Source organism: Salvia splendens, chromosome 10 (genome assembly GCF_004379255.2).
Source record: "Salvia splendens isolate huo1 chromosome 10, SspV2, whole genome shotgun sequence".
Classification (NCBI taxonomy): Eukaryota; Viridiplantae; Streptophyta; class Magnoliopsida; order Lamiales; family Lamiaceae; genus Salvia; species Salvia splendens.
The window spans coordinates 7,666,308-7,727,255 of record NC_056041.1 but is presented as its reverse complement, the minus strand read 5'-3'; the positions used below and the strand labels follow the sequence as shown (position 1 = coordinate 7,727,255).

The following is a 60,948-nucleotide window of genomic DNA, read 5'->3' as shown; positions in this document are numbered from 1 at the left end:
GTGCCCAATTGATATAAGTATATAACTCTATGTCAGTCGGTATGTCTTGCTCCCAATTTATTTCATACTCATTTATCCAACGCCATAGTCACACTCTCAGCTTTCATTTCACATGTAATTATCTTGTATCTAAAGGCACACAAACTTATTTCTTGTGCATTTTCAGTGAAGCTCAACCACAAAACAAAATGGATCCACCACAAAATCACAAATTAAGAAAGCAAAAAATAGGAATCAAGATCCCAACTTACATACTCATTATATAAATAATTCCAATATACTGTTTAGCCTTGGCTATCATACAATTGAAAGAATCATATCTATACCTCTGCTAACACTATCCATAAAATCCAATTGAAAACTGAAGCTTACACTTACCACTTATTCAGAACTGGACTATCTATAAGCATCATTACACATTAAAAAAAAGGAAGAGAACAGAAGAGTTATTACATTCTAGGATTCAACTAACCTGCTCTCCAATCAAATCCAGACCAACAACCAAGAAAGACATCCCTTGAAACAACAAGTAATAGAAATGAATGCCATGAGCAGACAACAAACTCCTTGCTGCTGCAGTCAGCAGAAGGCAAGCCAGTGTAAGCTCCTTCCTATAAATCCTGTTCCTCTTCCTCACAACCGGCGCCCTGTGCTCGTTCAGTTTCTCCAGAATCTCTAGGCCGGATTCAGACAGCCTCCGCTGGATCTTCTCCTCCCCCTTATTCTTGGATTCCCTCTCGGCCAGGCTCAACAGGTCCGACTCTGATGCCCTCCCGGTTTTCTTTGTCACCACCCATTCGTAGGCGCTTCCAAGCTGGAATAGGCCAGAGATCATGGCATTGAACTTTGTTACTGACATTGTGTTCTCGAAGAGTAGGTATGGCACGAGGAAGGGGAAGGATTTGGGCGCGGGTAAGATGTTGAGGATAGACATGACAATGGGGACGTAGCATATCACCCAGGCCGGTAGCTCAGCTTCGGGTATGAACATGGTTAGTGGCAAAATGATGCAGAAGAGTGTGAATGAGTAGAAGGGAAGCACAAGCTTCCTTAGCAGAAAGAATAGGAAGATCAAATTCGCCTTCTTCCAACCCGATATCTGCACTCATTGCACCAATCTTGATCATTGATCGTTGAAGGTATTGAATTGTTTTATTACAAGATAGATAGATAGATAGATAGATAGATAGATAGATAGATAGATAGATAGATAGATAGATAGATAGATTACCTTGGCCGTTAAGATTGCAGGGAGGCATAGCCTGAAGAGCTGCATTGGGCCGGAATGCCAGCGATGCTGCTGCTTCTTGTAGGCTTCGTACGACTCTGGCAGCTCACAGAGCACCCTAACGTCGTTGAGGAATATGAATTTCCATCCGTGTAAGTGAGCACGGACAGCTATGTCCATGTCCTCGACTGTTGTCCGTTCAAGCCAGCCACCGGAGTCCTCCAAGGCCTTGATCCTCCACACTCCCGCAGTCCCATTGAACCCGAAGAAATTCAGGAAATGGCCATTCACTTGCTGCTCCACCTCAAAGTGGAAGCATAGGTTTATGTTCTGAAGCCTAGTCAGCAGATTCTCGTCCTTGTTCACGAATGACCAGCGCGCCTGAACAAGGCCTAAATCCGGCCTCCCCTGAAACAACGCGTTAACAGATAAACAACACAACTTTGTACAATAAAACATCAGACTCTTGATCATTACCTTAAAATGAGGTAGTGTTAGTTGAAGGAAGTCAGGATTGGGCTGGAAGTCTGCATCAAATATGACCACGAATTCGTAGTCTTTAACATAGTCGCAGGCCATAGCAGATTTGAGGTTGCCTGCTTTGTAACCTGTCCGAATAAACCGATGTCTATAAACTATATTCACCCCTTTCTCCTTCCACGCCACGACTTCATCCCTTATCAGATGCTGCAAGAGCTCATCGTCCGAATCATCCAAGACTTGGACAAGAAACCTATCCTTGGGCCAATCTAGTTGGCAAGCAGCACCAATTGATTGCTCATACACCTTCAAATTCCAACAAGAAAACATTAATCAGTAAGCAAAAGATAATCACATTTACCATTCTTGCTTATCAACTCACCTCTTTCTCATTGCACATTGGAATCTGAACAAGAACCATGGGATAAAAACCCATCCCATCATCCTCAACATCACCACAATCATCCCTTTCCAAAACAGGCCTCAGATTCATGAACTTAATCCAAAACCAGCCCAAGCACTGCAGGAGGCGATCCAGCGACTGGATCATGAAGAGGACAACGCAGAATCTCGAAAGAGCATCAATGAAAGGAGCAACATAGTGAGTTCTTGAGATCATCCAAGACATGTAGCACCACTGCACAAGGCTCTCAACCTCCCATGGATGATAAACATTCACCAAACTCAAATCCCAATTCTTGAAATAGGCAAAAGTCTCCACCACAAGGGCTATCAATGAGAGAGCAAGGAATGCTTTGATGAGCATGTACAATCTGCCTCTGTACCTTGGATCCTCCGGATCAGAGGAGGCTACACGCTTCTTGATCGACCCGAGAGCTGCCCACGTGCTCGTTGCTGCCCACGGAATGAAAGCCAGAAGCCTCTGCAGCTTGAGCAGAAGCACCCAAGTGAACTGCTTGGGGCTTGCAGCTTTCTGCTTCTCATGAAATCTTGCTGATGCTGGATTTTGTTCGTTCATCTTGATGAGAGAGATGTTATCGGGCCGATCAAGTGTGACAACCACACTACTTGGTGCCATTGCTGATGATCATGTAAATGTAGGACACACCAAATTTAAGAATATGCAGCCATTATATTGTTGGTGTAGAAGCCATACTAGTTATGGATTATGGTGTGTGTTCAAGAGAATCAGTTACACACACACACAAAGAGAGAAATGTTGTGAGAAGTAGTAAAAAAAAAAGGGGATTTGACATGAAGAGTGATGGAATGAAAAGAGTTGAGAGAAGATTGTACAATCAAAGTGAAACAAAAAAAGTGTGTTTCCTTTAACCATATTTAACAACCGGTTCCTTTCCATAGGTGCTAAGAAAGCACACCACTCATTATTGTGTCGGTGAGATGTGAACGAACTCACCTTTATCCTCTCACTGTCTCTTCAATCTTAATTCATTACAATGTATTCATTCTCAACTGTAAATTAATTAAACACTAATTAAGATGTTATTTATGATTTTAAAAAATTAACTAGTTAATTTTTTACTTAAGTAATACATCCAAATTCACAATATGTATATGTAATTCAATTGCTAATTATGGTGAGTATAATGTAATGATTTTCTTCTACAAAAGAGTAGTAAGTAAAATACAAAAGAACGAGATTGTATTAATCACGCCTCATAATAAAAACATTGGATGTTGTGAAGTCAACATCAACATGGTGTAATGAGTGAGATATCATAAGAAGTTGCAAAAGTGAAATAATTAAAAAAAAATGTGATGTAGTTAATCGCAATAACAAGTAGCAAGATCCGCTAAACTCACAAGTTTGCTCATGAGATTCGATTTTCAACCTTTTTGCTTTTTTACCAACAAACATAAAAAATACATCAAATAGACGTGAACTTTAGCTTATTTTATAAAGTATAGATTTTGATGATGATATGTACATGGTCTAGTACGGCCAAAATCTTGGGAACTAGTCTAATCAAATCCCAGAAAGCTTAGTATATTATCACAATGTTTTGGTGTTAGGACTAAAAAACATAGTACTAATATGTATTTACAAATGTATTTTTTACTATTTCTACTATTTTTTTACTACTTTACCAATTATGCATCTCCAAAATCTTTATTTTTTGGAAACGGATAAAATGGATTTTATGAAAGGGAAAGAAAATTTAGTTTTTATAAAATATTTTCCTTCCGTCCGCGAATAAGAGTCTCAATTCTTTTCGGCACTGGTTCTAAGATGTTAAGAAAAGTAAGTGGTATATGACTCTCACTTGTATATTAGTTTTAAATAAAATGTGAGTGGAATGCGAGTCCTATTACCGATCTATAGTGAAATGAATCAGGAATCTTATGCGGACTCCTATTTGAGGACGGAGGGGGTAATTATTACCTCTACATTATTTAACGTTGGTCAAATTTTAATTTTCATGCCAAAAAAATATATATTGCGTGTATAAATTTATAGTACTTTTAATCGATTCTAATTAACTAAGTTTGGTTTACTTCCAAAATTATGCTGAAATGACATGTTATCACGTTATCAAATTCATGTAGCCAGAGTCATTTAGTTTTGTCAGTGATAGCAAGTGAAAATATTTAAATGATTTTTTAGGCGGCCATGCATGTGAATCTTAATTTTGATATAACTGAATTTGATCGTAAAAACTTCAGAAATTTTGCATATATAATCCATTAGAAATGTAGAGCACCTTATTTATCCTATATCGTAAATTCGTAATCAATGAATTTAATGAATATAAAAAGTGAATAATCCAAATAGTTTCATCTTAGTAGAGTTTTTCGTTTCCGACTCACAATCATTAATGTGGTTCACCTTTATAAGGAAAAGAAAACATGAAGAAATTCATTTGAACGTTGAATTGATGGATTTTGTCGTCACAAGCGTAATTATTGAACCCAACCATGACTTCGTACCCGTTAGATTAGATGATTTTATGTTTTTTACCAAAGAAGAAAAAAACAATTTTTTTTAAAAAAAAGATGACGATTTTGTAAAAGGAAATCAGAAGATAGAAGACAACTAAGTGATGTGCGTTTTAAATTATAAGTACATTGATTCAGCTAATTACCATGGCATTTTTGTAAGTGGCCGAAAACATATAGTGAGTATATTTTTATTCATGCTCAAATTTGAGACCCCCACCCCAATAAATACATGTATTCATTGTTTTTATTTAAGTAAATATTAAGCGCCTATATTCTGGTTGAAATTAAGTGATAACTTTACGGGCAAAGAAGAACATATATATTTTTTTATAGGGGTGTGATCAATTACTAACTTTTTATAGTAATAACTAATAACTAAATATCAATTTTGTATGTTAAAAATATCAATACAAAGACATAAATTTATCAATCTCCTCGACACCAATTATTCACTTGTTTTTAAGTGGGAAAAATAATTCAAAAACTAGTATAATTAGGTCTTTGGTTAAATGCTTACATCTACTTCTCTAATACAATACACTAGCTATAATATATACTATCCCTAAATTAAGTAATATAGAAAGACATTTAAATTCTTATATGGAGTAAGAATTACTGACATTTTAATGTTAATTATAATATTTAGAAATTATTATTGGGCTATCTAATTTATAGTAGCTCTCAAGATCAAAGCTTAATTTATTTATTTTACCTTCTATTTTCAAAGAGTTTAAATTAACGATGTCCAGAATTAAATTTAGGTAACTATCAATTAGATTAATCCCTACAAAATTCTACGGTATCAAGATAGAAAAAAAAATACTTTAAAAGAGATAGAAATTATAACTTGAACAAATTATAACTTGAACAAAATTCTACCGTATTCTCTTTGTCCGTCATCACATTTCATTTTGGACATTAATTTGTTATTACTTGTTGAATTTCATTTTTATTGGTATTTTATAAGTTTTACAATAATTAAACTAGTATAAGAAAATTGGACTGTTTTGGATAATAGAGAATAGAGAGGGAATGGGGCAACCATAGTGCACCCTATCAACCAAGCAATATATATAGCCCACGACCTTACCAAATAACACACACATATGTATAGGGAACATGTCCCATGTGCACACCTGCCCCCCAACTCTTATTATCTCTACACAATAATTTCTCTAATTTCAACATTCTCTACTTATAACCAAGATAAAAAAAAATATGAAACAATGAAATAAAATCAAGATAAACTAGACATGTTCACATGTATATTATATTAATATTCTCTATTCCATTCGGAACAGAATAGCGTCGTTTTAAGATTAAGAGTCAGATCGATGAAACCTAAACTATACTGAAATCTGACATTTCCTAATTATAAATGACACCAATATTAAACTCCAAATGAAATAGAGAATTTCTACCACATAATATACACATGAAGATAGAGTTAAATAGTAGTATTAAAATCAGACATTATAATCTTTTCTACTTCATAGACGAGAGTTAACAAACATAAGTGATACACTATGTCTTGGGACCTCATGTTATGCTAATGGGCATGCATAGTAAAATCTGACCATTGACAGATTTAAATTTAGACCCTAGAGTTAAACAAACCATATCACTTGCCATATTGGTTGAAAATCTATCGTGCATTTATCAGTATAAGTGTGTGTGCAAATTAAAATTTTACAAAATAGAATTTCATGAAAACTTCGTAGGTTGAGTTCGTTGTGTAGAGTTACATCATAGTCCATAGACACATTTCACATGAATACTTAAAGCACATATCAAATCATGATGGCAAGTTTCTGGTTTCCAGAATAATTTTTTGAAAAATGGAAACATTATATCACACCGTTTATATATCGACATTAGGGGTGGGTCGATACGAGATATCGTAGCGAAAACGTTATATCGTATATCGTATCGAAAATATCGATCTGAAAGAATTTCATGTCGTTATCGTATCGAAAGTTTTGATATATCGAACTTTCGATATGTATAATATCAATATCGTTATCGTATCAATATTTCGATATATCGTACCGAAATTCGATATATCGAAATATCGATATCGTATCGAATACCTGTATATCGAAAATTATAATTTCAAAACTTAAAATTCACACAAAAATTAATAAAACTTCAACACAATAAAATTAATAGTGTTCTTATCTCTATAATCAAAATACAACACAACCAAGTACAATTAAATGGATTTATATATATTTATAATTTTAAATTTTAATATGTATTGAATTTTAATATGTTTCGATATATACGATATATATCGTATATTCGATATAAAACGATATATCGAAAATATCGATATATATCGTATATTCGAAATAAAACGATATATCGCGATATAAGGAAATTCATAGCGTTATCGTATCGAAAACTTACGATTCGGTATCGTATCGAAAATTATGATTTATCGAAAATTCGATATTTTTCAATACGATACGAGCGATATATCATTTTTTCGATATTTTTTCCCAGCCCTAATCGGCATGATAATTATACATGCCCTCGGTCCATGCAATAAGAATATGCTCACATGAGCTCAATTTTGATTTTAATGATAAAATACTAAATGACACAAACCTTCGCTACAAAATAAATCAATAACTCAAATAAATATAACGCATACATATATATAAACATTGTATTGTGTCAAACAAGAACCACTACCCATATGTGTCAGTACTTGGATTCATATATCATACTAACGTTGATGAGAACAAAACATTAAAAGTAAATAAAATAAATCCAAGGAGTAAGAAGCAAATAAATGATTGACAGTATATAGAATAAGGATAGGAGAGAAACAAAGAGAAGGTGAAAGTAACGACATGAAATTTGACATCAAACGACAACACACACGACACAGATATTGATCGCAAATTTAACCACAAATTACATCAAACATTCGACCTCACCCTACAATATCGCACTCAAGTTCATAAATATAAATGACAAATATGAAACTGCAGTGATGTAAGAGATCAAATGGTCTAGTCTTTTCCTTTTGGCCCTCATAGGCCATATAGCTCTAGTGGCGTCAACCTTCATATTGCCAAATAATTAATGAGCTGGGCTGAGCTGCAATTCAATCCAAACAAATACTACTGTCTTTTTGGATTTTTTATCATACAAAACTCCTAATTTAGGTCTTTTTAACTTTTTTGGTTACCAAATATGAGATAGTAAAACAGATCATTGCGAAGATGATGTGCAAAATGCAACAAACTAGGACATGTCGACGCTCGAAATTGTGGGAAATTGTATTGAAGCAAAAATATCAAGCCCAAGAATGACACTGCTATATTTCTTTCGTATTTATGTTTTACTTAGTTGTGTACATAGGTATTTTTATAAAATAGATTGATAGTAGATATTCATGAAAGATAATGACCTCTCTTCATTTCCTTTGTATCATTGTGAAAGATTATTTACTACGTAGAGCCTTATGAAATTATTAAAATTCGAGTTTAAGGTCATGTTAAGATCATTTTAATAACATAAAAATAAATTAACAATGTCTTGAAAATGTTTTGTATGTTTGATTTTGCATTTTTGTATTATGATTGAGTTTTGCAAAGATCAAAACCTTATAAAAGAAAACGTATTGCAAATAAATATTAAAATTTTGAAGAAATTCAACCGCCTTTAGTGTTTAACAAGTTTATAGAATAAAATTACATAACTAAAAATGCCTAAAACAATTGAAGTATATACTAAAAATAAAATAAATGGGCCGTCCAACTAGATTCCAGTTGTATTATAAAAACAATATACCCAACCGACTTCCTACACGCCACGTCAGCGCCGAACGCACCCTCCGCAAATTAGGGGTCACGTGCCTCACGTGAGCGTCGCACCGTCCTTCAACAGGCTGTTCTGCGCCGGGATCGCCGCATACCGCGACGGAAAGTCTCGGAAAACACCGTCGTCCTCAAATTGACCGTTTTGCCCCGGTCCTTGATCGAAATTCAAGGCGTAGCTACAAGGATCGTACTGGAATTTCCCCGACTTCGGCCGCGCCGGCGCCTTGTTAAAGCGCCGGATGAACGTCTTCCACTTCGGCCCCGCCACTAGCTCCGACCATTCTCTCACCTTCTTAAACGCCTCCACTCCATCGCTCCACCAGCTCCGGTCGCCGTCGTGGTGTTCGGTCTCCGATGTGGAAATTCGCTCCCAATTTTTGGTTTTGGTGGTGCCGTAGCAAGGGAAAGTCCAGACGCAGCAGCAACGGCGCAGGAAGAATGTAGATTCGTCGAAAGCGTCGGCTGAAACGTCGGATTTGCAGTCCGATTCCGGCGTGGTTGCCTGCAATTGCGACGCCATGAGAAAAGAGAGAAGTCGATTCTTCTCTCCCGCGACAATACTACCTCACAGGTTTAGCGTTCTTCTTTTATAACGGGATTATATCAAAGTGTTCGTTGAGAAGAGTTACCGGGTACCGGGAATGCCGGTCAACATGTGTTAATTCTCACATAACGGGAATATTGGTGGTCTTCGATTTTAAAGTCTAGATTATACCTACACTTCTGTAATTTGATTTCTAGTAGTACTGTAGTATAGTACTAAATTTCAATTAGATTTCACTTTTTCACCCCTAATATCGTTACCCTTTATATGTAGTATATTCGAGTGGAGGCGTTTAAGAAGCTTAGACATTATTGTATGAGGTGCCGAGTTCGAGTCCTCTTGACATTAATTGTAATTTCCTCATTTCTATAGTATAGGAGTTTATTTGTAATTTCCTCATTCGCATAAAAGTTAATTTTAAAAAAAATGAGTTCTGTAGTATGGTTTCTACTAAATCTCAACCTTTATGTCTATCCTATAACTTATGAGAAATAAATTACTATTATGCAAATAAAAACAAAACATCAGCTCTAGTAAAACAATTATCTGGTCTAATAAGAATACAATGCGAGACAACTTGGTATATTTATAAGCATAGCCAATAAAACTATAGTACATTGATTATATAGTAGTACTACATTTTAGCTTATTCATTAATCTTGAAAGTAAGGGTTAATTTCACTATTGTTAGATAAATTAATCTGATAGAGTAAAAATTCCCCATTCACCTTGAAGACTATGACCAAAACGTCCATTCAAAAGGAGAAGTGTACAGAAATAGATGAGTAATCTACACCAAGTTTTGGCCTATTTTTGAACTCTGAAAATCACTTGTAGAGTATATTAGTAAGACTTTAAGCAAAATTTGAGTACAAAAGTACAATATTGAGATAAGAGAGTCTTGGCAAACATTTGGGATATCAGACTGTTATTAAATAATAAATTAATGGTAATGGAGAGGGGAACCGGTTGGTGATTGTAAGTCGGCGGCCAACGGTGTCGTTAGGTATGCCGACGTGGCGGAGGGCTCGATATAGAGCTGTATCAGATAATATAAATTGTTGTATACTTGTATTGCATATCTTCCATCCATTTGGTTTATTTCAATACAACTATAATCACATATTATAATATGATAATTTAATTTTGCGATTGAGTAGGTTTCACAATAATGAAGATTCTCTCTTTATATACATGAATAGCATATTCGTTTTTCTTGTTAAGTTGACAACTCACAAACCTTAACTATGTAAAACGACTTATTATATACTCTTTATTTTACTTCCTTTTTTTTGCTTTAAGAACACTAATCTATTTTAAATGTTGGATCCACCGGGCAAGATTCTATTCCTACAATTATATCAATCTGGTGATTTATTTTTATTAGTATACATATGTAAGTATAATGAACTCTTTCTACACTATGATATACACTACTCATTAAATAAAATTGAAAAATATCAACATTCATTTCCCTTTATGAGTTCATTCAACTCATCTCCTATTTCTTGAGCAATATTTCATGGTAACAATATATAGATGGAGTTCATTAATTATTTATTTTGATTTCATTAAGTATTAATTAAATTAATTAGGCATTAATATGCTATTTGTAATTTTCCAAAAAATACATTTCAGTCCCATCAAAATTTTCTATTGTAGTTTATGTGATTTGCTTGGTAATAGTACAAAATAAAACACGAGAATCTGATGATTGTTTGTACAAAGTGCTGTTTTTTGTTGGTATTAGATGCAATTATGTTTGATTTAATTATTGGTAAGCCATTTCTTTAGGGCTAAGCAATTTACAAACCACACCTACCATGTTTTCCGACTAAGCCCTTGTGAGCAAAACTAATTATGTACCTTTAATTAAGATTATCTTAGTTAAACTATTTGAAACTTCTAACCGTATCATCCTGATGTATCATTTGTCTACTTTAGTTTAATTATTATAGAACTAGACAACTAGTTAAGAGAGCCAAATCTTTTTCCTACAAATTTTTTTCTAAATTGGACCACTTAATTTGCAATTTCTCGCTTATTTAATGGGATTTTGTTACGCTTATGTAATTAAACGGGTTGGGCTCGTTGTTGTACTAAGATAACTCATAGGTATGATTCAAATTCTCAATATTGGAATTTTGTTTGCATAGTGGATTTCTTCAATTCTGGATAGTTTATCCTGTTGCATAAGATTTCGTGAGAGATAATGATCCCACCATCCTATAATTGACCAATAAATTCTGCAATTATCATTTTTGCGATTTCCTTGCCTACAAAATATTTTGTAGAAGGTTATTTACTTAATAGTCTACAAAACAAGTCTATTTGCAATTTCGACTGATGAAATGTTTCAATAATGTGTTTATAGTAAGATGTATACTCTAAACAAGAGTCTCTTTTGGTTGAGATGAAACACTATTAAACGAGTGCTTAGCATTAAGTATACATGGTAAATCATACCTACCTCCAACGTTGATGCACAAGGAAAGCTCTTCATAAATGTAGGCTCCCTCGAGTTCCTTCTCAAGAAATCGTACCCCACATCAATGCCTATCCTCTTCATTAAACCCGAACCCGCCTTCGCCTTCACGTGGCAGTGCCCGAGTATAAACGCCATCCCCGCCTCCCTCAGCTCATCCACCTCCGCCACCCCTCGCTTGTCCATCTCCGGCAACCTCCACATCATGACTGTCGTCCCCAACGCTAAACGACGAGGGTCTCCCCACGACGGTCATCTTCTCCTTGCTCTCAAACCCGTCATCGGAGTGCTTATGATCATGGCTCCATTCCGACCGGATGAAATCGGCTATCGTGCAAACCAGATCCTCTTCGAACGCAGCGTCATCCTAGAGGACGTCGTGGTACCCGTAACTGGCTATGCACCGATACACTCTGTACTCCCTCGGGCCGACTCTCTCGACGAGGAACCTCTCCTCGGGTCGAACGTGGGGCACCGGGACGTACTTGATGCACAAGAAAACCAAAACCTGGTGGAAAGCCGGGAGGTTCGCCACGAAATGGGATAAGATGGCCGGGATCCCGGACACGAGTTCTGTGTGAATTAGCCCAATGCCTCGGACTCGGACGGCGCTGAGTTCGGGGCCGGAGCGGAGGAGCCAGTTGAGGGAGACTTTGTTCTGCACATCGAACTCGTACTTTTTCCGTGTGCAGTAATGCCACACGGACATGACGACGAGGAAGACGAAAGACAGGGCGACAGGGACCCAAGCGCCTTCGAGGAACTTGATCAGCGCGGCCGAGAAGTAGAGCGCTTTGATGGAGCCGAAGAATAGCATGAAAGCGATGGCAAGAAGGGCGCTTCTGTTCCAGCAGATTATAATCACAAGAGACATAAGGCATGTTGTCACCAACATAACGGTTATCACTGCCAGACCTGTAATACGAAACAGAACGTGACACGTTAACACATTCTACTGGTGATCGAGTATTCATCGGTTGTGAACATTACCCGATGCATTGCTGATGTGCTTCGTGTTCCTAAAGCCGATCGTAACAGACAAGCATATCTTGACCCTCGGGAAGCAACCAAGGGCCCGTTATCATGCCTTGGCTTCCAACCACAGCTGCGAGTATAGCAATCGCAAGCACCAGCCAATGCAGCTTTTCTGCACCATAAAATAGCTATATAAGAGCCCCGAAACCGCGCTTACATAGCTCGAGTTGAGATGGAGCGATGATGAATATCATCTGCCAGGGACTGAAACATAGAACCCGATGGGGTAGTCGTTCTCGATTTTGTGATGCGTGGAAAGATAAGCCGCTTGTCCCATATAAGCCAAGACCAAAGATGGGTAGACCACAAAGCTAAACGCCATCTGCAACGAGGCAGGAATAGCGACATTTTTCATCTTTGCTAACATGACACATATTTTGCAATCGACTCAAAGAAAGCCAGCCAGTTCGAATTTACCTTGATGGACAACTGGGAAAAGTGACCAAGATCAGCATACATGGCTTCCGAACCTGAACGTGTAACTGCATTTAGCTATTGATTTCGAGCAGGAATGAAACTGCGAGACCGTGAGGTCTTAATACCTGTTATACATAACAAGATCCCGCCCAACGACATCCAGCCTCGTCCCTGTGTCTTCTTCAAGAACTTATACATGTAATAAGGAGAGAGTGCCTGGCAAACATGGGGATTCCAGTGGAAAATATTGTAGATCCCAATGGAACTGATGCACAACAGCCAAGTTATTACAACTGGTCCGAATAGAAATCCGATCCGGTGGGTCCCAAAATGTTGCAAAGAAAATAGGAACACCAGAATCATGCAAACAACTGGAACTTCTATATCTGCAGGAACATGCAAATTTAACAGTATGCCTTCAGTTACATAGTATGAGATAAAAGTTCGATGTTCCTGAGCAATTTTATTCTGCCTTTTACCCTATAAGTTTATCTTTTTCATCCAAATTCTATTAAAAATTGTCTGTTCTTGGAGCAACTGGAGTAAACAAGCGCACTAGAATGATACTACAATATACCTAAAAGAGAACCACACAAGGGAGAACAGACGACGATCCAAGCAAAACAAATATCGTTCTTTTTCTTTTTCAACAAAGCCAGAGTTCAGTTCCACATTCTGTTTTTTTACATGTGGATCACAGCATGAATGAGTCAACAAGTATCAGCATGCTGCAACAAGGCTTAATACTTTATACTGTATTTTAACATTTTCAAATCCACGGATGTAGTAGACTAGAACTTTTGGGATGTCGCGATCATACTGCAAAGTTAATCTCGTTTCATAAGATCATCGAACACAAACAAACAACGTTGTCTTAATCAGAGTTGCATCTCTACTTTAGCGTACGAAAAATGGTCAATACTTAGATAATGGTGATATATTTAACTTTGATGAAGACCAAAAAACTTGTCCTGGTATAACAAAGGCCCCACAGCATTATCCTTATTTTTGTACTGGTTCTGTCTACAAAAAAAATTTCTATCCAACGACAGTCTCTAGAAAATCAAAAGAATTTAGGAATAGGACTTCTTTGTTTCCAATGAAAACCTCAAGGATAACATTCCTTTTACCCCTTGTTTTACCAATCTCTACCAATTCACGCCGTTCACAGAGTAAAACATGCTTTTAACCTCGGCATCTAACTGAAGAGCTGAAAACAAACTCTTAAGACAGAGCCAAAACATAGAAAGAAACTAATGGATTTAAACCGTAGTGTGCAAAAACGAAATCATAAAAAATTCTACAGTTTACCACCTAGCAGAAGAACTAGCTATTAAATTTGAGCAACACATTGGTTCCAACCGTGTATAGGCGATCGATGCCAGCATGAAACAAGATAAACTTGAGGAAGTTCAAAGACTCACATTGGTGACGATGCTTAGCAACAAGAAGCTCCAATCCTGATACTGCTGAAAACACTGTATACTCAAACAAATCAAAAGCAATTCTCATATCATATCCAATATCATTTCATTCCCTAATTTTTGGAGCATGACAAAATCAAAGTAACGGAGGCCTTATCATACCCGAAATCGCAGGGGTAAGAACTCCATACCCAATCACCATACAAGCCCCAAGTAAAGCCAAAGTGAGCAAAATCATCTGCAACACACTATGCTTCTCCAATGCTGACCTCAATCTCAAACCAACACCACTGTTACAAGATTCATTATTTTCCTTCCGGTATTAATACAAATCCTCATCAGCAAGCTGCCCATTAGGCAGAGTGCTCACTCGGGCGTGACGGCATAGCAATGAGTAGAGAGCAAAAGTCCCACCCTCACCATTGTCATCAGCTCTAAGCACTATGAACACATATTTAACAAGTGGTACCAGAGTTAGTGTCCAAAACACAAAAGATAGAACCCCAAATATCTCTTCATTGGTTTCTGAGTGTTGAATGTCCTCAGCAAAAGTGCTCTTGTACACATACAATGGAGATGTGCTTAAATCTCCATACACAACTCCCAGGCTCTGATAAGCCAATGCGAATACTGTCCGCCATGATTCTTTCTGCAACATATAAATACTTTTGAACAAATTATGAATAGGGAAAATAAATACCCCTAACAAATTATCAAAGGTGATGCTTTTTTTTCAAATATTTGGGTTCAAGATTTCACCTTAGTGTGTGTTTACCACTACATCCTTCGTTATCCATCACGGGCCTCCTTAAATCCACCTGAAATTCAATTCTCAGCTAACATCTGATCTGAATCAACACTTGAAATCTGGTTTCTGCAAAAACCAATTCAAGAAGGCTACAAGGAAAAGGGGCACTATTGAAATAGGGAAAATCTGAGGAGCAAACACTCAAATCTACACAGAAGCTGGTGGGAAATTGAGTTGAAGACAGTTTTCCAAAATATGGAGTACTACATATATACTATTTATATAATGTATTTACTTGTGTAAGTAATAAAATTTTACTACTATAGAGAGATTAGTGTAGGTCCTTAATGGACGAGTGTTTGAGTTGTGTAATCCACCTCAATTTTCTCTGCAATGTTTGTAGTTCAAAACCACAACACCAGAATTAATTATTACTTTCTGACCAACCTTCGTGGTCTTATTTGCTCAACACTAGTTTCAGATGTTTGTAAAACACACACACACATACACATACGTGCGGGTATCTGTGCATTTTTTAACACATACTGTGGTTATTTAGAAATTATTTGGGTTATATACTATATAGTAAGTTTTTTTTTCATAAATGGTTTGATTTGATATTGATATTGATATTGATATTGATAATGGCAGGGAAAACGAAAACGTGGCAATGGGCATTAACATCTCGTCATCTCCCTTATATCAAAATAAGATTTGTATCTTGCTTTTTCACATCTGTTTAGGTCCCGTTCAGTTAACCATATAAAATAATGGTGGATAACAATATAGGATACAATAGAGATGAGCGTTTTTGATAGAATGAGCTTTATCTAGGATTAATTTAGTAGGAGAGGATAAGGCTAGAATGAGCTTTATCTAGGATTGATTTAGTAGGAGAGTGTAAGGCGATATGAATAGTCTAATTAAAATAGTCAAATTGCATTAGTTATGTCGGCTTCAATTTAAAGAGTGACACACCAATTTTTTAACAGAACACCAATTTAAAGGGTGACACTTAATACTGATTAATAGTGCATACCGAACAGACACTTAATTTATTATTATAGTATTGGATAAGTACTCTTTTTTTATTATTATTTTTATCCTCTTTAATTGCATATTTATTATGAGAATTTCTTATTTTTGCATGACGACTAATCCAAATGTTAGTAACAGTAGTATTTTATATATGCACCAAGAAAAAAAAAATCTACCATGTATTTAAAAAAATGTCGGTTGTGGAATTCAACCTAAGCCTAAAGACTGCTCTTTGACTTTGACCACCATATTTGAGAAGTCTAGTCATCACATTTTGTTGAATTTTTTTTAGCTCATGTTTTGTATAGTGGTGTAGAAAATACTCCCTCCATCCTTTAAAATAGACAACTATATATGTATAAAAATGTATTTTCATCTATTTCATTCTTATAAATACTCATAGAATTTATTTTGTAAGGTTGTAATTTAGGGAGGAGACTGTTGATTAGTCTAGGAGCGATAAGTCATTGAAAATAAAGTATAAATCGATATTGAGCTAATTATAAAAGACTATGTAATGTAGAGCTAAACAACATAATATGCCCTTTACAAATAACCTATACTTAATAGTATCAAATAAAAGGAAAAGCCTTATTTGAAATTAAGAGTATCGAATGAAAATGAAATATTCGTCAAAATCAGTCATGAAAATGAAGTAGGCATCAAAATAATTGATAGAGAAGGACGTGTCCATTGCTAGAAAGTTCTACAAAACAATAAAGAAAAATATTATACTAGTACAGAAGTAGATAGGAATGATACAAGTTACATATACCTATTTTGCTCTTTTTTACAAGAATCTTTTATGATTGTATGAAGATATCATACTTTAAACTTAAAAGCATGACATTTATTTTTTTAAACATTAATTTTCTGTATATGAATGATATGTCTGTACTTTTAAGACAATAAAATTTATGTTACTACAAAACAGTAAACTTGAACGCACGTTTTTTTGGGCAAAATAGAATGTTTCCTAGTTTATAATTTTAGTATGTTTGCTATTAATTTTTTTTATTTTTTTACATTTTAGCTAAATGAGCTTCGCATTCTACTAATTACACACTTATAATTTCATTTCACTGAATCAAACAATTAGAATTTAAAATTTATGTTAAGTCAAACTAGGACGTTAAATGGTGAATAGGGAGAGTAAGAAATACCAGTTCAACAACATGAGTCTCATTTTTGCATAATTAATTTTGTTATTGTAAATAATAGGTATGTTTGTACTATTTTACTAACTCATTTTACTCATATTCCATTATAAAATTAATTTATAAAAATAGAATTTATATTCTTATATTTCTTAAAATGTAAAGCAAATCAAATTGAGACTCCTAATAATTTACAATGTATAGTTCTAAATCCAATGATACAATTAAAGCCAATAAATTGTGAAAATGGACAATTAATCATTAGTAGGAAAATCGGATAGAATACTTATCCTTGGCATTAAATATGAGGTCCATATTAATAAAGTGGGCAATGCGAATGTCCAAAAAAATAGCCAATTCAAGTTACGTAAATAGTGTTTTTCCTATTTAACACCTTTTCGATTGAATTAAAGATGATGATGAAGTTGTTCTAAAATGAAATCCCCGACCGCAAGGGCTCATTTTTGTGTTCGACATTCGACAACATCTTAGGTTTTGTTCTTATTCGTCTTTCATTTATACTAATACAACTCCATCTGAAAAGAATAGCACTTCATCAATCTACAAGTCTATAACCAATAGTCTATTTATAATATTTGATTCATCATAATTTAGTCATTTTTCATTTCTGATAATACAAATCACCACTATTTTTTCCACTTTCGAATCCATCGATATTTTCTTTTTATCAGCTAGCAGTTTATAATAAACTCCGAGTCTTTAATGTTTATATACTATAAAAATGGAGTATTGATAATGAAAATTCATGACACACAAATGAACTCTCTATATTCAGATCACAAAGAGAAGAACATCATCAAATTTAACGCGACAATCAACAAACAGTAACTTTTATCTAATGAAAACAAAACATCCTCTATATTCCAAATTTAATAGTACTATCATTCAAAGACGCAGTAAATAACATCATCAGCCCAAAAAAACGACCAAAAAAAGCCAAATGTAAACGCGTACTGAGTTTTTTTGCGCAAAGAGAAAACTCAACACCTCAAGATTAGAAAATTATGCTAACAAAATGCTAGATCCACTTAACAGCTCAAGGGCGGAACAATTTACAACCAAGCACAAATCAACAACACACAACGTCAAAACTAGTAAGGAAATGTTGCCAGTCTTAAATTTTGCCATATACGTAAAATCCTAGGATCTATAGCACCAATACGTGCTTCACCGGCTGCCTCTGCAAACACTTCAAACTTCCATGGTATATACAAGTATAGAACTTTTCAAATCTCACCACGACAATTGGGGAAAATATTACCAGCTAAAAAGCTTGTGTATCTTTATGCTATAAGCCTTCCTCACGAGCAGAGTTGGTCACACGAAGGACAGCTTGAGCACTTAAAGGCGAAAGCTTTGATTGGCAGAAATCCTCCCAAGATGCTACAACAGGCTGCTCAGGTACGTCAGTTGTTTCTGGGACCTTAGATTGCTCAGGTACTGCAGTTAGTTCTGGGACTTGAGATTTTTCGTATGCAGACTGCAGCTCTAGCAACAGAGCACGAGCTGCATCCCTGGACTCAGGAAGCCGATCACTTAGCTGGGATGCACCTATTACAATCAGTTTGTCTATACCGAATATTTCAATTCCATCACTTCCCTGCAAATAATACCGCATGAAGACAATTGAGATGCCACGAAAGGACTATTACAGATTTAGGGGGAATGGGAATTTTACAGGGTTGCACTAGTCGAATTTTGAAATACACAAAACAACAGGAAAAATAATAAATACACAGTAAAGAGCACACCATGTCCAAGAGTTCTTACCAGCCGTGGGACACTTCGAGAAATACATATAGAAGCCTTAGCTCGAATTCGAGGATTCCTATGTGTAATGTAAGGCTGCAACTTGGGTAGCAACAGAACGGGAGAAACCCAGCTTGTCAAGGCTACTAATGCACTTTCAGCTGCCTCACAAACAAATTTCTTGTCTTGTGAGGATTTGAGGAGAAGTTGAACAAGCTAACAATAGAAATGAAAATTCAATAATTGAAATCTGTAAAGAAATTATATTCAGAAAAGGACGGTTCAAAAGAAGCATAAGCTGAGAGTAATAGCATAGATAAAGTTCAAATTTTCTATAAAAATATATTACCAAAGGATCCAACAAATCAATGATGCTGTCTGTATATGCTTTGAACAGGTCTCCGGCAGTCATAATTGCAGTTTTGCAGACAGCACTTCTTGGATTCTTTAGGGATTTCACGACTAAGGAGATGACTTCATCCCTGGTGTGAAGCAAGGAATCATATAATATCACGATCAGCAAATAGAGTTAAAACAACGAGATAACATTTTTCTACTAAACCAAAGAGAATATAATACTTACAGAATATTAACAATAGCTTCCTTGTGAAATATAGAAAATCGACGAACATTGTTGAGTGCGTCACACACTGTAACCCAGTCTTTGGAGCCAAGTCCTGACAAGAGGGCCTGGAACCAGAGTGCAAGATAAGTATTAGCATCATATCCCATTATTCATTCAAGGATCGAATCATGATACTGAGACATCTCAGAAATCTTCTTCAGCTTTAAAACAAAGTATTAGTGAAGCCTGTAAAGATTTGTAGAGAACACCCTTACCTTCAGACAATCATCCATGTCTTCTACGTCTTTCAAGTCCCCGGACTCAATGTACTCTACTTCTATACTGGTTATCGCTGCTTCAGAATTGTCTGATTCATCAATCTTAATGGAAGTGCCAACCACTGCAGCCATCCCTTTCCTTTGCCTTTCTTCAGTGTTTTTGCTCACACCTTCAACCTGAGATTTCACCATGCTTCCATTACTGAAGCCTCCATTTATCCTCTGAGACTCAGGTACATTACTATCTCTGACAGCTATTTCAGACATTATGGAAGCCTGAAGCAACAACAATAGGAATTCAATGGAGTTTCAGAAAAGTATACATAAGAAATACGATAGGTTCTATGTCAATAAGTAGGCAAGCCAAAGTTATAACTGAAGAGTTTTGCATTTTATACAGGACAATGCAAATAAAATCTAGATGTCTATATTTATAACTTCTGTTCATGTTACCAGGTACTCCTATTTTATTGCAAACCAGTAATGACAGAAGGGGCAAAAGGTGGAAATATAATCATTAAGCAATGTGTAAAGCAAACCACTGCTTGCTCAGAGTTCATGAAGTGAATCACTTTCGCATCTACTAGTAATTCCGATAGTAAGTTTTTTTAGGAGCTCACTAAGAATCAAGACGTCCGAGCTGCATAGCGGTACCAAATGCAATGACAAAAACAGAGGCTAAAAACTTTGGCGAGTTCTAATCTAGATTATGTTCCACAGTGTCTAAATAATCTATCAATCCCAACCGCCCGTGCTCATCACCAGTAAAGCACAACAGTGTCTAATTTAAAATTATTGAAAGAAGTTGCATATCAAAGTTCAAATGGCAGAGCGAATTGAATATACATCAATTCATTATCTGGCAGTCGAATCACTATGATGCAAACACATGTCTTAAAACCAGCATTTCTCTCAACCAATTTTACTACACTTGATGCTTATCCAAAATTTCCAGAAGATTAAGGGAGCATATTACCAACTCTCAAGTCATACTATATCATCTTCAAATCAGTAACAACACCATCTAGCTACAGACAGCAAATTACTAGATCGAGAAAACTGAGGCTTCAGCCACAGGATAATAAGTATAAGGACAGAAGGCTACTCAGTAACAAAACAAACGAAACTATTCAGTGTCACCAGATATCAATTGAAATTAGCAGATCGCTCGAATTCGAACTACAAAAACCACACCAAGCCAAAAGCTAGAGCAACAAATCAAACAACGAAAATTGCTGGCATTTGGAAATTAACGATTCCTAATTAGAACAGCGATCCAGCACATAAAATTTAAAACACAAAAAGGCAAAACAGCAGCAAAATGACACAAAAAGAGAGTATGAAAGAACACAGTGCACAGAAGAATTAAGTACAATTGCGTAAAGATCTCACGCATTCACTAACATTCACCTCGAGAAGTTCGAATTTCGATCTATTCCGGAGCCGATTCGAAATGCTGTTCGATGAAATTGCAATGAATACCTAAAATGAGTAGTAGGCAGATGAGAGTAATTACCAGGAAAAGAAAAGGAAAGGAATGGAACTGTGGCCTGGCCGCCGCAACAACGGGAAAATGGTGAAAGTATTTATTGCAGACCTCCAGAATAGTTAAATCTTCAAGGAGAACAGGAATCTCTCTCTTTCCTTTAAGATATAGTATGAGTTGTGTATTACTCCATTTAAGTGTAAAACTGTAAAATGAGGGAAATATATTAATGAGTTTTGGTAACCGGCGAAGGAGGCGGGTAGAAAGAGACGAAACTTGGCCGGCCCCTCGGTTAAATATAATCACGTGACCGGCGGTCAGAGTTTGTAAATGACAGATCTGCCCCTGGGGTTTCTCCCAATAGTCAAATCTGCCTCCTCCTCCTGCTGTCGTCGATAGGTATTTAGGGCCGATTCCCGGACACCTCTGTTTTTAACTCAAATAAAAAATTCAAAACAATAAGTAAAATATAAAAATATTGGAATACTTTTTTGATTTAGGATACAGTTTCCATATTATGCACTAATATATAGAATTTCCTTTTGTTATGTGAAAAAAAATAAAAAGTAGATTACAGAAATGGTATCTTTTCAAATTATAAATGCTCATTAAACACTAAAATATGATGTTGAAGTTTGAATTCATCTTAACATATTGATAGAGTGACTTAATTATTGTCTTACTAGAATTACGGTAGTTTAACGTAAACCATAAAAGTAAGAATTAATTTTGATACTTGACTCGGTCAAGAAAATAATTTTGATTGAAGATCGTATATGCTCTGCTTAATTGTTTTAAGCTGGACGTTAGACCATCCACAACGCGTCTCGCGCCGGGCTCGCGTCTCGTCTCGGAGAGACGAGACCCCCGCGAGACGCATTGCAGCGCCCATCTCGTCTCTATCTCGCGCCCGTCTCGTCGCGTAGCTCGTCTCGGCGAGACACGAGACGAGATGGCTCGTCACGCGCCAGGGACACGTGGCACGTCCCCATGCGTGCGTGACGCCCACTCACTGGCCCGCGAGTGGGCGTTGTCACTGATGACGCAATAATTCGTTTTTTTTTTAAAATCGATTTTTAATTAAATTTATTTTTCAAACGGTAATATTACCGTAAAATTTTTGTTTTCATTTTTTAAATTTTTTAATTTTTTTACTCTATAAATAATTTTATTTCATACTCATTTCAAACACAAACACACATCTATTCCTCTCAAATCCTCTCTATCACTCCAATTTCCATCTTCAATCAACTCAAACAAATGGATCCTTTTGAGCAAATGCGTCAATTAATGGAACAATCACTCGAAGAAGATCGACGACGAGAGGCGGAGGAAGCCGCACCACCCCCACGACGCTCCCGGAAGTACATCAATCGGAACCGGGAGGAAGCCGCCGCACGGTTAGTACGCGACTACTTCTGCGATAACCCGATTTGGGGAGATACCTATTTCCGTCGCCGTTTCCGCATGCGGAAACCGCTATTTCTCCACATAGCGAATACTTTGGCGGCTAGGGAGGAGTTCTTCCGAGAAGGGTTCGACGCGGTCGGTCGTCCCAGCCACACGACGCTGCCCCGGCTCGTTCGTGGTTCATGGAGAGCATGGTCGACATCATGTATACGTGCATAATCTTGCACAACATGATTGTCCGAGACGAAGGACCCGATGCCGGAAATTGGTTCGACCCCGAATCCCCCGGAAGCTCAACCGCAAGTAGTCCGCCGCGAAGTGGAGCGCATCCATCTATACAAGAACGGTTGGCTATTCGGGCAAGGACACGCGACTCTAGCGCCCACACCCAACTCCAAGAGGATCTAATTGAGCACATTTGGGAAAATTTTGGCGGAGAATATTAAATTATGTCATTTTTATTTTTTTAGAATTTTAATTATGTCTTCGTTTTTTTAATGTTAAGTTGTAATGTTGTTTTAATTTTAATAAAGTGTGTTTGTTTAAATTGAATTGGGTTTTAAAAAAAATTTATAAATTAAATTGAATGAATAGTAATTAAGAGACGGTATAGAGACGGTTAAGAGACGGAGCGTTGCAGGTTCCGTCTCTTAGTTAAGAGATGGAGGAAAAAAGGACAGTGGGGCCCTCAAATAGTGCTCAAATAGTAGTTAAGAGACGGTTTAAGAGACGGTATAGAGACAGCGTTGTGGATGGCCTTAAACTTTTACATTTATTTTAGCTTGAACATTCTCTTTCAAAGTTTGACTTAAAATGACTAGTGATTTACCAGGTTGACTTAAGTTTATTTGTAACTATATTGTCAATTTAATTTCCTGAATAATCGGGTGGAAGTTGACCGAGAATGAATAGGGAGTACTACTAGCAATGAAACTGAATCTTTAAAGGCGAGGGGTTCAAACTTCAAAGTTCAAAATAATGTTGAAGTGACACTGCAACGCTTGAAAGGCAAATTTGAATTGATGTTATATCTGTTTTAAGCCACAAAATTTGTACTGCTTAGTTTATGAATCAATCATTATGTGACTTATATCCAGTGACGGAACCAGAAAATTGAGTAAGTCTGGGCTAAATTTTTTTTAAAAAAACTCCATAATAAAATATTTAATTTTACATGCATAATAAAATATTTAATTTTACATGTAATGTCTGTTCAACTTTTACGACACACTAGATGATAACAGTTTTCGACGAGTCGCCATGTTTTGTAATGTCTGTTTTCGTCTTGCCGGGTCACTATTTATGTTTTCTGCGATAGATTCGACACTTACAACATTAATTATTTCTTGATTTATAATCGTTCGGAATTGAAATACTACTATCATCTGGAGCACTTGTAGTTGAATCATTCTTTTGTATTTTAGAAAAATACCGATGCATAAAATTAGTGTAAGATAGTAGTATATATTAATTCAAATGCTAATAAATTCACTAACTACAACAAGATTAATTAGTGTTAAATAGTAGTTTATATTAATTCAGATGCTAATAAATTCACTAACTACTACGGTACTACTTGCACATTACATCAGTTCTAATTTAATTAAAAAACTATCAAGTGGTTCAAATCTAAAGACCAATTAAATTAATAAGAATTGAGGCAAACAAAGAACTATATCAAAAATCACGTACTGCACTACGCTATTGCTGCAAATAAGATAGTAAATTATTTTTACACTTCTTTCAAATAGTAAATTACTGAATTACAGAGTCCTGATACATACATATAGTTCTTACCTGAATCAGCGAATAGCTGCAAAATCTCCAGCAGGCGACAATAGTGCGTTGTCGTATTGCGTGAGAATTTCTGACTTGTGAGGATTTGGGCATGAATTTCTGACTTGTGAGGATTTGGGCATACTATGTGAAGGACTTAGGGCAACATTATTTTATTATAGCCCAAAAGGCAAAAGGCAAAAGGGCAAAAATAAAAACAGCCCAACAATAAATTATTTGACCCAAAACTAATAAGCCCAAAGTTGTCTTCTTCCCTAATCCTAATTCAATTTTCAATTCAGAAGAACGGCGCAGCGGCTGGAGTGCAGGGCTGCTCTGGGGCGGAGACCGGTCGAAGGGCGGCTGTATAGGCGGGGGCTTGGCCCTATGTACCGGCAGGGTTTGGTACCGGCCAAGCCCCCGCTGGCCCTATGTAGTTCCGTCACTGCTATATCACATATACTAGTAGTGCCTTGATAAATCTATTCAAAAGATGTTAATCATCGAACAACAAAAAGAGGGACTACATTTATTAGGACGCGTTTTATGGAGTTGAATAAGTAGGGTTACAAAAGTTATCCACCATATTTTGGCCGTTTTATAGAATGGAAAAATAATCCACTTAACCCGGAATTAACTCCTTTGACTAGAAGAAAATTGATGTTTGTTATGGAATTATATTGAAATTAGACCTCCCAAAAATAGTGGGTTTAAATTCACTCCTCGGGACTTATTCCTGGATAGCGGATTACCTTTCCCTCAATACCCCTCCATTTATCTATTTTGGAGAAGAAAATTTGAGAAAGAAGGGTTAAGAAAGTAGTAGGTTTAAAAAGAAGCTAGAAGGAAGGAAGGTGACACTGTCTAGATACTCTCCGACCAGTGGGTCAGGCGTCTTGACGATACTCATCTCCGGCCAGCGGCTCGCCAGCGTGCCTCATTTCAGGTTACATTCGCAACTTTTTGCTTCGAAAAAACATATAGGTTGAACAATTGCGTACTATATTTGACATGATTCCAGCAGTTGAAGGTCGATTTGCTGAATTTGGTTGTATGTGTTGCCAATTACTTGTTGTATTGTGTCCGAAAATATGTAGATTTGACTACTATGGAGCCGAATGCTCAAACGTCTTAGGTTCTTCCTAGAAATTCCTATATACCCGAAAGTTGAAACTCTAATCACTATTTTCATTTTATGACATCCACTTGCGATTTAAATGTATTTTCCAAAATTATGTGAAAATTTGCCTATATGGAATTGGTTTTATCTCTTAATTTTTGGCTCTTTAGAATGCTATTATTGTATCAATTGTTGTTCACATAAACTAATCAAAGTTTCTATATTAAAAACATATATTGTGTTGGGTCCATGGCTGAGTCAGCTTCGACGAATGCGAATGTGATTCAGTTGGTAGAGGATGTTGTGCGTAACTACCGATTTGATACTATTTGTGTGATACTGATTGCACTTCGTCCTGATAGTAGTAGGCACCAACATCCGGGTGAATCTGTGTGATGAATAATTATGTACGAAATTAGTGACGAAAACAACTTACATGCAATGATCATGATAAATGTTGTTCTAAAGATATAATACCTTCAAGATTTTCTTCCATATGGTGTCTGTGGCTTCAACAAATTTCCATTTGAAGTCCCATCGTACTCCAGGGAAGGCAACAAGAGCTTTGAAGGTATGGTAACGCTTCTCTAGGGCTTGTACCCTATCTTTCAGGTCAGACGGAGTAAGTTGGCATCCTAGCTCGCGTTCGATCCGCACACCAGCTTTGAAGAGGTCTTGATCAGGCATATGGGTGAGTAAAAAATCCGAAAACCGAACATCCGAACCGATTCAAACCAAAAATTTAAAATTCGGTTCGGTTTGTTCGGTTTTTCGGTTCGGTAGGAAAAAAACCGAAAAACCGAATTATATATAATTATATAATTATATAATATATATATATATATATATATATATGTTATTATTTAATTATAATTAAAATTAAACCCTAATTAAAAGTAGCAAGTTCACGTTTGTGAATCAGTAGTCCGCCGCTCTCCTATCCCTCTAACCCTAAATCCCTCTACCAATCCACCACCAACCCCAGGCCATCGTCCGTCGCCTGTCGCCCCTCCAGGCTCCATCGGCCAGCTTCGACCCGGACCCCCTCCAAGTCGTCGTCTGTAGCCTCTCCAGCTCCAGCCCAACTCAGGGGGTGGGACTCTCACGCACCACGCCATCGCACCACGCAGACGCCCCTCCACAGCTTCACGTCGTCGTCTCCATAGCTCCGGCTCCAGGTAAAACTCTACTTGCATATTGGTTGATATTTTTTATTGTGGAATGTGGATTGCATATTTGTATTTGTTGGTTGATGCCTTGATGGATTATGGATATTATAAATGTTATGGTTTGTAATGGTTGAAACTTAGTTTCTGTTCTGTTTTTTTTTCTTCAGATTTTTGGTTTTATTATTCGGTTTTTCGGGTTTAGGTTTTTCAATTTTTTGGTTTTTTATATAATTTCTATTTTTCGGTTTAATTCGGTTTTTTAAGTTCGGTCTTTCAGTTTTCGGTTTTGATTCGATTTTAGTTTTAACCTAAATTCGACTTTTCGGGTTCGGTTTGGGCGAAAAACCGAACCGAAACCCGAATGCATACCCCTAATCAGGCACGTCGGTCCCTAACCAATGTGGGTCAGTATTCTTCATGCTTAGGGCAATCGTTATCAGCAGGTCATCTGTGTTGGGCGACCATTTTCCTTTGTGAAAAAAACTATCTTGGGGAGGGATATCCATGCTGAATTGAAAGAGTTGAGTGTGGATAAATTTGATCTAATGCGATGACTTTATTTTATAGAGATAGTAGTGAAGCCACAACAACAACAAAAGTATTAAATGGAGATGGGGGTAGCACGATTGACATATTCCTACTCTCCAAGAAGGCAATTATGGAGCACTACATCAGGAAATTGAATGCGTCGAACCATCTGCACACATGTTAAGCGACGACGTCCAATAAATGATCAGATCTACTACAATATTAAAGACAATATGGATGAGACTCAACTATTAATGCTTACTTCAAAATGCATTTAAATCACAGGGGCAAGTGCAATTCCAATTGAGAACCCTACATTTCATCTCTGTCTTCAGCTTCCATTTCAATGGTGAGGGTTACCGGACATGGAGATTGTGATCACAACAAATTCCCGAGCTTCCTCAAGTGGTTCGACAACAACAGCAACGTCAACAGCTTAGTAAGTATTCGATTTTTTAAAATTAGTTTGTCATTTAAAACGGTAGCATTTAATAAACACTCCACTTTTGTCTAGCGTCTACCTCCACAATGGGTAAGAGATTATGGTGATAAGTTGCCAATTAACTGTACTCTTGCCATGCCGAACGGGTTGAGCTGGCATGTGAGAGTGATGAAAATCGTTGGCGGGTGCTATTTCGGAGTGGGTTGGTCTGATTTTGTCCACGACAATCAAATCCACAATAAGGACTTCTTAACATTCACGCACGTTGGTGGTGGCGAGTTTCACGTCCAACGTCATAACTTCATGACCGGTTGTCCGTTTAGAGCTGACTATGATGGTACACATTTCTTGAAAGAAAATCTTGCCAAATCCACAACTCATTTAATATTGTAAGCTTTTTTTTATCTAAGATATTTGTTATTTCATTAAGTTGGATTAATCTATGAACGTGATCATGAGGTTGAGCCAGATCTAGATACATCAGATGACTATAGCCATTCTGAATTTGAAGCGAACAAGGAGCACCCAACCTTTGTTGTAGTCCTCTCGAAGTCGGACATAAAGGGAAGCTTGGTAATAACTGCATAATACATTACTCTTCATTTTTTGGTCATCCATAGTTCATCAGATTAATATTTTGAAAAAAAAATTGCACTCAGAATTTGCCGTTGGGATTCTGGGCCGAACACATTGGCCTTGACTCCTTACAAGACAGCATTTTTTCATCAATGTCCACTTCTATGTCTCGATCGAGCGCTAAGAAGCAGTGTCTAGGTAAGGGTATCTAGCAGTACTAGTTTTCCTTTATTTTGTGTTTGTGTTCAACTTCTACTAATGACTTAGTAGTCTAACTTTGGTGAAACTCTTTCACTTTAAATTTAGGAATGTACATGCTGTAATCCATCTATGTTTTGGTTTCCTGATATGGGTTTAGTGGGGAACAATTTTCTGGTATTGTATTGCATTGCTCAGTATATATGTATATATGTGGTGTTTACCAATTTAATTAAAACTAAAAAGATGGCAAACTGCATTAAACAACATAGATTTTACAAAATAGTAGAGTCTTTATAAGCCATCCCTTTCATACAAAAAAATAGCACTCTATAAGGTGCTAAACTTGATGGCTTAATGCAAAAAAGTAGCACACGATTAGGTGCTACTATTAGATATGAGACATGAAGTTCATAATATTAAACTAGCCACCATAAACTAGACCTACTACCCATATACCATATGCTTCATAACTTGAACTTCGACGAGTTCACTTGTTGTACTTCTCCAAGGCATGCCACACATAAACTTCCTTTGCTCCTGGGGGAAGGCTCATGAAGTAGTTGAGCCTCTCTATCTTCTCAAGTATGACATCAGATGCATCAAAAACTTGTCCAAGAGTGAGCCCGGAGATAACTCCAATTAGCTCAAATAGTTGCTTCTGTGCTTTCTTGACATCGAATTCATAGTCGATGCGATTTGCCAGATGCTCGAGGCGAGCGTTTGTGTCTTCGTGCATCTTCGCAATAACATCCACCAAGTCCTTCTATTAGATCAACCATCTTGCGCTTCTTAGCAGAAAGAGTTGTTGACTGGCTTTCCCTCCCAGAGCTGGAGATACTTTCTCCAACCGCATTAGGTGGCCCATTGGCTACCCATGGATCTTCTCTGAATAGGTCTTCGTGGCTCACAGTCAAAGGACTCCCTCCGCCAGGGTTAGTGGATAGTGGACCAGAACCAAATTCATTTGGAATGTTGCCCGTATCTCGACCCTCCTCACCGGTGGCTCTGTCTTTTCCGAACACAATCTTCCAGTCATTGTTGAACGGCCATGCCTTGTTACGCAGTAAGCGAGCACTATTGTCAGCCTGATAAAAGGTTACATAAATTAGCAACAAGGGATGAGTGAGTGTATGCTGGGGTTATGAGTTCTACCTTGATAATCTGATCCCATTGTTCTTCATCACAATCGATTTTGTAGTCATTATGAACATTAAATCCGACCCTACTCCTGGCTAGGACTAGTGAAAGAGCTCCATATGCTTTCTTCCAAGTGTGGATCTTCGATTGGATATGTGGATTATCTTTTAAATCGCTCCGAGGGAACTCCCGACGCAATGAATCTTATATCTTCTGAAGTTAACCAGATCTAAAGCCATTGTCGGACTTCTAGCCTAGCGTGACCAGTTCCTTCAGTGTGGCGAGTAGAAATGCCTCTTCTCGGTCGGTCCAATCGCGAGGTGTGCGGTCAGTTTTGTTCTGTTTCCGTCCTACACCGTCAACACAAGCTATAAGAAGGATGCACAAGGTAAATGGTACACAACATCGCCCTTCAAGCTTAATTTTTTACACATAACAGACATGGATGTGAAGATAATATACCCACCCTGGTTTCTGAAATCCATTTGCTTCCCACCGTTCGTGCGCATTGAATTTTCCATCACAAATGAACTGAAAATTACACAATCTACGCAGCTTGCAGCATCAATTGAAAAAGAAACCACAACACAATCTATGCAGCTTGCTGCATCAATTGAAAAAGAAACCACTCCATAAAAACTAAAACAAGTATGAATAAAAAATGAATAAATTCGAATATATTAAACTAAAATAAACCAAAATTCTTTAACAATACGCTATCATAAAGAACAACACTTAAAACTAACATGATTAGCAAAAAATAAAATTTTTAAAAAAAAACTCACCTTTGCCGTCTTGGATTTTTCTCAAGGATGCCAAGAGTCAGTAGGTGGGAATTGTGAATTGTTAGCGTGTGATTTTTGTGCTAAATAGGGTTTCATCTCATTGAGGACAATTTAGGAATAACAATATTTTAGCTAGGACAAATTGGTCATTTCAAAATGTATCCACATCTAAGTTGCATGTATAAAATGTGTGTTAGACTAAACTAGTCCATTAACCCTTTCTATAAAACACGTGGTATGATTGGATGCTAACATATTTTATCCACATTTATAATCCATATTATAATTGGAACTACGCAAATCCAAACCACTCCATAAAACATGTCCTAACTCCTAAGTGTTGAAAACTCAAAAATCCAGTCCTTTTCCTTTCTCATTTCAGTTGAGAAGATATGCTATTATATCAACTTCATTATTTGGTACATCTACAAGGTAATCCACGTCAAAATATACGAACGACTGGCTCAATTAAATTGGGAAAAATGAATTATTTAAAAAAAACTCAATTTAATTGGTCTTGTCATCTTACAAAGCGAGTGACAACAATTTGTGGAATAGTGAAGCTACAAATCGAGTATGAAAAAATTATCGTTTAAACAACTTGATGGGGTACGTACTAAACAAGCCCAATAGCAGTGACGGCCCATCAGCCCAAAGCCCAAGGAAGAGTATCAGTTCGGCATTACCAAAGAGTTCAGCCCCAGCCTACAGCTCGGTAAAAGCCGACCAATCAAGCTCTACTCTCAGATCGGCAAAAGCTGCTCGGCAATAGTTCAGCAGTTCGGTCTCAGTATTCGACCGAACTGGGAGATAGTGGACTCATGCAGAACCTCCACGACCTCCACTACACGATCTATTTAGTGGTGTCAACTCATGCAGGATCTCATGCAGGATAGCGGACCAAACAAAGAGATAGTGGACCCATGCAGGATCTCATGACCTCCACGACATCCACGACCTAGTTAGTGGTGATGCAAGCCACGATCTTAATTCAATGTATAAATAGAACTTAGATCAGATAGACTAAGGGGGAAAAAAGCTCTCTAGACATCAAATATCATATAGCAAGTCTGTATTTGTAAGCTGTAAACCAGATCAAGCAATACAATCTTGCCCTCCTTTCTTCCCGTGGACGTAGATTTACCTCAGTAAATCGAACCACGTAATTCCTTGTGTCGTGATCTATATTCTTTTTTTACCCGCATTTATTACTATCAAAAATTCGCCCAACCATCACTGGCGCCGTCTGTGGGAAACAGAGAACCAAATTTGTGATAAAGCGAATTTTTGACCCTTTTTCCACCCCACAAAAAAAAAAAAAAAAATGCATACCAGATCACATAATACCCGTGCTTCCGTCCGTGATAACCATGAGGAAGCTAGTCCAGCCCGTAGGTCTGGAAAACAGCCTCGTGAGAAATCTGTCTCCAGTTCTCACGGTGAAGGAACAAGCCACTCCAGAAGTCGTCGCACCGAGTCTTCCCAGCAGCCCGATTTGAACGAGGCTGTCAAGTTGTTTTTGGCCGAGAAGCAGGATGAATTCTTAACATTCCTGCAAACAGGCCAAAAGCCGGAGACGAAAACGGCGGATTCTCCCTCTCCATCCAGACATGAAAGTCACTACCGCAGTAGTGCCGTGTCTTCCAGGAAGAAGAATCCTCAACCCCGACATGTTCCTGTTCCTCCTCGGTACCGGAATCACAGGAGAACTCCATCTCATCCATACCGAAGAGATGTCGGGTTCGCCATGTACGGAGCATTGAAGACTCCGTTCTCGGACGATATCACCCGAACTCCCTTGCCACAGAACTACCGAACTCCGTCGATGACTTATGACGGGTTAGTGAATCCTCATGACTTCCTGGGACGCTATCAGTATAACATGGCGAACCAGGGTCTCAATGAGGTTCACATGTGTAAGCTGTTTCCCGAGCTGCTCATCGGGAACGCAAGGAGGTGGTTTGATAGCCTCCCTCAAGGCAGCATTAGATCTTACAGAGATCTAATGGATGCTTTTCATAGGAGATTCTTCCAGAAAGCGGAAGCCCGAATCACTTCGGCTCAGCTGCTTTCTATTCGTCAAGGTCGCGATGAAAAAATTAGCGACTTCATGACGAGGTTCCACAAGGAATGCCTACAAGTAGATGATCTCAATGATCTACTTGTCATTTCGGCATTCCAAAATGGAATACTGCCAGGAGCTCTCTACAGGAAGCTCGTTGAATGCAGTCCGCAAACAGCTCAAGAGATGTGGGACATTGCGGACCAGTTTTCTCGTGCCGATGAGGCAGACCGTCGAAAACGGTCTTTAGACAGCTCATCTAGAGAAGACAAAAAGAAGCCCGATCATAGCGATCAGAGGCTTCCTCGCCGAACTCCTTTTGAAAGAATTCAAAGGGCACCGGTACAAGGCAGATTGGGACCACATCTCGATCTTGAGAAACAATGAAGTAAGCCGAGCAGAAAAGCTGGGCAAACTCGAACCCACATGGGAAGGTCCATATCGGGTGTCAGAAGTCCTCGGCAAAGGGTTTTATAAATTGACTCACATGTCAGGAGAACAAGTACCCCGAACATGGCACATTTCCAACCTCAAGAAGTTCCATTTGTAAGAGACAGTCCGGTCAGTCAGTCTTGTGTCTAGTTCGGTCCTAGGGGTATGTGCTTTCTTTGTTTTTTACTTGTTTTTCATGTTTGTCTTTATGTGCGTTGTCTCTCTATGTGCGTGTCGTCTCTTACAAATGTTACTGAGGTATCTTGTTCTTTAAAGGCTGATCCCCTTTTTAGAACATGTATTAAAGACAATTGTGAGTCCAAGCTTCTCAGGAAGATACAAGACTCCACAATTCAGCTTAAGAAACAAGCAGTTCGTCTGAAACGAACTGCAAAAAGGGAAAGTCCGATCCGAGCGATAAAACTCGCCAAATTAGGACAAAGGGAAAGTCCGATCCGAGCGATAAAACTCGCCAAATTAGGACAAAGGGAAAGTCCGATCCGAGCGATAAAACTCGCCAAATTAGGACACAAGCTTAGTCCGGTCAAAGAAATTTACTTCATAAGACCAAAGACGAGTCCGGTCAAAGAAGTTTACTTCATAAGACCAAAGACGAGTCCGGTCAAAGAAGTTTATTTCATAAGACCGAGGACCAAGTCCGGTCAAAGAAGTTTACTTCATAAGACCAAAGACGAGTCCGGTCAAAGAAGCTTACTTCATAAGACCGAGGACGAGTCCGGTCAAAGAAGTTTACTTCATAAAGACCGAGGACGAGCACGATGAAATTTTTTTGCTGAGCTGTAAATACGCAGTGATAGAAGCGAAATGAAGATTTCATTTATTAAAACTTGTTCGGCATATAATTCTGCTGCCCTACGAGAAGGCGTTACGCCATTACAAAGGACTATTCTACTGTCCATGGTTGCTAAAGTTGAGCCATCTATTCACAAAATCCTCGTGAAATCGAGTTCGGCCATTCCGGGCAGCTGAAGAATAAGCAGGTCGACGAGATGCTCTAATCGACCTACCGCCTCTTCCCTGAGCCTGGGAAGCTCTAGCACCTCGGCGGCGAAGAGCCTCTTCACGAATCATTTGCCGATCTTGCTCACTCATAGTCACTGCTCCTCTGCGAACTTCAGTCCGTCCTCGTCTTGACGTCTCCGGTTGTTCCTGAGTTCGTTGCTGACTTGGAGTAGGGTTTTGAGCAAGTGAATCAGAGGTTTGAGCTGGAGTGCGAGCATCTGTTGGCGGGAAATGCCTAAGGAATCTCTCGATTGAGGGACGCCGGGAAAGAATGATGTCGTACCGAGAACCCCAGCGCCGCAATGATTTCACGACTTGTTGGCAAGCCGAGCTCTCCAGCGCATTGTTCCTCCGGAGTACATGATATTCCTCCCACAGTTCGTCAACTCGTTCCTGAACTTCAGAGATGGTCATTCCCCCGCGCCTGCAGATGAAATCCTCATACGCAGTCCTCTCAGCGACGGCAGTATTCAGCTCGGCCTCCAGATCTTTCTTTTCGGACTCTAAGTCCTTATTGTCGGCCTCCAGCTTCACTAAACAAGCCAAGAGTTCGTCATTCTTCATCTGGTCAGCTATGGCTTTTTTCTCAGCTTCGTCTAAAGCGGAAGAGTACAGCCGCTTCCAGTGAAGTACCTCCAGCTCCTTAAGAGTTAAGAATACAAAGCAGCTATGTCAGTTCGGCATTTCAGTTTACTGAGCAGGTAGTAAACCACAACAGGAGTAAAAGAGAGTACGAAAAGCTATACGAAGACACAAGTGTAGAAAGAAGAATTTTTTCATTCATAAGAAAAAAAATTTTTTACACAAGGAGGGCTTCAAGGCCATTTTACAACAAGGAAGAAACTAAACTAAGAGAAGGGAGACGAAATCATACTCCGCCAGCTTCGTCTCCGGCTCCTCGGTGAGGTTCAGCTTCCTTCTCCTTGTCTGCCTCAGCTTCAGCCTCGGCCTCCCTGCTCCCCCCAGCCTGCTCGGTGCCCCCATCACCGATCTGCAGCACCTCTTGCTCGGCCTGCCCGTCTCCGGTCTGCTGATCAAGCTGCTCGGTCTCACCCTCTCCGTGGAAAATTGGAGCGGGTGAAACTGGTCCCAAGGAGGCAAAGATGGCCTCCATGTTCTCGTCCCGGTCAGCTCGGCAATTACGGACTCGGTCAGCAGAAAGCAGGACCGAGGAAGACGCGAGCTCGTCAAGGAGCGGCAGACTCTGGAGACGAGCTGCAATTTCTCGGCCATACAGCGGCAGGACGACTTCGGGTCCCTGCTCAGCATTATCGGTCATCAGTTTCAGCAGATCACCGACAAAGGCCGAAAATTGATTGCTCAAAAAGAGTTTCTCCGCGAAAGCACGGAGAGCCTCCCCTTGGGCAACCACGGCAGCAGCCTCCCTCTGTTTCGACTGCTCTCTCTGGATAATGAGCTCGTTTTTTGCCCGCTGTGCCTCATCCTGAGCCGAGATCCTAGCAGCCCTTGCCTTCTCAAAGTCTGCCCTAGCCTGTTCGGCCTGGTGACGAGCAGCAGTCAACTTCCTCTGCATCTCAGCATAGTCGCTGGACGCTTTAGAGAGTTCAACTGCGACGAGCTTGCTGAGCATATCGTTCCTCTGAAAATGGAAAAAGGAAAAAGTCAACCGAGGGGCCACAAAAAATACAGGAAAAAAGCAAGGCCAGAAAATCAAGAAGAGAATTCACCTCGGCGAAGTCCGTGGGCCATAAAAAGGGCTCACAGATATGTTCCGAAGGAGGCGCCAAGACCACGTCTTTCTCTGGCGCTCTTGGGGGCTTCTGGGTCTTCCCCTTCCCCTTTGCCGAAGTGGACTCCGGCTTTTTTGGATCCGAAGAAGAGGTCTTCTGCCTCTTCGGATTCTTCTCGGCATCAGGCGCCGAGCTGGTAGCCTTCTGTTTCTCCGGCTCCTTAAGCTCGGAGGATTTGCGGCTAATCTTATTTAGCAAGTTCACTGCCAAAAAGCAAGAAAGCAAGGTTAGTTTTCGCCACAAAAGCAGTAAGGCACAAAAAAGAAGTCCTCACCCTCAGTCTCTTCGTCCGAAGACGAGGAGTCGAACACGAAGTCGCCCTTGACGAGCTCAGACTCCAGGTACTGCTTCCTAATCATAGGAATCTTACTGAGCTCGCCCTCGAGCTCATCCAACGGTTCTAACCGAGGATGAGGAATCACGGACTTCGGCCCTCTCCAGGGAAAGCCCGGAGCCGCTGTCCTATTATAAAAAAAGAAGCGATGTTGCCACTTTGGCCACTTGGTTTTGCAGAAGGCCCTAAAAGGCTGTAAAGGGATCAAGTAAAACCAAGATCCTTTTCTCTTAAACTGGAAAAAATTAAGGATTGCCCTCAGAGACAGATCCTTATCCAGCCTACGCAGTTCGGTAGCAAAGGCCGATAAGTGCCTCCAAGAGTTCGGAGTCACCTGACCTAAAGGGAGTTGAAAAAAATCAAGCAGCTCTACAAAGGCAGGGGGAAGAGGGAAACGAAGCCCGCATTCCAAGCCGGCTTCATAAACGGTAGCGTAACCCTCCGGCGGCGAGTCAGCCCTATGAAGGTCGTCGGGAATCGCAACCTTCCCCCCAGGAAAAAAATATTTTTCGTGTAGGGATATCACAGTATCCTTACTCAAGATGCTGTGAAAATACTCTACGGTCTTCTCCCCGGATTCTTTCCGGCTAGAAGACCCCTTACCCCCTTTCCTACCGCTACCTGACTCAGAAGAAGAAGAAGAAGAAGACATGGTTCTTACTCTTTGAAAGTCTGAAGAAATTCTGAAGAAATTCTTGAAAGCGGAAGGAAATTTTTACGCAAAAGAGAGAGAATGCAGAAGAAGCAATAGCAAAAGTGTTCAAATGATGAAGAAAGGACGTATTTATCAGATTCGAAGAAGATTTCAAAATCATCGCACCGTTTCGAATCCCACCTTTTCAGGATTCAACGGCCGGATTTTACTGTCGCATTTAATGCAGTCACGCGCAAGGCACGTCCCCTGACGTCAGCCTCCCCCGTACCTTTATCCAGAATGCCGAAGTGACTCGCTTCGCCGAAGTGATTCACTTCGCTTTTCGGGGGGGGTAGTGATGGGGTACGTACTAAACAAGCCCAATAGCAGTGACGGCCCATCAGCCCAAAGCCCAAGGAAGAGTATCAGTTCGGCATTACCAAAGAGTTCGGCCCCAGCCTACAGCTCGGTAAAAGCCGACCAATCAAGCTCTACTCTCAGATCGGCAAAAGCTGCTCGGCAATAGTTCAGCAGTTCGGTCTCAGTATTCGACCGAACTGGGAGATAGTGGACTCATGCAGAACCTCCACGACCTCCACTACACGATCTATTTAGTGGTGTCAACTCATGCAGGATCTCATGCAGGATAGCGGACCAAACAAAGAGATAGTGGACCCATGCAGGATCTCATGACCTCCACGACATCCACGACCTAGTTAGTGGTGATGCAAGCCACGATCTTAATTCAATGTATAAATAGAACTTAGATCAGATAGACTAAGGGGGAAAAAAGCTCTCTAGACATCAAATATCATATAGCAAGTCTGTATTTGTAAGCTGTAAACCAGATCAAGCAATACAATCTTGCCCTCCTTTCTTCCCGTGGACGTAGATTTACCTCAGTAAATCGAACCACGTAATTCCTTGTGTCGTGATCTATATTCTTTTTTTACCCGCATTTATTACTATCAAAAATTCGCCCAACCATCACAACTCCCATTGTTTTTTATTGTAAGAAAATGATACTCCTTGTGATTTAAATTAAACTTTAATCCAATTTATATTTCGATTCAAGTAAAAAACCTTTCAATTAGTGCAGTTTAATCGTTCCAAGCCCCTGATTAAAATGAATCAAAAGCTAGAACGTATTTGATAGACTCGATAGGGTGAAGATTTTGCCATACTCATATCACATAATGTTCCTTTAACATTGAATCTGTCAAACCTCAACCTTCAAAATCTTAAGTTAGGGTCTTCAATAATGGGAATTTCAAAGTTTGAGTGGTTGCATTATAGTACTCATGAGCTTGTGCTTAAAATAATTAGTTAAATACACTACTTAATACTCCATATATAAGTAGTACAAAATTAAAACAGTATAAAATTATTACCCTTTTCCACCAAACATGGTGCAAGATTTGATGCACCGGCCGGTGGAGGGATCTGATGTGAAATACAGGGTCGAATTTTTGGTGCTTTGGGAGTTAATAATTTATTGGTGTCATGTGCTTTTTAGATAGGTTAATAATTCTTCCTATACTTTGTTTTCCTTGGCATTGCTAGAGGTGCTTTTTGGCAGTAGAGATACTTAATCGCTGATTCGGTTAATTAGTTGTCTATCAAATTAATTAGTCAAAATTGATCAATCAAGAAATTAGCTCAAACTCTATTTCTAATCGAATCGATAAACTAATCAATTAACTACTTTATTAATCAATCGCTAAGTTGATAGTAAATCGTGGTAATAAAATTTTAAAACTAATTTAATCGCTAAGTTGATAGTAAATCGTGGTAATAAAATTTTAAAACTAATTTTATGTTAATTCTGCTATAAGCCACTTGAATCGCCCATGTGCTATAGACCTGTAGAACCAGTTATATTTCTTACAAGGACCATTCTCTTTGTCATGTGGGATGCATATATATTTTTCAGCGAGAACAAACAAAAGAAGAGAAGAAAAAAAATTCTAATATCATAGTCGAACTTGCAACATTTTGGTTAGAACTTAGAAACAAACATGATATTTGTTAAGGGAAAAACCCTTATCAAGTGAAGAAGATAAAGGAAGTCGCAGCTCTGTCGACAATCGGTGATTCTAGACAAAAAAAGTAAATAAAGATAATAGAAAAAATAATTATGATTTCATTGATTGATTGAAGAGAATAACAATAGCCCTATTTATAATACTAATACTAACTTAATAAGCAAGACAACCAAGATATGGAAAAGATATGCAATCCATAAATTGTTTAACTAAATACTGCAACTAAATAATAATGCAAGCTATGGAATAATGAACATATCAATATTACTCAAGATACTTTTTATACTATATAAAACTAAGGTGTGTTCGGTTTCCAAGATAAAATAATACCAAAATATAATCTATGATTGAGTTATGAGATTATTTTAATCATAGGGGGTTAGCTATGACTAATTATCTCATGGTTATCCATCTGGGATTGAGTTGTGGACTTGAATCTCATGAACCAAACACTGAAACACACTACAAATTTAATCTCGGATACAATCTTGCAAACCGAACACCCTCTAACACTACTATATATATCAAACATTACTACACTACGTACTATATCCATTTGTTTATGGCGTATAGTATGTATTCGTACAGGTAGTTTCTCGTTTGTGTAGTGTGTAATTTCTCAAAAAGTAAATCATGGCGTACTATGTATTAAGTTTTTTTGGATCTATATATATTAGCTATAATCGAGATTCATATAATTTTTTAACTATAAAAATTAAATTTTACTTTTTCCGTCTCACTTTAACAGTCTCGGTTTTCATTTTAGTATGTCCCATATTAGGAGTTACAATTAGAATCTTTCATAAATGGTAAAAGACATCAAATTCCACTATCTTTTTACACTAACTTTCTTTTATGATTCATTTCTTAAAACTTGCACATAGCTCAAAATGAAACTGCTTAAGTGGAACGGAACGAGTAATATTTTATATTAAATTAATAGCTAAAGTGTTTTTAAGTATAAAGTATACCACAATAGTCCATGTGCATTGCAGAGATGATGAACTAGTTGCAGTAAGATATAGTACTAACATTTATCTTAAAACTAACAAAAATATCATGTACTGTACTTACTAAAATTATCAGGATAGATTTCAGATGAGTCTCAGTGGCCTATAAAATACTAGAATATTATCTCTATATACTTTTAATTGATAGGAGTACAAAATATTTATTACTACAAGATAAATGAGGTGATGAGTGTTTGGGCAACTAGCTAGAAATCCAAAATTGGCCCATTTTATTAATTTTGAAATAGTTGGTATATGTAACTGTAACCATTAATTATAAGTACATAATATTCATCTCTATATAGTTCATACAGTATATATTATTATAACAATAACTTATAAAAAAAATTAAAACATGTATGTTCAGTGACCAGTAATATAGAATATAAAATATTTAGTCTTGTTATTTATGAATAAAATATGTGATATTGTCATGTATTGATAAAAATATCTAGAAGAGGGGAGAGAGATATAGAGAGGTTAGCATACATGATCCGAAAACGAGAGGTTAGAATTGAATAACGAAAGCAGTAATGGCAGTCCTCTCCTCCCTCCAAACAAACCCTCACTCCTCCTACACCTACACCACCATCTGCAAACCCACCCCGCCCTCTCTCCTCCGCCTCCGCCACCTCTACGCCGCCCGCCGCAAGCCCCATGCCCTCCTTGTCCGATCTTACATGGAGGACTCCAACACCCTCTCCGGCTTCGCCAACAAGGTCCTCGGCTCCCTCCCCGTCATCGGCCTCTTCGCCCGTATCATCAGCGATGAAGGCGGCATTGGCGGTGACATCATCGACTTCGCTGAGTTCCGCCGCAGAGTCGGAAACAAGTGCTCCGTCAATGACTCCCGAGCTCTCTTCGAGCTCCAAGATCGACGAGGCAAGGTGCGTCATAAGTAAATAAGCCCGTTTACGATGAAGATGATTAATTCTTGATTTGATTGCAGGCTGGAGACCCTCTCTATGTGCTTCTCTGCTGCTGGCTAGCTGCAGTTGGAGCTGGTCTGCTTAAATCTGAAGAGATATTGGAAGGAGTGGCAAGGCTTCGGATTTCGAATGATATCGAATTCGAAGAAGAGAATTTCATTGCCTTGATCAAAGAATCAAGAGAGGTTTCTGCATTTACTGTATTATTACTAGGTTAGTTTGTTTCATTTACTGCTAAACACGGGATTGTGTCGCTTGCAGAAACGAGCGCGGCTCAATGCTCCCGTGCCCAATATCCCAATGGCGGTTCGGGCAGAGAAAGCTCTTGAAGCCATATATGTGTGTTGTTTTGGGAGAGATCCTATAGAGGAAGAAGATGAGGAATTGCTGTGTACCATATTGAATGCTGTGTTTCCGGCTGCCGGAAAGGAAGAGGTTGAGAGGATTGTGAGAGAGAAAGCACAGAGAGTTGCAGATGGAACCGATGAAATCAAAGTCCCCGAGCCCAAGCCCTTGCCCAAAGAAGCTGTTGAGCTGCAAATGAAAGATCTTGAGTTTCTCAAGAAAGGAAGCGATACATCGTAAACACATCTTCTCTCTTCATCTTCAAACAAAAACCATGAAATTTAGCATCTTTCACACACTATGTTTTGGGTATAGAGCCACATTTTGAGTAGCTAGGGTCGTGTGTAATAAACCTCAAACCACACGGACTTGACAAAGAAAGCAAAAACAACGTATGACCAGAAATACTTGCAAATATTTATGATACAAAGTAGAATAAGTATATCATACCAGTTGTTCATTACATGAAGCAGTACAAAGTTATTCCTTTCATCCATACAGGAAGACATGATTTCTTGACAAGAGAGAATCCATGCCATTAGAATAGACAAACTAAAGCAAGTCTGGACCGTGAGCCAAGCTGCGATGATACCTGCTTTTTTACGTCCAGCTGCAATGCGTACTTACCATCGAGTAATACTTAAGATCTTTCGTACAGATGGGATCAACATCTTCACAAAAACGGCAAGCAGTCTCCTAAACACACTTCATTTCCCAGCATTTCTTTATGAACGCTGATCTAAGCAGAGATGGATGCTGGCAGTTCATCCCTCTACGTTAACTAATTCATATTCAATCAGTGAAAGGTTATTTTCCTCTTTGACAGTGAAGGTGGCGGGATCAGCAGCTGCTTCCACACGCCCCCATTTGTCCACAGCTAGTCTCATTGATCCTTTGAACATGTCAATTTTGGCGTTTCTCAGAATAACTGTTGTTTCGGGCTTCATGGTTTCCACTGCACATTGGAGTTCACATCAAGATCATGAAATTGTGGCAAAAGGGAAAAGGACCATAGAGCCAATATTTATGAGGCATTCCCGTAGTGGGTACAAAACTGCACTTAATGTCAATAAAAGAACAAAACAACAACCTTTGGCGGGAGACCAGACGGTGATCAGTTGCAATAAGTATTTTATTTCCTAATAGTCAACTGCAAAACTTCACTGTCTCACATTCAAGCATTGTGAAGACCTGGCAAAATATTACTAACACACAAGCACACTCATGTACCTTGTGATTACATTATCCATTTATTGGCAAAATCACATTGTGATAACCAAATTGATATGTAAAACAAAAGCCAAATTTCATAATTACTATAAGATACTAAAACAAATCCACCGTTTTCAACCTCAACATAGAAACCACCACAATTTGATAAGGTTTACTCATAAAATGATGAATACACATATCATCCCAATCACTCAAGCCACAAAGCACCATACCTTGTTCATTCCTAGCAGTAAACAAAATCGTCCCAGTTTCATCCCCAACCAGACACTCAGCAATCCGCATCTGATGAACTCGAGGCCCATCCGGCCTACCCTTTTGCAATACCATCTTCGAACTCAAAACCTTCACGATGAGATTGTGCCCATTCGTGCCAGGACTCAGCTGATCAACCTTAGCAAAAACTGGCTTCCTCATAGATGATTTCTTTTCACCCATTTAAATCAAAACCTAAAATGATAAACCCACATTAGCCGGAAAAGAGGAATTCCATAAGCCCACCCCAGAAAAACACATTCAGCACAATCACCACTTGGAACACATTTGGAGCTAAAATTCCATGCATAGATCATCGATAAATCAAATTTCATACACATGAGGCAGAATTCATCATGATCAGAACCAATGGCTAATCATCAACAAACAGAGGAAAAAAAAAGTAAAAAGTAAATAGAATAAAACGGAAATGAAAGCACGTTAGAGGTCCACTAAGATATCACTGATAAAATTGATGCAATCGAAATTGAACATAACAACAAATATTATCTGAATAGATAAGACCTACACTCTACACTAGTAGCGATACTCAAAACAAACAGCAACAAATCAAAACCCTAATTATCAGATCAAATATCAATAAAAATGAAAAAAAATCCAGGATTTACACAAATATACGAAAATTTGAACATATAAAAATTGAAGCATTGGAATCACCTTGGCAACAGTAACAGAGAAGTGGAATCTTTTGCGGGCGACTTAGTTTTGGTGAGTGAGACGACCGTCGAAATGGATTTTTGAATAGAAAAATTAAATCTAGTTTTTGACCGTTGATCTTCCATACTTTCTCAGCAGATCTCAGCCGTTGCCTGTAGTAGTACTAAAAACGCGTAAGCTGAAGAGAATCGCTTATTGAAGTCGCAAGATGTAGACATGTTGTAGACTTGTAGTATAAATTGTTTATGGCACGTGATCAATTTCATTTTTCTTTCTTTTTCAATATCAAAAACACAAAAATTACTTAGAAACTGGTTATATCATTATATGCACTTAATTTGCAATATTACTAGTATCAATTTCAATCACCTTTGGCAGAAAATATAACTTAATACTCCATCTGTTTCTTAAAAATAGAATTATTTTTTGGTATGTAACCTAAAATCATAAGCTTTCACAAATGGACTCCACAATTCACTAACATTAATTTTACTACTTTTTTCTTCTTATTCTTTTACTTTACCCATTTTTTTTATCATCTCTCCTACTTTACCAATTTTGGATGAAATGGGGGAGTATTCAAGTATCAAGTAGGAATATCTGATTTTAACGTGTCAAGACAATTGATGTAGCGAATTTGTAACCAAACAAGTGCCATGATATTCAACAAACCTACTATATCAACTACTAAACACCCACACTCTTTTTCTCTCTCCATTTAATATTTACACCCATACTCTTTTTCTCTCCAATTAATCACATTAACTAACAACTTTTAGAATACCATGTGGATTAGAAATATGTCATTTTAGCCGTCACGGAGGTCTTTATTGTTTTATTGAGACGTGGTACCTTAATTGAAAAAGAAGGGAACTAACTAAAACTTGACGCAATTTTTGTAGTCGTTGTGTCGAGATGTAGACTTGTATGAGGAGGTGTGGAGTGTGGATTAAGTTCAAGTCCTGTTGGAATGGAAAATTAAGTGGAAGAAAACTTCGGGCCCATAATTGTAGTTATGGGCCGAAATCAATGCATCCAACGACTTTCAAAACTCTAGAATCACTTGGAAACAAACACATCCACATATAATTCTGGAGAGAGAGAAAATTTGAGAAATTAACGAAATCCAACTCCCTCTCTCACTCCCCAATGGCTGCACTCGCTTCCACGTTCTTCGCGACCACTCCGAAAGTATCGCGCTTGAATTCAGTCCCCAAATTGCCGCTCGGGAGATCTCTCTCTCACTTCAAACGAGTTACTTTGATCACTCCGGTCGTCGTTTCCGCTCTCCGCGATGAGTTTATTCGGAACAATTCCGCCTCGGAGCTCGATTCCAGCAATGGACTGAAGAAACTCGTCGACTCGCTGTTCGTGCTCTGCACTTCCGTCGCTCTTTCAGCGACGCTGTTCGTCGCCGACGTTGATTCGGCCTCGGCTTTCGTTGTCACTACGCCGCGGAAGTTGCAGTCCGATGAGTTGGCTACAGTTCGCCTCTTTCAAGAGAACACTCCTTCTGTTGTATACATTACTAATCTAGCTGCGAGGTAATCAGTGTTTGCATTTTATGTATGACTGGATTCGAACTCAATTTTTAACCTACTTAATACTGTTTGATTATTATCTGTGATGATGTAAATATGACCGATTGTGCTGGCTGCATTATTACCTCGTGGTCCTCATCACTGTTGAAATAATGCTACTTCATCAGCGTGTTCTGATTTCAACTACCTAGTTGTGCAGCTCAAATAATGATATGATCTAGACAAAATAATTAAACAGGATCTGCTTAATATGGCAGCCGATGTAATTGTTAGGGTGTTGACTGGCATAATGTATATGTTATAGGTGATGTTGGCACTTGGCAATAGATTTTGATTCTGTAATGAGTTGTTGATATAGTGAATTCATACTGTACGTTTTGTTTTAGGCAGGATGCCTTTACATTGGATGTGTTGGAGGTGCCGCAAGGATCAGGATCAGGATTTGTATGGGACACGCAGGGCCATGTCGTCACAAATTATCACGTCATTCGCGGTGCATCTGATCTCAAGTACTCCCTACTAAACTGTCCTGTGATTTTACGGCCCAGTACTTAACTACTTAGTCATTGTCCGAAAAGTTACTGAATTAGTGAATTAATTATTTCCTTCTGGCTTGTTTTACGATGCCTGTTACTGCATAGGTTCTAGTACATATGTTGGTTTTCTTATTGAGTATTTTGCGTCCATGTATGGATATAGACTATATATTTCATTATGTGTTTTCTTTTAGCTATAGTTTGCTTTATAAAGCTACCAGCATTTCACATCTTCAGTACATAATTTAAAAGATTGTTTGATTACCGCAAAAATCTTCAGTAACGTGTAGATATCTGTATGCACAACGCCTTCCTTTTTGCCAAATAGTTAGAGAATTCATAGATGATATGAAAACCAATACTCTATCATCAAGATGTGATCTCTAAGTAGGAAGCTTGTTAACTTACTTTATGCAACTGTGGTAGACTTTGTGATGACATGAGAAAGTTGCCATCTTTTAATAGTATTCCATCATTATGATGGTTAGTAAGTTGGTAATGTCAACTGTTGAATCAGTATAATATTTGTTTTTCAGTTTCTAGAATATGTCCTGTAGCCTTTAGGATGTGCAATTTTAGTGTTCTGATGAAGGGATGGTTGTGTTCAGAGTCACTCTTGCAGACCAGAGTACATACGATGCAAAAGTAGTTGGGTTTGATCAGGATAAAGATGTCGCTGTTTTGAGAATTGAGGCCCCCAAAGGCAAATTGAGACCGATACCAATTGGTGTATCTGCAGATCTGCTTGTGGGTCAAAAAGTATATGCAATTGGAAATCCTGTAAGTGCAATTCCCAATTGCTTTCTGGTTGATATCTTCTACTAATATTTATGGCTTATTATCAAATTTACCATTTCAAACATACACAAGTGTAAAGTGTAAAATGTGGTCTTTGGTGGATGTGGAATTTCTCTCTCTAAGTCCATTCTTGATCTCCCATTTTGGAGGAGTCCATAATACTCATTTTTATAAAACAAAATGGCATGGTTAAAGCTAATCGATACTTTTGGATAAAACATAATGGCAAGCTTCTTTTATATGGTACCATAATTTACCTTCTCTTACAATATGTTTCTCTATTTTTGCCTTGGCAGTTTGGACTTGACCATACGCTTACTACTGGTGTTATCAGGTACTAACAGCACGTATAAAAATAATGTCACAAGTTATCATCATAATATACGTGGCTTGTTATACATATCCAGATTATTGGTGGCGAGCAAGTTTGTTGGTTTAGACATGTAGAAAATATTACATTTATAATTTTCAAATTCTAGATTATATTGGTAGTTTCTATAGGACATCTATATTAATATAATTTCAAATATCCCCGCATCACCTTGTTTACTTTTTCTTTTTCTTGATCGCCAATCAATACCAGGATGACGTTTGAAGCTTATGTATGTTAGCATAAGTCGGTTATTCCAACCTTTAGATTATACCAGCTTTTGCAAAATCTATTAGACTATTCATATAACTGGCTAATAGTGTATCAGTATTGTATTAGGGTGGCTAACAAATTCAATCCTTTTCTAGTGGGCTGCGGCGAGAAATCAGTTCGGCAGCAACTGGCCGTCCAATCCAGGATGTCATCCAGACAGATGCTGCGATCAATCCAGGCAATAGTGGAGGACCACTGATCGACAGTGCAGGCAATCTTATTGGGATAAACACAGCTATATATTCTCCTTCTGGTGCTTCATCTGGAGTGGGCTTCTCTATTCCGGTTGACACAGTGAGTGACTGCTTTAGTTAGGAAGATTTCTATACACAGTGTAATATTTATGAGTTACTCCACTATGTACGCTTTTCCTAAGACTTTCCTTTACGTCCAGGTAAGCGGTATCGTTGATCAATTGGTCAAGTTTGGGAAAGTCACTAGACCAATTTTAGGGATTAAGTTTGCGCCTGACCAGTCAGTGGAGCAACTAGGAGTTAGTGGGGTTCTCGTCCTGGACGCTCCTCCGAATGGGCCAGCAGGCAAAGCAGTATGTCCAATTCTAACATTTCATTTTTGTTTGATGCTCAGATTGATATGAAATATCCTTTTGCTTTACAGGATTTTCGAAATATCATGTTGTATAAATCATGTAATGCTGATTACAGCTTCTGTATTCTTGGTGCTGCAGGGTCTTCAATCAACAAAACGTGATGCGTATGGAAGACTTATTTTAGGCGACATAATTACATCTGTTAATGGAAAGAAAGTTGCAAATGGTAGTGATTTGTACAGAATCCTTGACCAATGCAAAGTAGGTGATAAGGTAAGCGTTAATAGTAACTTCCACTATTCATCTTTTAATGCCTAACATTGGATATACAGAAATCTGCGTCTCATTTTGTTTCTGGAATCAAATTGAACATTGTCATATATTACCATCATAGTTTAAAAGTGTGCATAGTTATGTGGAATGAAATCACTAAAAGCAATATAAGATGAAGATGTAAAAAAATAATGAGAACTGAGAACTAACTTCATTTCGAATGTGTTTCATTTTGCAGGTGGAAGTAGAAGTACTTCGTGGAGATAAATTGGAAAAGATCCCTGTTCTCCTTGAACCAAAGCCTGATGAATCCTGATGTAACAAGCATTGTAATTCATATAGTATTATTTGTCCGATTTAGCCCTCAACGGTGTACATAATCTTGGATCTTGAAATGAAGCTACTGTATCAAAGCGCCTATCTCTGTATTGTAAATCTACTATCCTTATGAAAGTAAAACTAAACTAGCTGATCCTCAATCTTATTTGCATGTTTGACTGCAGTGTATACACAATATCGCTGTATAGGTAATGTAGCAGCCACGTAAACTCTGTATTGAAGTTAAAGTTCAAGTATTTCGAAGCACGATTATTTCATTCCACTGTTACCAGAAGATGCTCATAAAGGAATTGAATCTCTTGTTACTGATGTACTCCAAAAGGAGGACCACTGGAATTGCATTCTGTAGCTGAAACTACCAGGCAAACTGAGGGAAATAAGGCGACATTGACAGTGGTGGTAATGGCTTCAGGTTCTTAGAGATACAGGTGGAGAAAGTCTGGAATCGAGTATCTATTAAATTTCACACCTTAAAATTTTACATTGCAGAAAATAAGTTGAGTATTGGAAATATCAAAGTGTTAACATTTACAGTTTTACTTACACCTTAGAATCGATTTTCGACGACTGAATACTTGATCTCAACTCGTTTTGGCATCAAAACAACGTCAAAAATCCTAATTAAGGCATTAATTCTTAATAGTTTGATGCTTCAGTTAAAATATGTAATTATCAGGAGTAGTATTTATTTTCTTTAGATTGAAATATAGGAGTCGTCGAAAAAAAAAGTCAATAGTTTAGGTACTTGTAAAGTGTGTTTTAATAACCTTTAACCAAATCACTCATGAGGGTGACACCCAAAATAAAAAGAATCATTATCCCTTTGTTTTATACTAGTTGACAAATGACAATCCAATTGAAATGATTTATTGTCCCTTTGTATTAATTATAATAGGAGTATCATGTTTTACCTTGTATAATGTGATAATATATAGAATGAAGGGGATAAAAGTTAGAAGGCAATGAAGGTGGTGAAATCCAGATGTAAGGAGAGAGAGGAAAGTATAAACCATGAATAAGACATAACTAAAAATGAAGCATTGAGGGTAACACTAACACACAACACAATTTATGACAGCAATATATGTCATTGTGTAATTCATGTCCACTCAATCCCACTAAGCAACTATTTTGATCAACCACGTTTTCTAAACTTCGAGAAAATGAATGATTATCTTCACCTTCATCTATTTTAATCAATAACTATGATTGAATCATGCACTTACTATCCATATATTATGTGCGTCACTCGCCACTTAATCATGAATGTTACATCTTAATTTAATTTTACCAATTCGTCTCGTATAATTTTTGTTGGAAATTAAACTATGATAGAGAAACAAAAACCAAAACAATAAATTGGAAAACAACTAAAAACTAATCATTATTACTTGGATTAGAAGATATGACCGTCAATGTTGAGAAATCCTATCGACCAATGGCGATTCCAATAGTAATATATGATTAGACGTGACTAATCATTTAATCTCAGTTGCCGGATGTTTTACCTCATTTCCATTATAATTATTTTGTATATTTATTGTTGTTAAATGAGTGATCATTATTTTGTTTTAACTCTGGAAATTTGGAATAATTAATCATGAATTGGTGTGACTAATGTGCTGCAGCTGCAGTTTTTTTTCCATGTTCAATTAATCACATTAAAAACACATAGCTTGTCAAACTAGCTTCTTCGCTCACTCGAATAATGGCCAGTCAAGCAAAAGAAATGTTTCAATCGAATATTTGCGTAAACTTTAAAACTAAGAATTTGTCGTACAGAGTTGGATGTCCTTTTAAATCCGGTACTTTTCACAAATTAGTGGGTAGATTCTCACGAGAAGTGTTACAGTATCTGTTGTTGAAATAAAATCCTCACTGAGTAATGCTTGACATTCTACAAAATAACAATATGATATTAAGTATCATTTAAATATTTTGCCCTTTTTTACACTACATTTGTCTTAGTTTTACTATTTCAAGAGATTATTTTGCGATGATGTAACATTGACAATGTATGAATAACGCAAACAATTTCACTTTTTCTTGTGGAAAGTATGAATATTATATATTGCCAAACATTTTTAACTATTGATTAAGATGATAGTGTTGAAAAATCAAAGAGTTGATTAAAAAACTATCAGCAATCAATTCATGTTTGCGTTTGGCATCAAAATGTATTATGTAAAGTTGTTTTGGCCAGTTGTTTGAAGTAGCTCACAGTGGTAGATACTACTAGTAGTACTACTTGATATATTTACCAACAACTCGATGCTATAAATATTACATTTAATAAAATGTGTTCAATAATTAGTACTCCTAATTAAATCCATACGACTTAATTATGCATGTTTACACCGACTGATGGGGTGCGTACTAAACAAGCCCAACAGCAAGGACGGCCCATCAGCCCAAAGCCCAAGCAGGAGTATGAGTTCGGCATTACCAAAGAGTTCGGCCTCAGCCTACAGCTCGGTAAAAGCCAACCTATCAAGCTCTGCTCTCAGGTCGGCATCAAGCTCTACTCTCAGATCGGCAACCAAAGCAGGAGTATGAGTTCGGCATTACCAAAGAGTTCGGCCTCAGCCTACAGCTCGGTAAAAGCCAACCAATCAAGCTCTGCTCTCAGGTCGGCATCAAGCTCTACTCTCCGATCGGCAACCAAAGCAGTTCGGTCTCAGTATTCGACCGAACAAGGAGTTAGTGGACCCATACAGGATGTCCAACACACCCACTACCACGTGGTGTCAACTCAGGCCACGATCGTAGGCCATGACCTACGCTACATCCACGATCTTAGGCCATGACCTACACGACATCCACGACTCTGGGTGGTGATGCAAGCCACGATCTTAGTTCAAGATATAAATAGAACTTAGATCAGATAGAAGAGGGTTAAGCTCTCTAGAGATAAAACACCATATAGCAAATAGCAAGTTTGTATTTGTAAGCTGTAGAAAACAGATCAAGCAATACAATCTTGCCCTCCCTTTTTCCCGTGGACGTAGATTTACTTCAGTAAATCGAACCACGTAAATTCTTTGTGTCATAATCTTCATTCTCTACCAGCATTTACTAACGTCAGAAATTCGCGGATCCATCACTGGCGCCGTCTGTGGGAAACGAAGAACAAAATTTGTGATAAAGCGAATTTTTGATCCATTTTTTCCACCCAAAAAATGCATACCAGATCGCAGAGTACCCGTATTCCTGCCCGTGAGAACCAGGAGGAAGCCAATCCATCCCATAGGTCCGGAAAACAGCCTAGGGATAAATCCACCACCAGTTCTCATGGCGAAGGAACAGGCCGCTCCAAAAATCGTCCCACTGAGTCTTCCCAGCAGCCTGATTTGAATGAGGCTGTCAAGCTGTTCTTGGCTGAGAAGCAGGATGAGTTCTTAGCCTTCCTGCAAAAGAGCCAAGAGCCGAAGACGAAAGCGGAGGATTCTCCTTCCTCGTCCAGACATGAAAGTCACTACCGCAGTAGTGCCGTGTCTTCCAGGAAGAAGAATCCTCAACCCCGACATATTCCTGCTCTTCCTCGGTACCGGAATCACAGGAGAACTCAATCTCCTCCATACCGACGAGATATCGGATTCGCCGTGTACGGAGCACTGAAGACTCCGTTCTCGGACGACATCACCCGAACTCCCCTACCACAGAACTACCGAACTCCGTCGATGACTTACGACGGGCTCGTGGACCCTCACGATTTCTTGGGGCGCTATCAGTATAACATGGCGAACCAGGGTCTCAACGAGGTCCACATGTGCAAGCTGTTTCCCGAGCTGCTCATCGGGAACGCGAGAAGGTGGTTCGATAGCCTCCCCCAGGGCAGCATCAGATCTTACCGAGATCTAATGGATGCCTTCCACAGGAGGTTCTTTCAGAAAGCGGAAGCCCGAATCACTTCGGCTCAGCTGCTTTCCATTCGTCAAGGTCGCGACGAAAAAATCAGCGACTTTATGACAAGATTCCACAAGGAATGCCTGCAAGTAGACGATCTCAACGATCTGCTTGTCATCTCGGCATTCCAAAATGGAATCCTGCCCGGAGCTCTCTACAGGAAGCTCGTTGAGTGCGGTCCGCAGACAGCTCAGGAAATGTGGGACATTGCGGACCAGTACTCCCGGGCCGATGAGGCAGACCGTCGCAAACGGTCGTTAGACAGCTCATCGTCCCGAGGAGACAGGAGGAAGCCCGATCATAGCGATCAGGGACATCCTCGCCGAACTCCTTTTGGCGATCAGGGACATCCTCGCCGAACTCCTTTTGAAAGGATTCAAAGGACTCCGGTGCAAGACAGATTGGGACCCCGTCTCAATCCCGAGAAGCCGCCCGCTCAGTTCGTACCGCTGAACAAGCCGAGAGCGGAAATTTTCGAACTACACTCTGACCTGTTCGAAAAGCCAAAGCGGATGACGAAATCTGCCGCGCGCCGACCCCAGGATAACTACTGCTCATACCATCAAGACCACGGTCACGATACCGAGGAGTGCAGAAACTTGGCTGCAGGTATCGATGTTCTTGTGAGGGCAGGGACATTGAAAAAATACCAAAGCAAGCAGTCAAAGAAGAATAAGAAGCAGAGAGGTGCGAACTGCGCTCCTCAGGATCCGAAAAGGCAGCCGGATCCCGAAGACGATGACGAGCCGCAATATGATGGAGTAATCCTGACTATTGACGCTCTCCCTGCCGGGAAGACCAAGTCGTCCCTGAAGTCAGAGCGCAGAGGCTCCAATCGAGAAGAGCCAACGCATAAAAGGCTGAAGCAGGACGAAGTGATTACGTTCTCGGATGCTGATCCCGTCCCGGCCATCTCTCCTCACCAAGACGCCATTGTCATCCAAGCCGGAGTGGCAAACAAACTGATCCACAGGGTGTTTGTGGATACAGGAGCGTCAGTCAGCATTCTTTTTAAAGAGTGCTTCGACAAACTAGAAGTGGACCCAGCTCGGCTCAGCCCGGCTCCGCTTCCCCTGAAGAGCTTCGCCCAGGAGGACACCCGCCCTGAAGGTATTATCAGCCTTCCGATCACGGTGGGGAAAGCGCCTACTAGCTCCAGTACGATGATTGAGTTTTTCGTGGTGAAAGCTCGGTCCCCGTACAACGTCATCCTGGGAAGAGACTGGCTCAACACAGTTCGGGCCATTTGCTCCACTTATCACCTCACCATCAAGATCCCTACTAAAGGAGGGATAGCGGTCATCCGAGGTGACCAAAAGAGAGCAAAGGAATGTCTGCAAATTGCGCTTAGAAGTGCCGAGCAGTCAGATCGGCACCACCAAGCATAGCAATCACAGCAGCCGGAGTCAGAGGCAATGACCGAAGTCATACCGGAGCCGAATTCGATGACAGTTCAGCTGTACGAAGACGATCCATCCAGAACGGTTAAGATCGGCTTCGCGGGAACGCCTCTACTTCGGGAAAAAACCATCCAGCTCCTCAAGGAGTACAAAGACGTCTTTGCATGGTCTCCGTTGGACATGACCGGAGTGCCCCCCGAGGTAATCACTCATCGTTTAAATATTGATCCTTCGGTTCGGCCGATAAAACAGAAGCAAAGACTCTTTGCGGCAGAGCGAAGTCAAGTCATCCATGACGAAGTCCGTCAATTATTGAAGGCGGATGTGTTATTCGAAGTGAAGTATCCTTCGTGGGTGGCCAATCCTGTCATGATCAAGAAAAAGGAAGGAGGATGGCGGATGTGCATAGATTTCACCGATCTAAATAAGCACTGTCCCAAAGATTGCTATCCCCTTCCGAACATAGATAAAAAAGTAGAAGCTCTGATAGGCTTTGAAATTTTTTGTTTTCTTGATCTATACAAAGGATACCATCAGGTTTTAATGGATGAGATTGACGCTTCAAAAACGGCCTTCATTACTGATTTCGGCATTTTCGCTTATAAAAAGATGCCATTCGGTTTAAAGAATGCCGGAGCCACTTATCAAAGGATGGTAGACAAGCTTTTTCGGCACCTGATTGGAAAGGAGGTCGAAGTGTATGTTGACGATATAGTCGTCAAGAGCAAAAGCACCTCGGAGTACGAGCACAACCTCAAGTCCACTCTCAACGTGCTCAAGAAAGCCAACCTCAAACTTAATCCCCAAAAGTGTACCTTTTTGGTAGATTCGGGAAAGTTTCTGGGTTGTTGGGTTTCAAAGGACGGACTCAAGGCAAACCCCTCAAAAGTTCAAGTCGTTCAGAACATGGCAATGCCGAAGTCCATACATGACGTGCAAAGGCTAACCGGATGTCTAGCCGCACTGAATCGATTCCTTTCCCAAGCAGCCGAAAAGCAACTGCCGTTCTTCAAGGTGTTGAAAAAGGCACCAAAGTTCGAGTGGGGAGCCGAGCAGAAAAAGGCCTTTGACGAGCTCAAAAGTTATCTAGCCGAGCTTCCTATTCTCTCTGCTCCAACCGAAGCCGAAGTAATATTCTTATACTTAGCGGCATCGGATCAAACCATCAGCGCGGTGCTTGTACGAGAAGAAGGCCTAAAGCAGCTTCCCATCTATTTTACAAGCCGAGCATTAACAGGTCCAGAAACCAGGTATCAATCTCTGGAAAAGATTGCTCTAGCATTAGTAAATGCAGCAAGGAGACTGCGGCCATACTTCTATGCTCACAAGGTATGCGTCTTAACTGATCTGCCACTTCGGCAAGTGTTGACCAAACCAGAAGCATCAGGCAGAATCGCCAAGTGGGCTATAGAGTTGGGAGAGCACACAATTGAATATCTACCTCGGAAAGCCATCAAGGGACAAGCCTCGGCAGATTTTCTTGCAGAAGCCAAGTTCGATCAAGCAATTCCTGTTATTGCCGAACAGAAGAATTCTGCCAATGCCGAACTAGCACAGCCCTTGGAATCCGAAGTAGAGCCGCCGGACTGCTGGAGCGGATTCGTAGATGGAGCTTCAAACAAGATGGGAAGTGGAGCTGGTATTTTACTTGTCGCTCCCGACGGACACGAGGTAACCTACTCACTTCGTTTCCTATTCCCCACTACTAATAATGAAGCCGAGTACGAAGCCCTCCTGGCCGGACTCCAGTTAGCGCAAAGTCTGCTCGTCAAATCTCTCAAAGTCCATTGTGATTCACAAGTCATAGTAAATCACATGTTGGGTACAAGTGAAGCTCGTGACGAGAGAATGAAGAAGTATTTGGACAAAGCGCGAAGCATCAGCCGAAGTTTCTCCTATTTTCGGATAATCCGCATTCCTAGAGCGGAAAATAGCCGAGCAGATACCTTAAGTAAGTTGGCCTCAGATCCGAGCTCAAAGGCAGAAGAATTAATGCATCGAAGCATTGATGAAGCCGAGGTACATTCAGTATCCAGCTCGCCGAACTGGATGACGCCGATCTTGCAGTATCTGGATCAAGGACAATTGCCCGAGGATAAAAGAGAAGCTCGGAAGATCACGTGCCGAGCACTTCGGTACGAACTTCATGAAGGAGTCCTCTTTAGAAAGTCTTACCTCCAGCCGTTATTGCGGTGCGTAGGACCAGAAGAGACGGACTACATCCTCAGAGAAGTTCATGAAGGATCGTGCGGTAGCCACATCGGAGCCAGAGCTTTAGCTAAAAAAGTTCTGAGATGGGGATATTATTGGCCAACCATGGTACAAGAGGCAGTGCAGCTCGTCAAGAAGTGTACGAAGTGCCAAATTCATGCAAATGTCCCAAGGATGCCGCAGACCGATCTATACACTATGCAAAGCCCTTGGCCTTTCATGCAATGGGGCATAGACATAGTGGGACCACTTCCTCAAGCTCCTCGGCAAATGAAATTCCTTATCGTTGCCGTGGACTACTTCACGAAGTGGGTGGAGGCTGAACCATTAGCTACGATAACGAGCTCAAAGGCATTGGACTTCGTCTGGAAGAACATAGTGTGCCGATTTGGCATACCCCACATCCTCATCTCGGATAATGGGACTCAGTTCACCGACAAGACGTTCAAGAATTGGTGCCAAGAGCTGAACATTCAACAGCGGTTCACTTCGGTCTCCCATCCCCAAGCAAACGGACAAACGGAAGTAACGAACCGGATTCTGGTGAAAGGGTTAAAAGCTCGGTTAGAACAAGCCAAAGGACAATGGGTAGAAAATCTCCCTCAAGTCCTATGGTCCTACCGAACTACGCCCAAAACCTCCAACGGTGAAACTCCGTATAGTCTGGTGTACGGCACTGAAGCCGTAATTCCGGTGGAGATCGGCGTACCCAGTCCCCGAACTCTAAATTTCTCCTCAGAAATGAATGACGACGGACTGAGAGCAGAACTGGATCTCGCCGAAGAAAGAAGAGAATTGGCGTGCATAAAAGCAGCCAAGTATAAGGAGCAAGTAGCCCGGTATTATAACCAAAGGGTGAAAAAGCTTCAATTTCAAGTGGGAGATCTCGTCTTGAGAAACAACGAGGTAAGCCGAGCAGAAAAGCTGGGCAAACTCGAACCCACATGGGAGGGTCCATATCGGGTGTCAGAAGTCCTCGGCAAAGGGTCTTATAAATTGACTCACATGTCAGGAGAACAAGTACCCCGAACATGGCACGTCTCCAACCTCAAGAAGTTCCACTTGTAAGAGACAAAGTCCGGTCAGTCCGTCTCGTGTCTAGTTCGGTCATAGGGGTATGTGTTTTTATTTGTTTTTTACTTGTACCGTTTACTTGTCGTTTTAAAAAAAGGTTTAAAGTTTTTTTCCTTCGTCTTTTTCATTTTTTCTCTATGTGTTTTGTCTCTATGTGCTTGTCGTCTCTTACAAATGGTACCAAGGTATATCGTTCTTTAAAGACTGATCCCCTTTTTAGATCGATTATTAAAGACTATTGTGAGTCCAAGCTTCTAAGGAGGATATAAGACCACAATTCAGCTTAACAAGCAGTCCGTCTGAAACGAACTGCAATAAGCCAACGATTGTGAGTCCAAGCTTCCAAGGAGGATACAAGACCGCAATTCAGCTTAATAAGCACTTCGTCTGAAGCGAACTGCAATAAGGGAAAGTCCGATCCACGCGATAAACCTCGCCGAATTAGGACGACCAAGCTCGGTCAAAGTTTACCTCATAAGGCCGGGGACGACCACGTCTAGTCAAAGAGGTTTACTGCATAAGACCACTTCGGTTAACTGGGAAAGTCCGATCCACGCGATAAAACTCGCCGAATTAGGACAAGGGAAAGTTCGATCCCGGCGACAAAAATCGCCAAATTAGAACACAAACCAAGTCTGGTCAAAGATGTTTATTTCATCAGACCAAAGACGAGTCCGGTCAAAGATGTTTATTTCATCAGACCAAAGACGAGTCCGGTCAAAGATGTTTATTTCATCAGACCAAAGACGAGTCCGGTCAAAGATGTTTATTTCATCAGACCAAAGACGAGTCCGGTCAAAGAAGTTTACTTCATAAGACCAAGGACCAAGTTCGGTCAAAGAAGTTTACTTCATAAGACCGAGGACAAGTACGATGAAATTTTTTCGCTAAGCTGTAAATACAGTGTTAGAAGCGAAAACAAAATTTCATTTTTCAAATCTTGTTCGGCATACAACTCAACTACCCTACAAAATGGCGTTACGCTATTACAAAGGACTATTCTACTGTCCAGGGTTGCTGAAGTTAAGCCACCTATCTGCAAAATCCTCTGGAAGCCGAGTTCGGTTGTTCCGAGCAGATGAAGAATAAGCAGGTCGACGAGATGCTATCCTCGACCCAACGCCTCTTCCCCGAGCCCGAGAAGTCCTAACACCTCGGCGATGAAGAGTCTCTGCAATAATCATCTGCTGATCTTGCTCGCTCATAGTCACAACTCCTCGGCGAATTTCAGTCCGTCCCTGTCTTGACGATTCCGGTTGCTCCTGAGCCCGTTCTCGTCTTGACGTTTCCGGCTGTTCCGGAGTTCGTTGTTGACTGGAAGTAGGATTTTGAACAAGGGAACCAGAGGTTTGATCTGGAGTGCGAGCATCTGTTGGCGCGATATGCCGAAGGAATCTTTCTATGGAGGGGCGCCGAGAAAGAACAATATTGTACCGAGAAGCCCAACGCCGCAGTGATGTCACAACTTGTTGGCAAGCCGGGCTCTCCAGCACATTGTTCATACGGAGTACATGATATTCCTCCCACAGTTCGTCAACTCGACTCTGAACATCTGATATGGTCATTCCCCCGCGCACACGGATGTAATCCTCATACGCAGTCCTCTCAGCAATGGCCGTATTCAGCTCGGCCTCTAGATCTTTCTTATCGGACTCTAAGTCCTTGATATCGGCCTCCAGCTTCACTAAACGAGCCAGAAGCTCGTCATTCTTCGTCTGATCGGCTATAGCTCTTCTCTCAGCTTCGTCCAAAGCCGAAGAGTACAGCCGTTTCCAGTGAAGTATCTCCATCTCCTTGGGTACAAAGCAGCTATATTAGTTCGGCAGCTGTACCGAGCAGATAGTAAAATACAACAGGAATAAAGGCGAGTACGAAAAGCTATACGAAGACAAGTGTAGAGAATTTTTCATTCACAAGGAAAATTTTACACTAGGAGGGCATCAAGGCCATTTTACAAGGAAGAAACTAGACTAAGAGAAGGGAGACGAAATCATACTCCGCCAGCTTCGTCTCCGGCTCCTTGGTCTGGTTCAGCTTCTTTCTCCTGAACTACCTCAGCCTCGGCCTCGCATCCTGCCGGCCTCGCCTCCGCCTCCTGATCGGCCTCCTTCTCCGGATGCCCGGCCCGCTCGACTTCGGCCTCCAGCTCCAGCGGCTCGGCCTCACCCTCTCCGTTGTAAGTCGAAGCGGGTGAAACGGGTCCCACGGAGGCAAAGATAGCCTCCAGGTTCTCGTCCCGATCAGCTCGACAACTCCGGACTCGGTCTGCAGAAAGCAGGACCGAGGATGAAGCGAGCTCCTCAAGGAGCGGCAGATTCTGAAGCCGAGCTGCTATCTCTCGGCTGTACAGAGGCAGCACGACGTCGGCCCCCTGCTCGCCCTTATCGGCAATTAGCCTTACCAGGCTACCGACAAAGGCCGAGAACTGGCTGCTCAAAAAGAGTTTCTCCGTGTAAACACGGAGAGCCTCCCCTTGGGCAACCACGGCAGCAGCGTCCCTCCGTTTCGTCTGCTCCCGCTGGATGACGAGCTGGTTTTTGGCAAACTGAGCTTCATCCTGGGCCGAAATCCTAGCAGCTCTGGCCTTCTCAAAGTTAGCCTCAGCCTGTTCGGCCCGATGACAAGCAGCCGCCAACTTCCTCTGCATCTCAGCATAGTCATTGGACGCTTTGGAGAGTTCGACGGCAACGAGCTTGGAGAGCATATCGTTCCTCTGAAAATGAATAAAGAAAAAAGTCAACAAAGGGACCACAAAAAATACAGGAAAAAAGCAAGGCCAGAAAATCTAGAAGAGAATTCACCTCGGCGAAGTCCGTGGGCCATAAAAACGGCTCACAGATATGTTCCGAAGGAGGCGCCAAGACCACGTCTTTCTCTGGCGCTCTCGGGGGCTTCTGGGCCTTCCCCCTCCCCTTTGCCGAAGTTGACTCCGGCTTCTTCGGATCCGAAGAGGTTTTTTGCCTTTTCGGAGTCCTCTCGGCATCAGACGCCGAGCTGGTGGTTTTCGGCCTCTCCGGCTCCTTGGACTCCGAAGATTTTCGGGTAGCCTTGTTCAGCATGAACACTGCCAAAAAGCAAGAAAGCAAGGTTAGTTTTCTTCGTTAAAGCAGTAGAACATAAAGGTAAAGAGAAATCCTCACCCTCGGCCTCTTCGTCCGAAGACGAGATGTCGAACACGACGTCGCCCTTGACGAGCTCAGACTCCGTGTATTGTTTCCTAACTATGGGAATCTTGTTGAGCTCGTCATCGAGCTCGGCCAATGGTTCTAACCGAGGGTGAGGAATCACGGACTTCGGCCCTCTCCAGGGGAAGCCCGGAGCCGCTGTCCTATTATAAAAAAAGAAGCGGTTTTGCCATTTCGGCCACTTGGTTTTGCAGAATGCCCTAAAAGGCTGTAAGGGGATCAAGTAAAACCAAGATCCCTTCCTTTTAAATTGGAAAAAATTAAGGATTGCCCGCAGAGACAGATCCTTATCTAACCTACGGAGTTCGGCAGCAAAAGCCGACAAGTGCCTCCAAGAATTCGGAGTCACCTGACCTAAAGGGAGTTGAAAAAAATCAAGAAGCTCTACAAAAGGTGGGGGAAGAGGGAAACGAAGCCCGCATTCTAAGCAGGCTTCGTAAACGGTGGCATAACCCTCCGGCGGGTCGTTAGCCCTATGATCATCGTCGGGAACCACCGCCTTCCCCCCAGGAAAAGAGTATTTTTCGTAAAGGGATATCACAGTATCCTTACTCAAGATACTGTGAAAATACTCTACGGTCTTCTCCCCGGATTCTTTCCGGCTAGAAGACCCCTTACCCCCTACTCTACCGCTACCAGACTCAGACGAAGAAGAAGCAGACATGGTTCTTACTCTTTGAAAGTTTGAAGAAATCCTGAGGAAATTTTTGAAAGCGGAAGGAAATTTTTCACGCAAAAGATAGAGAGTGCAGAAGAAGCCAATAGCAAAGGTGTTCAAATGATGAAGAAAGGCGGTATTTATCAGATTTGGAAAAGATTTCAAATCATCGCACCGTTTCATATCCCACCTTTTCAGGATTCGACGGCCGGATTTTACTGTCGCATTTAATGCCGCATTTAATGCAGTCACGCGCAGGGCACGTCCCCTGACTTCAGCCTCCCCCGTACCCTTTTCCAGAATGCCGAAGTGACTCGCTTCGCCGAAGTGATTCACTTCGCTTTTCGGGGGGGGTAGTGATGGGGTGCGTACTAAACAAGCCCAACAGCAAGGACGGCCCATCAGCCCAAAGCCCAAGCAGGAGTATGAGTTCGGCATTACCAAAGAGTTCGGCCTCAGCCTACAGCTCGGTAAAAGCCAACCTATCAAGCTCTGCTCTCAGGTCGGCATCAAGCTCTACTCTCAGATCGGCAACCAAAGCAGGAGTATGAG

General features: G+C 39.9%; 6 protein-coding genes and 1 pseudogene across 7 annotated transcripts; 2 read left to right on the top strand and 5 right to left on the bottom strand.

The window, feature by feature from the left end:
* Positions 1-210: 210 nt before the first annotated feature.
* On the bottom strand, positions 211-2,959 carry LOC121750878 (xyloglucan glycosyltransferase 4-like). The gene is made up of 4 exons (XM_042145522.1): positions 2,091-2,959; positions 1,706-2,014; positions 1,232-1,636; positions 211-1,099 (listed from the first exon to the last, which is right to left on the bottom strand). Exons 1-4 carry the CDS (start codon positions 2,745-2,747, stop codon positions 464-466), a joined length of 2,007 nt encoding a protein of 668 aa, XP_042001456.1. The 5' UTR covers positions 2,748-2,959; the 3' UTR covers positions 211-463.
* Positions 2,960-8,500: 5,541 nt separating this feature from the next.
* Positions 8,501-8,983, bottom strand: LOC121752562. The gene has a single exon (XM_042147690.1). The coding sequence runs from the start codon at positions 8,981-8,983 to the stop codon at positions 8,501-8,503; it is 483 nt and encodes a 160-aa protein (XP_042003624.1).
* A 2,330-nt stretch (positions 8,984-11,313) lies between these two features.
* On the bottom strand, positions 11,314-15,597 carry LOC121751002 (annotated as a pseudogene).
* A 2,727-nt stretch (positions 15,598-18,324) lies between these two features.
* Positions 18,325-21,761, bottom strand: LOC121750935. 2 transcript variants are annotated; one of them, XM_042145601.1, is made up of 6 exons: positions 21,335-21,761; positions 19,922-20,200; positions 19,665-19,771; positions 19,431-19,563; positions 19,103-19,297; positions 18,325-18,932 (listed from the first exon to the last, which is right to left on the bottom strand). In XM_042145601.1, the coding sequence occupies exons 2-6, from the start codon at positions 20,189-20,191 to the stop codon at positions 18,621-18,623; spliced, it is 1,017 nt and encodes a 338-aa protein (XP_042001535.1). In that variant the 5' UTR covers positions 20,192-20,200; positions 21,335-21,761; the 3' UTR covers positions 18,325-18,620. The 2 variants fall into 2 exon arrangements, with proteins under 2 accessions (XP_042001535.1, XP_042001534.1); XM_042145600.1 differs by having other exon boundaries at positions 21,441-21,759.
* An 18,558-nt stretch (positions 21,762-40,319) lies between these two features.
* On the top strand, positions 40,320-41,524 carry LOC121750958 (photosystem I assembly factor PSA3, chloroplastic-like). The gene is made up of 3 exons (XM_042145656.1): positions 40,320-40,732; positions 40,795-40,959; positions 41,036-41,524. Exons 1-3 carry the CDS (start codon positions 40,379-40,381, stop codon positions 41,357-41,359), a joined length of 843 nt encoding a protein of 280 aa, XP_042001590.1. The 5' UTR covers positions 40,320-40,378; the 3' UTR covers positions 41,360-41,524.
* On the bottom strand, positions 41,515-43,410 carry LOC121750987 (uncharacterized protein At4g28440-like). The gene is made up of 3 exons (XM_042145692.1): positions 43,283-43,410; positions 42,565-42,799; positions 41,515-42,074 (listed from the first exon to the last, which is right to left on the bottom strand). Exons 2-3 carry the CDS (start codon positions 42,785-42,787, stop codon positions 41,884-41,886), a joined length of 414 nt encoding a protein of 137 aa, XP_042001626.1. The 5' UTR covers positions 42,788-42,799; positions 43,283-43,410; the 3' UTR covers positions 41,515-41,883.
* Positions 43,411-44,376: 966 nt separating this feature from the next.
* On the top strand, positions 44,377-48,102 carry LOC121750913 (protease Do-like 1, chloroplastic). Its single transcript, XM_042145575.1, has 8 exons — positions 44,377-44,826; positions 45,210-45,332; positions 45,968-46,139; positions 46,454-46,491; positions 46,896-47,094; positions 47,195-47,347; positions 47,489-47,623; positions 47,862-48,102. The coding sequence occupies exons 1-8, from the start codon at positions 44,432-44,434 to the stop codon at positions 47,937-47,939; spliced, it is 1,293 nt and encodes a 430-aa protein (XP_042001509.1). The 5' UTR covers positions 44,377-44,431; the 3' UTR covers positions 47,940-48,102.
* Positions 48,103-60,948: the final 12,846 nt, after the last annotated feature.

What these genes read in the sequence shown, in the direction of transcription:
- LOC121750878 (XM_042145522.1), bottom strand. Translation starts at nt 2,747, where the DNA reads ATGGCACCAAGTAGTGTGGTTGTCACACTTGATCGGCCCGATAACATC. An exon ending in CAATGTGCAATGAGAAAGAG is followed by an intron (nt 2,015 to 2,090) that starts GTGAGTTGATAA and finishes TGGAATTTGAAG; the next exon opens with GTGTATGAGCAATCAATTGG. An exon ending in TAACACTACCTCATTTTAAG is followed by an intron (nt 1,637 to 1,705) that starts GTAATGATCAAG and finishes GCGTTGTTTCAG; the next exon opens with GGGAGGCCGGATTTAGGCCT.
- LOC121750935 (XM_042145601.1), bottom strand. Translation starts at nt 20,191, where the DNA reads ATGTCTGAAATAGCTGTCAGAGATAGTAATGTACCTGAGTCTCAGAGG. An exon ending in GAAGCTATTGTTAATATTCT is followed by an intron (nt 19,564 to 19,664) that starts GTAAGTATTATA and finishes GCTTCACACCAG; the next exon opens with GGATGAAGTCATCTCCTTAG. An exon ending in CTCGAAGTGTCCCACGGCTG is followed by an intron (nt 18,933 to 19,102) that starts GTAAGAACTCTT and finishes TATTATTTGCAG; the next exon opens with GGAAGTGATGGAATTGAAAT.
- LOC121750987 (XM_042145692.1), bottom strand. Translation starts at nt 42,787, where the DNA reads ATGGGTGAAAAGAAATCATCTATGAGGAAGCCAGTTTTTGCTAAGGTT. An exon ending in TACTGCTAGGAATGAACAAG is followed by an intron (nt 42,075 to 42,564) that starts GTATGGTGCTTT and finishes TCCAATGTGCAG; the next exon opens with TGGAAACCATGAAGCCCGAA.
- LOC121750958 (XM_042145656.1), top strand. Translation starts at nt 40,379, where the DNA reads ATGGCAGTCCTCTCCTCCCTCCAAACAAACCCTCACTCCTCCTACACC. An exon ending in TCCAAGATCGACGAGGCAAG is followed by an intron (nt 40,733 to 40,794) that starts GTGCGTCATAAG and finishes ATTTGATTGCAG; the next exon opens with GCTGGAGACCCTCTCTATGT. An exon ending in TGATCAAAGAATCAAGAGAG is followed by an intron (nt 40,960 to 41,035) that starts GTTTCTGCATTT and finishes TGTCGCTTGCAG; the next exon opens with AAACGAGCGCGGCTCAATGC.
- LOC121750913 (XM_042145575.1), top strand. Translation starts at nt 44,432, where the DNA reads ATGGCTGCACTCGCTTCCACGTTCTTCGCGACCACTCCGAAAGTATCG. An exon ending in ATTACTAATCTAGCTGCGAG is followed by an intron (nt 44,827 to 45,209) that starts GTAATCAGTGTT and finishes GTTTTGTTTTAG; the next exon opens with GCAGGATGCCTTTACATTGG. An exon ending in ATGGGCCAGCAGGCAAAGCA is followed by an intron (nt 47,348 to 47,488) that starts GTATGTCCAATT and finishes TTGGTGCTGCAG; the next exon opens with GGTCTTCAATCAACAAAACG.
- LOC121752562 (XM_042147690.1), bottom strand. Translation starts at nt 8,983, where the DNA reads ATGGCGTCGCAATTGCAGGCAACCACGCCGGAATCGGACTGCAAATCC.